The sequence below is a fragment of the Beta vulgaris genome, chromosome 5 (assembly GCF_026745355.1).
Source record: "Beta vulgaris subsp. vulgaris cultivar EL10 chromosome 5, EL10.2, whole genome shotgun sequence".
NCBI lineage: Eukaryota > Viridiplantae > Streptophyta > Magnoliopsida > Caryophyllales > Amaranthaceae > Beta > Beta vulgaris.
In genome coordinates, this window is record NC_079206.1 from 47,011,889 (window position 1) to 47,083,977 (window position 72,089).

At 39.0% G+C, this 72,089-nt stretch overlaps 6 protein-coding genes across 6 annotated transcripts; all 6 read right to left on the reverse strand.

Moving 5' to 3' along the window:
* Positions 1 to 12,783: 12,783 nt before the first annotated feature.
* LOC104908045 (uncharacterized) lies at positions 12,784 to 13,701 on the reverse strand. Its single transcript, XM_010697096.1, has one exon. It carries the CDS (start codon positions 13,699 to 13,701, stop codon positions 12,784 to 12,786), a length of 918 nt encoding a protein of 305 aa, XP_010695398.1.
* Positions 13,702 to 13,893: 192 nt separating this feature from the next.
* Positions 13,894 to 15,177, reverse strand: LOC104908046 (uncharacterized). Its single transcript, XM_010697097.1, has one exon. It carries the CDS (start codon positions 15,175 to 15,177, stop codon positions 13,894 to 13,896), a length of 1,284 nt encoding a protein of 427 aa, XP_010695399.1.
* A 7,369-nt stretch (positions 15,178 to 22,546) lies between these two features.
* On the reverse strand, positions 22,547 to 27,976 carry LOC104908020 (uncharacterized). Its single transcript, XM_010697066.3, has 3 exons — positions 27,816 to 27,976; positions 24,169 to 24,322; positions 22,547 to 22,838 (listed from the first exon to the last, which is right to left on the reverse strand). The coding sequence occupies exons 1-3, from the start codon at positions 27,816 to 27,818 to the stop codon at positions 22,792 to 22,794; spliced, it is 204 nt and encodes a 67-aa protein (XP_010695368.1). The 5' UTR covers positions 27,819 to 27,976; the 3' UTR covers positions 22,547 to 22,791.
* Positions 27,977 to 51,737: 23,761 nt separating this feature from the next.
* LOC109136546 (uncharacterized) lies at positions 51,738 to 52,744 on the reverse strand. Its single transcript, XM_019252724.1, has 2 exons — positions 52,464 to 52,744; positions 51,738 to 52,269 (listed from the first exon to the last, which is right to left on the reverse strand). Exons 1-2 carry the CDS (start codon positions 52,742 to 52,744, stop codon positions 51,738 to 51,740), a joined length of 813 nt encoding a protein of 270 aa, XP_019108269.1.
* Positions 52,745 to 58,059: 5,315 nt separating this feature from the next.
* Positions 58,060 to 58,572, reverse strand: LOC104908047 (uncharacterized). The gene has a single exon (XM_010697098.1). It carries the CDS (start codon positions 58,570 to 58,572, stop codon positions 58,060 to 58,062), a length of 513 nt encoding a protein of 170 aa, XP_010695400.1.
* Positions 58,573 to 61,545: 2,973 nt separating this feature from the next.
* Positions 61,546 to 66,134, reverse strand: LOC104908021 (nuclear transcription factor Y subunit C-1). Its single transcript, XM_010697067.4, has 2 exons — positions 65,106 to 66,134; positions 61,546 to 61,777 (listed from the first exon to the last, which is right to left on the reverse strand). The coding sequence occupies exons 1-2, from the start codon at positions 65,876 to 65,878 to the stop codon at positions 61,774 to 61,776; spliced, it is 777 nt and encodes a 258-aa protein (XP_010695369.1). The 5' UTR covers positions 65,879 to 66,134; the 3' UTR covers positions 61,546 to 61,773.
* Positions 66,135 to 72,089: the final 5,955 nt, after the last annotated feature.

A 72,089-nucleotide genomic window follows, 5' to 3' on the forward strand; every position in this document is an offset into this window, starting at 1 on the left:
ATCGAGAAAGGGAAAACGAGAGGTATGACCGCGATCATAGGGACCGTGAGAGGAGTACTCGAGATGGGAGTGAACGCAAGGAGAGATTTGATGCGTACACTCAGCTCACTACCTCAAGGAGTCAGATCTTTTTAATGAACAAAGATAACGACAAGTGGCAACGTCCAAAGCCGATGTTCCATAAGAACCGTGATAAGAGCAAATGGTGCGATTTCCATGGAGATCACGGTCATCTAACCGAAGATTGTCGACACCTGAAAGATAATTTGGAGGATCTGATAAGAAGAGGGTACTTCAGTCAATACAAAGCCCAGACCAAGGAAGGGGATCTGGTGAAGCCAGTAAATCGAAATGTTCAATCTAGGATCAGTGAGATCCACGTAATCAGTGGCGGACCTATTCACGGTGGAAGTGTGAATGGGGCTAAAGCCAGCCTGAAGGAGTTCAGGCACCAGGTCAATTTCAATGAAAGTATGCAATGGAAGCGACCGCCAGCCATGCCAGCCATGTCTTTCACTATGAAGGACGCAGAGCACTTGGTAACCCGCATGATGACCCATTAGTGGTCACGTTAAAGGTGTCGAACTGTTTGGTCCACAGGATCTTGGTGGATGGAGGAAGTTCCGCCAACATTCTATACCTTTCCACATTCGAGAAATTGATGATATGAAGGGAATATCTGAAGCCTGTCAGATATCCACTGATAGGGTTCACGGGAGCATCCGTGACCACGGAAGGTTTGGTGAGCCTCCCTGTGAGGATTGGAGATGATGCCGAGGCTCGGGATGTCATGACAGAATTTCTAGTGGTCGATGTTCCGGGCGCTTATAATGCCATCATTAGGCGTCCTCTCATTCATGACGTCCAAGGAATTGTCTCCACATATCACTTAACAATGTTGTATGTCACTAATGAGGGAACGACAGCGAAGTTAAGAGGGAATCAGGAAGCAGCGAAGTCATGTTACTTGACGACGCTTAAGCAGCCAGCAAAGAGAATGCCAGTGGAGGAAATGAATCCGCCAACCAGGAAGCAAAGACGAGCCCAGAGAAGAGCCTTAGTGAATGAAGAAGTACAAGATAAGGAAGAACTGATGGAAGTGTCTATGGAAGAGCTTGAGGCCAGGCCTGAGGATACGCCAAGGCCCCAGCCAGATGGAGAAACTCAACAGGAGATGCTGGTTGAGGATCCGGCAAGAACAGTAGCTGTGGGGACCGATATGGACCCAGAAGTCCGGATTATTTTGGTGGCTCTCTTAAGGAAGAACGCGGATGTCTTCGCGTTCTTAGCAGACGAAATGCCAGGGATAGACCCAGCAGTGATGGTCCATCGCCTGAACGTTGATAGCACTGTGCATCCAATCAAGCAGAAAAAGAGGAATTTCTCGGTTGAAAAGAATAAGGCCGTGAAAGAATAGGTCGACAAGCTGTTGGCAGCTGACTTAATTGAGCCATGCGACTATCCGGAATGGCTGGCCAATGTAGTAATGGTAAAAAAGGCTAGCGGTCAGTGGAGAATGTGCGTGGACTTCACGGACCTTAATAGGGCATGCCCGAAAGATTGTTACCCTCTGCCCAGAATAGACCAGCTAGTAGACTCCACTAGCGGCCATGCCCTGTTGAGTTTTATGGACGCGTTTTCGGGCTATCATCAGATAAGCCTTCTCGAAGCAGACAGAAAGAAGACGACATTTATAACAGATTGTGGAGTTTACAATTACAAGGCGATGCCATTTGGACTTCATAAAGCTGGAGCCACATATCAAAAGCTGGTGGACAAAGTGTTTGCAGACCAAAGGGAAAGGAACATAGAGGCTTATGTTGATGACTCTATCGTCAAAAGTAAGACTAACCGCGAGCACCTAGAAGATCTTGGAGAAACATTCAAAATGCTAAGGAAGTATCAGATGAAGCTCAACCCTAAGAAATGTGTATTTGGGGTAAAGGCAGGCAAATTCCTGGGTTTTCTGGTAAGCAAAAGGGGAATAGATGCGAATCCAGAAAAGGTCCAGGCAATTGTAAATTTGTCTGAGCCCAAGGGTGTGAAAGACATTCAGAGACTGACTGGAAGAATGGCGGCCCTTACTCGGTTCATCTCCAAATCAGCGGATAAGGCCTTGCCCTTCTTCGCGTTGCTAAGGGGTAACAAGAAATTTAAGTGGGGGGAAGAGCAGCGCAAGGCATTCACGGCAGTAAAAGAGCATTTGAAAAGGCTACCAACTATCACAAGACCGGAAACAGGAGATGTGCTGCAGCTATATGTCTTAGCATCGCCAAAAACGGTCGTGGCAGTGCTGCTGGTAGAAAAGGAGAAAAGACAACGACTCATATACTTCATCAGCCACATTCTTAATGGCCCAGAGAGCCGTTATCGGCTGGTGGAAAAGATGGCCTTGGCAGTAGTAATAGCTGCAAGGAAGCTCAGACCATATTTTGATTGTCATCCCATTCAGGTGCTCACCAATCAACCGCTAGAAAAAGCTCTTCAGAAGATCGATAGCTCGGGTCGCTTGTTGAAATGGGTCGTGGAGTTATCTGAGTATGACATACAATACAAACCTACAACCGCAATCAAAGCTCAAGCCTTGGCAGATTTTGTGGTAGAGGCCTCATATGAAGAAGAGGAAGTAGAGCAAAAAGAGGGCTGGCTATTGGAAGTAGACGGATCTGCCGCTGTTAGCGGATCAGGAGCCGGAATAGTCATGACAAGTCCAGAAGGGAATAGTTTCCAGTATGCTATCAAATTCGCGTTTCCGGCATCAATAATGAAACTGAATATGAGGCCGCAATTGCAGGGATGAGAATGTGTTTGGCGGCTGGTGCAAAACACGTGCTCTTGAAAACATATTCTCAGCTAGTTAGCGGACAGCTAAAAGGGGATTTTGAAGTTAGGGGAGCAAACATGATGAAATATGTAGAAAAAGCTAAGGAGCTGATAGCTCAGTTTCAACGATTCGAAGTGCAAGCAATTCCGCGAGCAGAGAACGCGAAAGCAGATGCCCTTTCCAAGCTTGCCAGCTCCAATTTATTTAGCGTGGAAAGAGCAGTCACAGTGGACATGCAGAAAGAAAAAAGCATTTCAGAGCAGGTAGTGGCCGTTAATAATATTAATCAGCAGGGAGAATGGTTTAGCGAGCTAGTGGCACATAAGCTAACAGGAGCACTCCCAAATAATCCCTCATCAGCAAAGAAAATGAGACGACAGGCAAATTGGTATATCATATACCAAGATGAATTGTATAAAAAATCATTTAGCCTACCCCTGCTAAAATGTGCAACGGCATGGGAGTCGAAGAAAATCCTAGAAGAAATACACGAGGACATATGCGGAATTCATATTGGCGGAAAAGCTTTAGCATTAAAAGCACCGAGGGCCGGGTTTTATTGGCCGACCATGTTAGCAGATGCCCAGAGTTATGTCAAGAAGTGTGACAAATGCCAGAGATTTGCTCTCGTCATTAACAGACAAGCTAATGATTTGCAGCCTATATTGTGTCCAATCCCGTTCGCGCAGTGGGGGATGGACATTCTGGGGCCGTTTACAAAAGCAACTGGTGGGAGGAGGTTCTTAATAGTGGGCATTGATTATTTCACAAAATGGATAGAAGCCGAGCCGACAGCACAGATCAAGGCTATCCAGGTTAAGAAGTTCATTTGGCAAAATATAATGACAAGGTTTGGGATCCCTATGGCCATCGTTTTCGACCATGGCGTTCAGTTCGACTGTCGCCCAATACAAGCTTTCTTAACAGAATTCAGGGTCAAGTTCGCGTATTCAGCTGTATGCCACCCCCAAAGCAATGGTCAAGCAGAGGCCGCGAACAAGCAAATTCTGAATGCTCTCAAAAAGAAGTTGGATGAATTCAAAGGAAAGTGGGCGGACATGGTACCTGCCGTTCTCTGGTCAAACAGAACAACAGAAAAAGAGGCAACGGGGGAAAACCCTTTCAAGTTGACTTTTGGGGCAGAAGCAGTGCTGCCGGTCGAGGTGGGTCTGCCCTCGTACCGGGTGAAATATCAAAATCTGGACGCAAATGAATAAGCACTCAGGGAGAATCTGGATTTCATGGCGGAACTGAAAGCAGCTGCTTACAAAGACAAAATCAGTAAGGCCTACAACAAAAGAGTTTGGGAAAGGCCACTGGACGTCAACGATCTGGTTTTCAGGAGAACAGCCGCCACCGGGAAAGCACACGCTGAGGGGAAGCTAACTGCAAACTGGGAAGGCCCATATATCATTGCTCAAAAGATAGGCCCTGGTTCCTTTATACTTAAGGGGATGGACGGGAAGGAGCTGAAAAATTGTTGGAATGCTGATGTTCTCAAAAAATATTACGTGTAAATGAAAGGATTGTAATGGGCCGAGAGCCTCTGATTGAGTTGCATAAATAATACAACCTTCACTAATGTTTTGATAAATTTTATTATTTATTCTGCATTATCTCTTTACATTATTTGTCAGCGGCCATATAACAGGCTAAGTGCAAATTAACGGTCATACGACAGACCTAGCACAAAAAATTAAAGCCATATAACAGGCTAAGTGCATTAACGGTCATATGACAGACCTAGCACAAAAAATTAAAGCCATATAACAGGCTAAGTGCATTAACGGTCATATGACAGACCTAGCACAAAAAATTAAAGCCATATAACAGGCTAAGTGCATTAACGGTCATATGACAGACCTAGCACAAAAAAAATAAAGCCATATAACAGGCTAAGTGCGCTAACGGTCACATGACAGACCTCGCACATAGTTAAAAGCCATATGACAGGCTAAATGCTTTAGCGGTCATATGACAGACCTAGCACAAGAATGAAAGCCATATAACAGGCCGAGTCTGGTACATTAACGAACGCGACGTACGCGAATAAAAGTAAATGGCAAAATAAAAGGAGATTGATGGCTAACCATACAACCATACAAACATCAACAAAGCAAGACAAATCAAGATAACAAAAAGCACTTGCCAGAAATTAAAAGCTACTGGCTTGGCGGCCAACTACAAAAAAAAAACAATATGGCGGCCTGTAACAAAGGCTTTTAGTTGGAGTCAAGTACTTGGAAACATAAATGGAATAATTGTTCAAAAAACGCCAACAACAGGCGAATTACAGCAGCAGAAAGTTAAAACTATTACATAGTAGGGCATAAAGCTAAACACTATTGGAAGAGCAGGAAGAGCTGAGAGATGGCCGCCAAACACTTCAAGAGGGAGGGGGTCTTGGCGTCGAAGGCTCTCGAGGATCCACGTCAGCGATGGCATCCTCGTCAGCAAAGTTTGGATCTTCCTCAAAAGGCGAAAGATGTTGGCCGGCAGCGTGAGCATCCTCAATAACGTTCCAGTCGAAACTTGGAACGGTCTTGCAGACACACCTCATGGCCGCTGCCCATCCGCCATCATATCTCTTATGAAGCTCCGCCACATACTCGTCTGAAGCCTTGAAGTCAGCGACAGCCTTGGCGGCTCCCCTAGCCTCAGCAGCTGCAACGTCCAGCACAACTATCTCTTTTTCAGCATTGGCTGCCTCCACAGCTTTGGTTAGCAGCTGGACGTTCTCCTCCGTCTCCTCCAGAAGGGGCGCTCTCTGCCTCAGCGTCAAAACCTCATCTTGCAGAGGTGCCAGCTTGTCCTTAACATCCTTTAACAGACCCTAGCAAGTCTCTAGAGAGGCCTTGTAAGTGTCCGTCAGCCTTTGATACTCCAAATACTGCTCAATAGCAGCATTGTTAGCCTGCGGAAGCAAGAGAAGGACGTTAGCAAAAACAAAAAAAACAAAGAAAACAAAAAAAAAAAAAAGAAGTGAAGACATACCACTAGCTGGTCATGAGCCAACCTCGCAGCAGGAGTCTTCAGGGAGCCCGAAGGACGGTCTAAGGGCAACTACATACCCTTAAGAATACGATAGGCAAGGATGCCACCGTTTTCAGGGATGTCAGAATACAGCGACTCATCCTCCCTGACGTCCCAATTGGGCTTGTAGATCTTGCCAGGAGTGACGGTCTGAGGAGCAAAAGCGGCGGCGACAACATCACTGAGAGGCACCTCCTTCTTCTCGATCCATTCCCGGAACCGATAGAAGATGCCAGGAGAAAGGTTGGAGAGGAAGCTAGGGGTAGCAATCAGTTCCCTCAACTTCTCCTTAATAGAATAAGTAGACCTGGATATCAAGGAACCACCGCCAGCCATACCAAGACCGGCATTGGTGACGTCCTCACCCTGAACCCCCTCAGCGGCGTTCGGGTCCAAATCCACTATCTGCACCACCTCATTAGGAGAAGAAGTACCTGGATCTTCCACTGCCTGCCTCTTATTGGCAGCAGAATCATCAAGAGTCTGCTCCCGAGGACGCCTTCTGTTTAGAGCACCCCTGTTGACAGTCCGGGTGGTAGAAGACCTCAGAGGAACGGCAGGAGATGTGGGAGCGTTGGAGGTAGCCGCAACCATAGGGATGCGAGTGCTAGTAGATGCACTGCGACCCCTTCGCAGGTTTTGAGGCCCATGGCGATTCCCTCCCCTACGGCCGTTGGTGACGCTATGCATCGTCTGATAGTCGTGAGTAGGAGCGGCAGGCAGATGGGTTAACGGACGGTAATCCTCGTCGACGCGAGAACGTCGAGGTCAAGGTAGTCAATGCCTGCAAACAAGTGAAGAAAGATGATCAAAAAAAAAAAGTTAAGTCCTATTACCGTCATTAGACGGAATAATCCGACAGCACTACTTACCATTCTCATGGGCAGGAGACAGCAAGAGAGCCGACAGGGGCCTATCCCCCAGGATATACTTTGTATGAGGAAGCCAGATCGAAGGCTCTTTAGACCTAACAGTTTTCCCGTCTTCGTAGGTGATGTTGTAGTCAACTGAGCCAAAATAGTCATAGGCCGCTAACTCTTCTCCAGTTAGCGGCTTCAGAGGCAGGTGCTCCATATGTGGTGTAGGCTCTCTGAAATGGCGGCGTACAGGATAATCATCTGGCACCTGTAGCTAGAAGAAGGCATCTTGCCAGCCCTTCAAGCTGGTCATCTTGGGCTGAACCATCATTTTCTTGTCAGCCGTCATTACCGACCACCACCCAGCCAAACGAGAAGACCCATTCTTCTTCAGCCAATGAAGATGGCGGAAAAGGGTTGACGGTCTGGGGAAGTCAAAGAAGCGTACTACCCAAATGTACGCGATGAGATTGCGGATAGCTAGAGGGGTTAATTGGGCCAAGCAAACATTGAACGCATTCAAAATCTCCACCAAGAAAGAGTCCAGAGGAAAACGAAGACCAAATTCAAGGTGGTGAGTATAAACGGCCACGTGGCCGGGAGGACACTCAATTATGATAGACCTTTCTAATGGCACGATCAATCGATATGGGGACGGCATATGATATAAGTCCCGTGCTACCCTGGGATAGTTCAAATCTAAGGTGTCCTGGCGCCACAACCCATCTATTTCTACTGTAGGGAAGCCAGAGAGCACCAGTCCCTGGTCCGACATCATTTTCCTCTCCTCAGCCAGACCGAGAACTCTCTTCAACCATTGTGGCCTTTGAAGCCGAGGCACCGGTCCGACGCTGATAAACAACCTCAGTGTTATCCTCTTGGGCCATGGCAGTAGTAGGCGGATTGCTGTCGTCACCTAAATCAATAATTGGGGGGTTACAGACTCCTGCAAGCGGTCGAAAAAACTGGACGGCATTTGAATCCCCGCATCCGCCAAGCTGTCTAACCAGCATGCTCCCTAAAAGGGGGGACGTCAAGACCAGGGACGGCATCTACGAGGGGGTGCCTACGGGTACGCCTAGCCAAAATCTGATGTCTAAGTTCCTTAAGCGTCTGTTTGTCACCACTTTGACTAGCAGCGAAGTACCTTAAGGTCAAATTCTGTTCCTCGGGAGTAGAAGGGTCGTTAAGGAACTTGGATCTTAACTCCCTTTCTCTATCAGTCGTAGGGGGTATGTCCGCTAACAACCTAGTCCTCCCCACAGGGCTTAGGTCAGATCCTGAATTGTTAACAAATGAAGGGGAAGAGGTATCACTCTCGGTCATAAAAACCTCATCAAAAGCATTCTGGCTATTAGATTGGTCCCACATGACGATTAAACGGGAAAAAGACTTAAGGAAATGAGGAGAAAAAGTGTAAAGTTACCTGGAAATTTAAGGTCGCCGGAAAAAGAAAAGGAACAAGGAGCAAAGTCGCCGGAAAAGACAAATGAAGCCCCAACACAGCAAAAGCAACTCCAAAAGCTGAAATCTTTAACCAGAATACCACGAAAACCAAAGAGGAGAAGAAACCCAGAAAATGCAAGTTGAGAAAATGCAAAATTCTTAGTATCACAAGAACCGAAAAGAAGAAACTAGAGGAATGGTAAACTTTTCAGCAAAAACCAAGCACTAGAAGGTGAGCTTTTGAGTGAAAGAAGTTCGAGCAATGGAGTTTGAGTCAGAGAACAAGAGGAAGAAGAAAGAAGTTTCTTTTGAGCAAGAGGATAAAAAATTCAGAAAATAAACCGCCTGTTACATTTATACCAAGATAAGTGGCCAAGATTAAATAAACTCTCCAACTCCCTCTCAGATGTGTGCCAAGTGTCGTGACTGTAGTAAAACCTAATAAAGCGCTGGGTGGGATTTTCGGAAAAGGCAATCATTAACTTTTCGAAATTCTTCAACTCCCTGCAACGACACGTGGCACCTGTCAAATCTACTCCATCGAAAAATAAAAAGTTAAAATACCACAAGAATGCCCGCGTCCATCTAACAACATCCTTAGCGGTCAAGACCCCAAAAGATGTTGGGGGGCTAGTTGTATGGGTATAACCCCAAGTGTATTAGCGGCCATACAGAGTAAGTCCGCGAACAAAATACTGGACGCGAGTATGGTAAAGCTATCTACGGCTCCACAAAGTCAGTTCACCCCTGAGGACCAACAACGTTGGCGGACGCCTAAAAAGACAAAAGAGAGGGAATCTTCCCACCTGTCAAGTGCGTCACAACCCTACACGTATCGAAGGATCATACGCCCTGTCAGAGGAATAGTACTTCTATAAATACCCCACTAGTACTATTCTGCAGGTACATTCTCTCATACTAAAAATAGCTTATCTCTCTCTCTCTCTAGTTTCTCTCTCTCTAAATCCCAGTGGGACCAATTACTGACTTGAGCGTCGGAGGGGGTTTCCTCAGAACCACCCCGAGGGAAGCTTACGTTTGCGCATTGTACAACTTTCCAGCAAGGACGTGACCTCTCACATCTTAGCGGTCTTGTAAAGGACGCTAACCGTTTCCACACCGAAATAGTTACCTCGCTAAAATCATCGTCGATGAAGGTTCCGTTGCTCCTGTTGGTTCCGCCATTGCTCTTCTCGCTGAACCTAAGTCATCAGTTTCGGAATCCGTAGCTTTGAGTGTAGCTTCGGAGGTTGCTGCTCCAGTGGTGGTGGTGGTGAAGGAGGGAGGATTGAGTGTGTCTGATCATCCGGCGGCGCAGCGAGGGAAGAGAGTTGGGGAAAATGGTGTTGTTTACGACAATGCAGAATGCTGTGAGTAGGAATATGGTGGAGAGTCTTGGTGTTCCTACGTTTAGAGTTGGATATACTATTACTTATGATGCTCTTGATGCTTCTTACAAGAAGGTAAGCTTGGAATTTATTTATTAGAATGATTTTACTACTTAGTTTCATGTGTTTAATAGTAGTTTTGATTGAAAATACAAAATACAGACATGTTAGAACCAAATATAGGTCATTTTTGGCCATTTTATCCCATTTTTGGCCATTTTAGCCCATTTTTTTGCCATTTTACTTCGAAACGAAACAATATGAGTAGTTTGAAGTTAGTTTAAGTTATAAACACTTCAAACAAAATAAATTGTCATGGAAAATAGAATATATTTCACCTTCCCGGCAAGATAAGCTATAGGAAGCACTACTTGTCTACTGTGAACTCTACATAGAGGGATTTTAAGAGCAAATTGGTATATGGTTGGATCACAATGACCAGAGTCAAATCAAAGAAAGAAAAGATAGGTGATAATCCACTAGATGTATACAAGCACATCAAGATGGAGGATTGACTTAGCTTCAAAGAGGCTATGACGTCAGATGAGGCTGTAGTAAGTTTATAATCTAATTATTAACTTGGTTTTATTAATTTAAATTATATTCTACTAACTTAATGTGTTTTTTTTTTTTTGCAGAAAAAGCGAGAAAAGGCGCTCGAGAGTGGAGAAATGAACACACATCACCACCACTTAAGTCAATGGAACTATAGCGATGTTAGAGAGTTGTTGAAGCAGGAGAACTTCTGTCCACCTAGTTTGATTCTGGATCATCATCTAGTACAACATTCTCCTCGATTAAACTCTCATAATAACCGGGGTGATGACTGGTGGTGCATGATTCATAAGAAAGATCCTGTTACTAAACATCGATTTATTCTAGTTGAGGAAACAAAGATTGCAACTGACAAATACGTATGTGTATCACTATAACTTTTAGTTTGACATATGAATGTGTAATTCCTTTATTCACTACATTATTACTTGTAACTTGCTTTTTGGACAGTTGGAATACATGGATGCCCTTTTTATGGCTCTTTGAGAGAAGCCAGATCATTTGGGTCATTGTTATGGTTTTGGAGGCGTCAATGTTAGCTATAGAAAGGCTTTTGGGCGTCCACTTTCTAGGAACTATTGGACCTCGAGTCAGGAACAAGAGGAAGCATTCATGCAAAAAATGACTGAAAGGTGGAGAAATGACATTGCCACATATATGCAGAATGTGGTGATTTCACAGCCCACTCAACTACCTACTAGGACGTCTCCATTTTTTGCTTCACCATTTTCTGTGCCATCTCCTTCACAGTCCACTCAGCCACCTATTCCACCATTTGTTCCATCATCTGCTTCATCAGTTGTTCCAATATCTGCTTCACCATCTTCTGCGCCATCTGCTTCACAGCCCACTCAACTATGAACTCCGCTATCCGGATTTTCTGAAACTCATTCTCCTCAGTTGAAGGTACATATATTTATCATATATACATGTGCTTTATACAAATAATTATCATATATACATGTGCTTTATACAAATAATTATCATATATACATGCGCTTTATACAAATAATTATCATATATACATGTGTTTTGTTCAAATAAATATCTTACATAATTAATGAGAACTTTACGTTATTGTTAGAATGAGATTCCATGTCGATTATATTTGATAGATCCAACTAGTGAAAAGACTTGCCTAGTGACAGATGCACATTCTTATGCTTTTGATGAGGCCACTATAGTTCATGGCTCTAGAATGATGAATGATTACCTTCGAGTGAAAATTCATTGTTTTGTAAAGAAGTATGGTCATTTGCCACTACCTGTCCGCGACCTTGCATATGACATCGACATTACAACTACTACTTTGGGTACGTGGGTGCAATGGCCAAAAAAATTAGTGCAAATGTTAGGTGATGTGGTAATTGTTCAAATCTTATCCATTTTTGTAAAAATAATAGCATTAAATTTAAAATTTCATAATATTATGCGCCTACGTTCTCAAAAATAATTATTAGGTTACACCGACACCTAAAAAACAAAAGGGGATTTCGAGGGAGGCTGTTAGATGTTCTAGCCAGCAGCTTTTAGCCGGTTTGGCTACTTGTTATAGTCTAGTTGTCGATCACTAGTAGAATAAATGCTTATTACTATGGTCATTAAGTGGCCTATTACGACGGTTTTGGCTGCGCAGCAATTAAGGGCGCAACAATATGCCAAGATATTCCTGCGGTTCCTAGCCAAAACCGCAGTAATAGGTTTATTTTTTATTAAAAAAGTAGAACGTTTGCTGCAGTTTTGGCTAGAAACCGCAACAATATCATGGCCTATTACTGCGGTTGTTGCCCAAAATCGCAGTAATAGGTCCTGGTACAACGAATTTTTCTTTTTTGCATTTTGCAGTTAAATTTGAAAGATTAAAATCATGGAACTAACCCATCCACTATCCACCAAATTCAAATACAAACTAAAGATGAAATGACATATAAATCTCATTAATATATAACGATAAAACAACTAGTTACATAAATAATACAAAAGATCAAAAAGTAAAATGAAAAAGCAAAAATAAAAAATAAGAGTTACAACTAAATGACTAATTACAAAAAAATATAATAAAAACAAAAAATATATTAAATGAAATAAGAAATTGGAAATCAAAAAAAAATCCAAAACAAAAAATCTATAAACTGATCTAAAAAAAGGGGAAAAAACGGAAAACGAAAAAAACAAAAAGAAAGGGATAAAAAACAGAAACGAAAGGGATAAAAAAACAGAAACGAAAAAATCTTCTTCTAAGCACAGAATCTCGCCACTCCCCTTCATCTCGCCAACACCTTCTCAGCACAGAATCTCATGAGGCGCAACATCTTTGCATCATCATCATCATCATCATCAATAGTAGGCGGCAACATAGGCGGAATCATCAACATCTCATCATCTCAGAATCGTCGGAATCACCCTCGAAGAAGATGGCAATGTAGGCGGCGAGTCATTCATCGCGGTGAGGATGAAAGAGAGGTCGAAGATGAAGGGTGAGCACCAGTGGCGGATCTAGAGTTGACATTAAGTGGGTTCAAGTCAAAGTCAAAGTCAAAAGTCAAACTTATAGACTGAAAAAATAAATATATATAACAAGAAAAATAATCAATTTATTAAAGTTTAAACCAAACTGACACATATTTAAATATTAACTTGTTTTCTTTTTTGACAATTGTCCTCGACGAGGTTTCATTTTCTAAAAATACTGCATAATATCTTCATTTGTGACACTATCAAACATCTCATCTTCTATGAACGTTACCAAGCAATCATTCATCCATTGATCACCCATTCGATTTCGCAACTTGTTCTTGACATAATTCATGGAAGAAAAAGCCCTTTCAACACTTGTTGTAGCAACTGGAAGGATTAGAGCCAGCTTTAAGAGAAAATACACCATTGGATACACAACATGTTTTCCCGTTTCCACTAACTTAGAAGAAAGTTCACCTATCCCTTTTAACTCACAGAATTCTTTCTTAGAACGCATATCAACAATATAATTCCCAAGTTGATTTTCAAGTGGTCCAAGGTCACCTGTAGAAAAGTCATTTGGATAGAATAGAGCTAACTTGAGCAACTTTTGCGTATCAAAAGCCTGAAATGAGTTGATTGGACTTAAAGAAGCCACACATAAAAGAATGTCAGTCGTCTCCTCATCAAACCTATTGTTGATCTCTTGGAGAAGAAAGTCAATAGTTGCATAAAATATTTCAGCACGATAACGATGAAGATTTGAGACCATTGGTGCCTTACGCTTGGACTTTCCTTCCAAAGTAAATCTTTCATTCATAGTGGGAACAGAAATTTCATGCGTTTCGCAAAATGAAGAAACTTTATCTAATAGAGATCCCCAACCTTCATCTCTCATGGATTGTAATCGTTTCCTAGTTATGTTAACTTGGTCAATAGCATTTAGAATATCCTGGTCTTTGCGCTGCAATGCCATAGACAAATCATTTGTAATTCCCAATAGCAGGAACATGAGATGTAAAGGGAAAACAAAATCAAAAGATTCAACCAACTTCTTCATTATTCGTGCTTCACCCCTATGTTCAGACTCTATGCCTTCCTCGTCAATATACTCAAGGGTATCTATTAACGAAGAGAACATGACTAGTAAACTATTGAGAGTTTTATAATGAGAACTCCATCGAGTGTCAGCAGGCCTTTGTAGACTCGTTTCTTGATGTAGACCTCTTCCGCTTTGAAATGCACCACTACATATGCCGTCTTTGACTTCATTTGCCCTTTTAGCACGAAGTACATCACGACGCCTGCAAGATGCTCCAACAATATTCAACAATCATGATACTAGACTGAAAAATGAAGCAATATCACCTTGTTTTGATGCCACTGCCACAAGTGTCAATTGAAGTTGGTGTGCAAAACAAGGGATGGAAAATGCTGATTTATTTTCTTTTAAAACCAATGTTTTTAATCCATTAAACTCGCCTTGCATATTACTGGCTCCATCATAACCTTGCCTACGGATTCTTGATACAGTCAAACCATTTTCTGACAAGATTAAATCAATGGCTGCCTTTAGTGTCAAAGCTGTGGTATCGGGTACATGTATAATACCTAAAAATCTCTCTGTCACGATACCCTTGTGATCAACATAACGCAATACTATAGCCATTTGCTCCTTAATTGAAACATCACGTGATTCATCAACTAAGATACCAAAAATGTCATCTCCAAGGTCTTCCATAATGGCCTTCACTGTCAATCGAGAACAAGCATGAACAATATCTTTTTGAATCTCAGGGGAGACTAATTGCAAATTTTTTGGAGCATTTTCAAGAACAACTTTATCAATATCTTCATTATTATTTGCTAGAAATTTCAAAAGTTCAACAAAATTACCCCGATTTTTTGAATCTGTCGACTCATTATGCCCTCTAAAGGCTAAACCCATTCGCAAAAGCCATTTTATACATTCGACTGTAGCTTCTAAGCGATTGCGATAATCCTCCTTCTCCTTATCACTAAAAACATTGAACATGTCCTTGACAGTTTTTACTTCGTTCTTTAAAGTTTCAAACATAGTGTATGCTTGATTATGAGAACTACCACATTCACCCACATGGATATCCAATCTTTCTCTTTTATTCCAAGATGACCACCCAACAGTAACAAAAGCATCACCTCCTCCTTTTTGAGAATCATCAGACTTAAACAAATAGCAATATCGACAATAAGCTGCGTCTTTCACAATACTGTACTCCAACCAATCACCATAAGTATCATACCAATCTGGATTAAAACGACGTTTCGATCCCCCTATGATTCTTTGAGGAAAATCATGTTTACGAGGTTGAAAAGGTTCTTGTAAAACATAATATTTCCTTATCTCAATCTGATCATTTATATGGTAATCAGTAATTTTGTTCCTTAAGCCTGGGTCAGCAAGCAGGTTGCTCAAATCAACACGCTTATACTTAGAGGGTTGTTTAGATATTTGCGGTAATCTACTTGCATCATTCCCATCTTCACTTTCTATCTCTACATCTTGATTTGTTTCTTCTTCAGTTGAGTTGTTTGATTTAAAATAATTAAGTAACGTATTCCGGGGACGTTTTGACATTTACATTAACAATAATTGTATACAATTAAAAAAAATCTAAATTTGAATAAATAATTTAGAATTTCAAATGTTGACTATATTTAATTACTCTAAACATCAAATACTCACTAACTCACCACATAAAAAAGGGATCTAAATTGTGAATTGAAACTATAGGATAATAAGTTAATTCTATAATATATTCATCATTGATTTAGATTTGTAGAAGAAAAAATAATCTTTTAAAAAATAAACAGTGTTTTTTTTACCTTTTATCCTGTCGAATTAGCCGAATATTGAAATTGTTGGAAACTGGAATAATTGTTCTCCAAATATCTGACTTCCCGGCTTGCCCAGTAAAATTTTGTCAAAAAACACATATATGATGGTAATTTGCTGGTGTGATGTTGTGACGGCTATGTGATGTGACAGATGAATTGTTTTTTCTAGTGGAAAAGAGGGTAGGCTTATAGTACCGTAAGAAGCAAACTGATTTTATTTACTGTATTTGATTTTTTTTATATTACTGTTTCCAAGTAGGATAGGGAGATAGGTAACTAGCTTACCTGTTTTTCCGCTAGAAACAGATGAAAAAGCTGCACATGGGAAGTTGTTTTATTGAACTAGTCAACTGTACTAGATAAGAAAGCAAAGGAAATTGTGCAGAATCTCTTCCACTCACGTTTCATCTTTTTTTTTTTCTTTTTTTTTCCCCCAAATTTAATTCACTAAATTTTTCCTAAAATCTAAGTGGGGTCATTTGACCCCCCAACCTAAAACGTAAATCCGCCCCTGGTGAGCACCGCTAGATTCTAGTAAGGCGACGAGGATGGTTTCTTCGCTCACGTTTGTCATTCATCGCGGTGAGGATGAAAGAGAGAGGTCGAAGATGAAGGGTGAAGCGGTGAAGGTGAGAGGAGAGAGGATTGAGGGTGAAGGGTGAGAGGAGAAACAACGTGTGAGAGAATATAAGGAAACAAACCAAACCCTAACTGATGATAGCATGCGTTTCATACTATTTTTAATATTTTTTTAAATGATATTGCTGCGATTTTTGTCAAGAACCGCAACAATATATTAAAATATTATTTTTTAATAATATTTTAATATATTATTGCGGTTCTTGACAAAAACCGCAACAATAGGTCTGGTCAAAAAGTCAATTTTTTTCAAAATTTTTCCTGTCGATACTATATTGTTGCGGTTTTTGGTTGAAACCGCAGCAATATATTTATTTTACATTTTACCTTTGCTTTTTACGTGAAATATTGTTGTGTATGGGTAAAACCGCATCAATAAGCAATTATTCTACTAGTGGATGCATCGTTCTTCGACTCCCTCACTGAAGACTGTAGGGAGTAGCGGATACGCTTTCCCTTGTCGTCGCAGACGATGATGGTGTTGATGTTACCTTGTCGAGCTCCTTAGCTTGTTCCATTGTTCAGGAGATGCCACCGCTTATCTGGCCAAGGAGGATATTGGTCAGTTCCCGAAAGGGGAGATGCTTAATATTTCTATTATCCAAGTGTACATGAGGTAACAATACTCAAAGTTGTGATTTTTTTTTACATTTCATTATATGAAAGTTGTATTTTCCACATAAAATTTACATTTGCCAATGAGTTTTTAGGGCAACGCAATCTGGCTTGGATGGATTTGAGGATGATATTGGACGTGTTTGTTGGATCCAGAGAGTACCGCAGATGTGAATGCATTGGAGAATGTAACGACTTACATTCATTGTGCTTTGACTGGATTCGTCGTTCTTGGTGCTAGTATCATCTTCGCGCCAATCATTCAAGAGTAATATTCTATCTTAAAAGTTTTGCAAATATTGATTGTTGCATGACATGTGAATATTTTATTAATTATTGTTATTCAATCTTGCAATAGCCGTCTTTGGATGCTCCTTGTCATATGTCCCTCACTCAGGATAATTTATGTATCTGATTCCGCTCGCTTACACAAGGAGCGGAAGTTAAAGATTAGACCATCTATTGATCAGTTTGATATATTTTAAATGAATTGAAATTATAATATACAACAAATAAAGTCTAAATCATTTGATGTTGTGTTCTGTAGTGCTTTTAGGAGGTTTTGGTTGAGCGGTAACACAGTTCGTTGGGAGAAGCTTCTTTGGAAGTGTGTTGAGGTATAATAGACTTATTTTATTCAATTAAAAGTCTATGTTATTCTCATTATACGGTAAATTTCCTCATTTTCTTAAAACTTTTGATAAAGTGCCCACAACAACAAGGAGGCACGGAGTGCGGTTATTTTGTCATGCGATACATTTTTGACGTACTCACTTCATATTTTGGTTGGGAGGATTTCGATGGAGTAAGTTTTTGTTTACTTATAACTCATTTCATATTTTATATATTTAACTATTTGAGGCTAACTTTGGTGAATTATTTTCAGGTTGCTCGTACCTTTACCCACGATCCTTATACAGATGATCAAATCAATGAGGTGAAAAATAAGTGGGTAAGATACTTTATTGATAATTGCATTGCGTAGGTTAGTTAATTTTCTTTGTTTCTCTATCTTTAGACGAATATAAATTAGTGCAACTTGTACCAATCAACATTATCGTGTTGACATGGATTTCACGATATATATATATATATATATATATATATATATATATATAATATATATTATATATATATATATTATATATTATATATATATTATATATATATATATATATATATATATATGTTAGATTCGCGTGATATCTATGTTGGATTGAATCGTATTTATTTCTTATTGAACTTGGAATTTGGATGGTGGATGTTGGAGGAAAATTGGTTCTTAGAGGATGATGGATGTTGGATGAATTTTGGATAGATGTTGGTTGTTGGGTAAATTTTGGATGAAGGATGTTGGTTATTGGATGAATTTTGGATGATGGATGTTGGTTGTTACATATAATGTTGTATAGGTTAATTCCCAATTATGGGTTTATCCAATTTACAATCGAAACTCTGCCAAAATCTGTGCAGAAAATTTTGTTGCATATTGCTGCATTCTGATGCATCTTGCTTCGTATATAAGGAGGTTGGATGGAAAATACGTGCATAAAATATATATTTTAAAAAAAAAAATTCAGTATATTGTTGCGGTTTCTAGAAAAAACCGCAGCAATATGCTGTATTTTATAATAAAGAATAAGCATATTGGTGAAAATCGCAGCAATATGCTTATTTTTATTTATAAAATAAAGCATATTGTTGCGGTTTCAATGGAATCCGTAACAATATACGGAATTTTTCTAATATAAAATAATTATATTGTTGCGATTTACGCTAAAAACCGCAACAATAAATTCAATACATATTGCTGCACCCTTAATTGTTGCGCGGCCAAAACCGCCACAATAGGTCATTTAATGACCGCAGCAATAAGCATTTATTCTATTAGCGTTTGATGAAAGTCCTTAGTGATACGGTGATAAAACAACAGAAGAACATGGAGATAATGACCACGCAATTAAAACTTTGAAGCAACAACTTGATGGACATCATGAGGAGATGATGAAGAAGCTGGAAGAAGTGGTTGAAGAAGAAGTAATAGAGGAACACAACTCCCCTTCCATTCATAATGTCTAGTTCGTGTTTCTGTTAAAGGAACATGAACTCTTAGCTTTTGTTTCTTTTCTTTTCCCCTTTTTTTTTTTTTGTTTTTTACTTTAATGGAACAAGTGCTATAAATGTAATGACTTTTGCTATATTTATCTTCATTTGTGATTTGAATGCATAATTTCTTACTTGGAATTGCTAGTGTTTATGTGATTGATGTTTGAGCAAGTCTAGCCTTTAAACTTCCTAATTTCACCATGTATTGTTTTGGTGCTTGTTAATGGTTTAAAGGTCTTGTAAATATAAGTCTTCCCAAAATCACCAAGAGTTTGAACTTTTTGACGATGACAAAGGGGGAAAAGATACCAGGAACAAATTATTAAGTTAAAAATTGAAAAAAAATGAAAACTGTAAATCCTTAATCAGCCTTAATTAAATTATAATTCCCTCGTTCTATAATAAGTGAAACACTTCTCTAAAAAATATCTCACATAAAAGAGAGAAGTGTTTCACTCATTATGAAACGGAGGAAGTATAAAGTATTATTTTTTCTTTTTTATTCTCTTACGTTATTTGTTATTTTCCTTAGTTTGTAACTTTGTTGTCGTCATCAAAAAGGGGGAAGTTATTAAACCCTAGTTTTGATGATGACAAAGGAACAAAGATACAAACTAAGTATTGGACTAACAAGTTGTTTAAGTGAATGAATTTCAAGGTATCAATAAAAAGATCAAAGAGAATACTAAGTCAAAGAAGAAATCAAGTTTGGATTTTGAAGACTAAGTGAAAATACTGGAGAAGCATTGGAGCAAGAAGACCAAAGCGAGGCTTTTTGTTTCTAGTTCCAATGTAAAGGAATGAGTAAAGAATGGTAAGGAACTGTGACAATTTAAAATGAGAATGAGCGTTTGTTCCTTTGTAAGGAACGTACGAACTGGCGCTGTCATAATAAGTTAAAAGGAACTAACTATAAAAAGGAACTAAACTTAGGATGAAACAGTACAACTGTTTAATTATGTTTGTTGAGTAATTTATGCCTAGATTTTAGGTATCCGTTTTATTTAAGTAAAAATCTGATTTTAAGGAAAATCTTTTTAAGGAAAAGATTTTATTTTTATAAAGAAAATAAATATCCTTTTCGGTTTTATGAAAAATATTTTTGGTAAAAGGATTTCATTTTGGTTTAATTAATTAAAATATATTTTAATTAAATCAGATTTTAGAATTACTACTTTAAGTGGTTGCTAAAATTGAGGGAGCAGTAATATGTTTATCTCCCACGTTTAACAGTGATCAAGGAGATCATGGTTTAAGGAGGAACATGTTCCTCCGAATAATGAACATCATGGGATAATGGTTTTATAACTAAAACATGTTTTAATCCCACGTTGTAAGTTATTACCACTATAATTACTAGTGTCTAATTAAGTCTCAATTTGTGTCTGACCAAAAACAAAGTGGCAATGCCTTCATTCTCTCATTAAAGTCATTTGTTACTTACCTTCTTACTCTAATTCCACTAAGTTATTATTGATCAATTGTATTTTGGTTTATGGGATAAGGGGACTTTGAGTTAAGTTTTGTAAGAGGGAAGCTTTGAGTGAAGTGAGTTAAAGTGAGAAAAATTCCAGTGAAGTTGAGAGGAATAGCTGTTAAGGGAACAATTGTTCAAGAACTTAAGTTTAGGAATTCAAGGTGTGACCCGTGAGTAGAATTAGGTTGTAACAAAGTTGTTTGGCTTAATTAGTGAAAGAGTTGAGTCTAAAATCTTTAGTGGTTGAGGTTGTTTCTTTTTGTTGGGCCCAAGAAATTTTTCCTCGAAAAAATCTCTTGTGTTCCTTTAGCTTGTTTCTTTATTTAAGTTCAAAATTCTGCAAAAAGTTACGTTTATTTCTACGCATACAATTCACCACCTCTTGTATTGTTCCTAGTGAAATAACATTATGAAACTACATATTGCGGCGATTCTAACAAGATTACATATAAATATGTTTTTTTATATATACAAATGAGAGTATTTGGTCAAAAATTTTAAAATTTGACTTCAATAGAGAGAAATAAGCATTATATTATGGGACGGAGGGAGTAGAAATTTTGAGTTTCATTGTAAATTAGACGGTGACATTGTTGTACTTTTATTTCATTTTTCAAACTTTTAAGGAGGCAGAAGCTCATCCTATTTGGATTTGGAATTTGTTTACAAAGAAGGTGATGTTGTTTTGTGGTAAAAAGGATGATATTCTAATTAAGATGGTTAGGGGATCAAAACCTCGCCCAAAACTTTTTGTATCCCTTAAAATAGAAAGAAGAATGTCATATTAGAGCTTACTTGGCGCCATTTTTGTTTTCTCATTTTAGGGTTGATTTGTTCATTCTTGAACTTCAAACTGCCATTTTTTAGGCTTTGAGAAACTACTCTAATCATAATTGGGTTGTTTCGTTTCATTTTTAACATCTAACACTTCACTACAATAAAGTCTGTAAAGTTTCAAAGATAAAAAACTAGAATTCTAGTTCTTGTTTAAATTCCTTAATGCTATATTTGGATAGCAAGATTTCATTTCAAATCCTGGATTTGGATGAAATCTATTGTTTGGATGGCATGGAATTTGAAATTATGGAATTTGTGCAAATTCTTATCAAAAGCCTATATTAGTAGAATTTTGAATTCAAGCTATTACCTTGTCATTTGAAATTATATCCTCATACATATCCCAACTCCATGAGTATCTATATCCCAACTTCACTCATTCTCTTTTTAATATTTATTTCTATCTCCTTTAATAAACCCATATTTTTTCTCCCTCCTTCATTAAACCTCTATTTCTCTCTCCTCTATCAAACCCCCTTTACAAAACAGTGACTAGGAATTGAAATACAAACTTTAAATTTCAGATTTCAATTCCATTATTTGAAATGAAATACAAGTTTCTAAACACTACCTAATCTCATTTTTTGGCAATTCATTTTATGAACGATTTACATTAACTTTTAATATAAACACATATATCTCACTTTAAAGTTTTAACACAACACAGGCTTCCATTTCTTGATCGAGATGCAATTCGCCCATTTCTATTCCATAACTACACTATTATTCCTACATGAGGTGAACGTGTAATTGGCAACAAACAAGGTGCATTGTATGAGGAAGTTCTATTTGATCTCTAAAATGAACAAATTATATACATAAAGTGGACATTTTTATGATCAAAATGACACTTATACACTGTTGCAGCCCTCAAATGTACTGTTGTGATTTTACTTTTTCTATATGCGAATTTTGTACATCACATAGATGTACAGGATGTGGTTTCACTTACGACCCGTTTGGTAGTTAATAAATTCCGGTAATAGGAATGAATTTTAAGTGTAATTTTATTAGGGAAGCACTCATAAAATCTCCATGGGGAGGTATTTTTTTCTCCATGGGCAAGCAATCTCACCCATAAACTTGTGTTTTTATCTCCAAGGGGAAGCAATTTTCATTACCACTCATTACCACCTACAAGGTGGTATTGGATTGGAATGAAAATTCAAGAAGGAAAGTGGACACTTTAGGATAAATTAGCATTACCATGAGAATGGACAATGATATTTTTCACAAATTTACACACAAATTCATTCCCATTACCACCATTTAACCAACTACCAAACGGGAAAGCACAAGGAAATTTGAAAAGCTTTTAACACCAGGAACAAAGGCACCTATATACAAGCTACAATTGCTCAAAGATTTTGGGGATTATATAGCTGAACCCATCACACTCGTCGATTATCACCAAATGCAGAAGAGGATTGAAAAATTACTAATAACCAATTCTGCACAAGATATTATATAGAAGTCATATGACTACACGAGTACGAATGTAAAATTTCTAAGTGTTAACCTCGTAAAAATACAAAACTAAATTTCCACAATAATCTCAGCATATAATTAACCTTCACATAATTTCTAAGAGACACCAGCAACAACATTTTCATGACATCCCAAACTAAAAGTAGAACACGTTATAGTCTACATTATCAGCTGCAAGACGTTTCGATATCTCTAAGCCATCCCTCCACTAGTGGCTGTCCTGATAATCTGGAATAGAGCTGATATTGACAGAGAGAAGCGAAAAATCAGAATAGACAGGAAACAACAAAGGTTAGATATTTACAAAGAATTAGAAAAAAAATGCAACAGAAAAAAAATATAAACAAAACCAAATCAGCACAAAAACTACAAGAAACAAATTATGTGCCTAGAGGCTATGGCCAGAAAAAGGCAGGCATATCTTAAAGTTTTTGCTAAACCAGACTATATGATTAGGTCCATCTGACGCAATGAACTTTGGCCATTGAGTACTAGTGGCGTTTTCTAGTGACCTCATTGATAGATATGGAAGACACCAGAAATCCAAAAACTAGGGAGTAATAGCCCATAGGCTTTAGTCTTGAGCATGACTGGGATGGAGGAAAAAGCACCACCCTCAAGGGTTTGCGATTAGAAGCAATAGGCTACCATACCGAACACAATCTTTTAGAAAGAAACTTGAAAGTATGATACGATCTGCAGCTTCGTTCTCCATCTTCTCCTTCTCCCTAGCATGATAGAATAATGATTGCAAGAGAAAACCAACTTTCAAAACCTAATACAATTCTCTAGTTAATAAGAGCAAAACTGAAGAAACCGCGAATCCTTTAAACTGTTTGTTCCATCGTCCATCTACAATAGGGAAGTTCACAGTGCCAGATGACTTGGCCTAAAATAGTCCTCTTCATCCATCCCGCTACCAATACAAGACTACTATCCTCTACTCACTATTACTGAAAAAGACGAGATCTACTGCAAATTCAAATCATTAAATAATACCCACAAAAAGGAATGAACAACCTCCACAAACATGCTAAATAACACCAGAGTTCAAAAAGGAGATAATTTATCTAACGTGAGAAAATACCCAACTCCCAACTAATCACTGAAGTTTAACCTTCACAAGGGTACTAGAAGGCCCTTGCCCTGATAGGAAAGCATACCCCAGCATACATAAAAGCAGATGATGTAAGCAACTAACAAGGAAAATTTTCTAAGAAAACCCCACCAGTCCTTTCCCCACATATTGTAAGGCATGCAGAAAACTCCACAGGAATAGAAGCCGGATTTGGAGAAAACTTCTAAGATGGAAGTATGTGTTCGCCGTTACGCAGCCAAATCCAACCCCCCCCCCCCCCCCAATTCTAGCTATTAAGGCAGAGAGATGTTTAGTGCACATGTCCACAAGATTTTTTGGACTTGCGTGTATAAGCTGGGGTTAATCCCATTAAGGAATCTTCAGCCGAATCTAGAGTGCTAGGAGATGTTATAGAGATGCAGTAAATGCAAAGCACATTACTGTACTGAAAGTTAGCTATAAGGCAATTGAGAACAGGCAAAAGGGCTTACATGATCCGATTACAACAAACACAAAAAATCCAAGTAACACAGGTCCAACAGGATATGAATTTCCCTTCTTTGGTGCGCTTTCAACTAAACCTCTTTTCTTGACATTCTTTTCAAATTTCTCCACCTTCCTATCTGCAAGACGTCTTGAAGTTGTCTGTATATACAAATACAAGAACGATTAAAACAATGTCGATTGTTCATCACAAGAGAATGCAGACATCTTTTGAGCAGAAGTTCTTGAAGTAAACTTTGTCACATATATAGGCTTTATTCAGGAAGCACATGATTCAGCCAGAAAAGTTCAAGGATTATGTAGACCAAGTTGCCAATAACATTAGATCAACAAAGCAGAAACATAGATACTACAACAAGGTACCATTGTATATAAGATATCATAACATCATAGGTAATGCTCATCCGAAATTGGTAAAAAAAGCTACTAATAGGCACTGAAATGGATGGTTTTTGTACTATAAGGGGAATCGAATCTGTAAAAAAAAAAAGAATGTCTCAAAGTGTATAGGCATGAAACATAAATATGTTGACTATTGAAAGCATCAAACTAATTCATGACATTGCCTAACACACTTGCATATTATATACTCCCTCCGTCTTTTTTTAGTCGCTATATTTCATTTGTGGGTACCATTCACATGACAACTTTGACTTCCTATAATTTTATATACGAAAGGAAAAACATAATCATCCAGATTTTGTTTGATTTCTCTCAATTCCAAATATATAATTATCTCTTATACATAACTCAAAATATTAAGGTTTGAAGTTATGTCTCGAAAAATGGAAAAACATAATGTAGCAACTAAAAACATACAGAGGGAGTAATACAAATCTACTCGACAATTTTTGCTTAAAGGTATTATGTGCTCTGTGCACAGAAATTGATAAACATATTTAAAATAAAAAATAACATGACCTTTCCAATATCAATACTTTTGATGTTCCATTGATGAGTTTATAAAGTACTTCATCCAGCTCATACAAAAGTGAGGTGCCACCCCCACGTAACTCCCATGTAAACACTTGGAGTTGCAGCTATTCACGGCTTGCATTAGACATTCCCAATCAAGGACCCAATTATCCATAGAAAAAGGTACTCAAACTATCTCTGGACGCCTAGATCACAGCATTGTTGGTAATTCTTGGTACTTGGTATAGTCTAAACGCTGGTAAATTTTCATACGAACATTTTTCTAGTCCTGATTCTACCCCAGTTACTCTTCATACTTCACGTTGAAACCCAAACTGGTCATAGAAAGCCATATTTCACTATTAAAATGCATTTGCCACTGGCTGACAAACTATGAGCATTGTCACCAAACATTGGTAATAACAAGTTAATGGCTCTTTGGTGCAACTAATTTAAACTGCATTCAAGCAATGGAATTATACTCAATATGGAAAAATGCAACTTAAATTTTACCAGAACCAACAGAACAGCAATATATATAGCACCTTCTCAAATCTGCACGTCTCCTTAGACCGAGAGAACAGTTACTCTCTTTGAGGAAGTCTTATTGCAAAAGAATGCAAGACAGTTTTAGCTTTACTCAATGGGACTGAAACTCCCAATTTGACGAAAAGGGAATAAGTAGAGGACCAAAAAGAGATAAACTTTCTTATTTTAACAGAGTATACAAAATATTATTTTTCTTGGGACCACGTCACCAGCCAAAATACAGATGCATTGTTCAAATACAGTGATATACCTTAGAAAAAGACGGACTCACAGAACTTGTAATATGGAAAATGATACGAAGCGTTTTATTTGGCTCCAATGGATTTGATGCTAGATATTTTCATACATTCAATGCTATTATGGTTATGATTCAGCAAACCACTCAATGCTCCAACCCCCCTACCCCAAATGATACCTCACTGAAGCAATTGAACCATACACTAATAAAGCTCATATCCAAAATCCAACAGCGTGATAGAGTCAGTCTCTTCTTCTGAAGACATATCAGCTTACGTCTGACTTTATAGAGAGCTATAGCAAAAGTATTTGCCAATCATCTTAATCCATTTCATAATATCTCATTAAACCTTGCTGAAACACCTTTGTCCCAAAAAATGCTATACAACTATCCAAGATAACACTCCTATTGTCCATGGGATGTTATATATGTTAAATAAAACAATATGATTGGTTCACTTCAAAACTAGATACAGAAAAAGTTCATGATTTGACTAAAAAGAATTACCTATGGACTTGTTTTAGCTAAACATGAGCACTTGAATTAAACATGTGTGACTACCAGTACCATCTCATAATGCATGCTTGTAGATTAATTGTGTTATGAAAAGATTATACTTGGAACCACGATAAATAAACAATTTAAACCTTACGATGGCCAATTATATTTCAACCTCTCAAAAGTAGGACAAATCACTTTTGGTCCAATTAGAACCCCTACTAGGCTAATCACATTCAAATTTTCTTACTCACCAATTCATTTCTTTAACAATTCTGGTTAGGGTTGTACCAATCCAACTGCATTTATTATTCTTGGCTTGCTCAGCAACAGGATGATACATCACCTCTAATATGGAAGAAGGCTAAATCTTTCATCTAGATGCCTCTCAAGCTCAAAGTCTTCGGGGGCTATTGCTAAAAAGCACCCTAGTATTTTACCAATGAATCACAAGGTAATCTTATCTAACTTCCTCAACGACATAACTCTTTGCTTTCTATCAAAAGGATTGCAGAAACTCAAAATCACTTATTTCTAACTCTTTGATAAACGGAAAGTAGACCCACTAGTGATGTGCAAATTGAATAAACCTAACACTTATACTCATTGTAAATACTTTGCTTTGTTTGGAAGCCCATAGTGCAAACAATATTCAAAGATCTTTCAGAATTTCAACCGATAATACTTGCTTCTAGAATCTACACAATTAGCAATAATGTATGACTCACGCCTCCCTCTACCCTAATTTCCGTCATCACGACTCCTATCCTTAAGAACTTTTAAGTTCTCAAAATCTCCCCAAGTCTCCCGGGAAGCCCCATCACTGGATGGCTATGATATTTAACCCTCTACATCTTGGGCGCTAACCATTCACTCGAATTAGGTACATAAGCGCAAATAACACCATTACCATGTCTCTTCTTCCCCAATCTTGACAGAGATCACGGCCCTACGAATGATCTCTATTCAGCTCTTAACATCAAAATGTAGCTATGAATTGAAGACAATAATTTACGTATCATACGTCTTAGAAGCAAAATTTAAGAGCCCCTCAGAAAACTCCCTCGCTCCTTAAACATAGCACAATTATGTTGTAGACTAAAATTAAAAGCAACCCAAAATCTTAATTTATTCTGAACCGATTACTTCACCCCCATTCTTCAGTAGTTAAACATTAATTTGATCGTGATACTACATCCAATATGGAAAAAGATCAAAAATTTCCGAAAAAACTATAGTCATATACACAACAAAACAATTGTTTAGCTCACTAATTTAATGGTGGAAATCTAGATCTAGGTTAATTGACCAAAATAGAAGTAAAACATAATATAAAATCACCAATTCGCTGAACAAATATTAGAAAAGGAAAAGATGAAAATATAAAGAAGTTCAGAAATCTTGCGGAAAATAATGGAGATTAGTGAGAAATACCATGATTAGAGTCGAGATCTGAAAAGCAGGTGGCGCACGCGAGAGAGACGTTTACTTATTGGTTTCCCTGTGTGCTAAATTGAAGAAGATCAGTCGGGAACGGAAGTAGTTAGAAAAAATAGTTTTTTTTTTTTTTTTTTTTTTTTGAAAGGTCGAAAAAATAGTCTTAAGACTTTCAAAAGTTGTAACTTATAGACGATGCAAAGAGGTCATCCGTCATTCAATAATCTATCGAGTTTATTTAAAAGAAAAAGTCATACACACATTTAACTCCTAAATCCTAATCTTACCATAATTCATACCTTATAGTAATATATATATTCTTATCTGCACGCAATACGTGCGTCAATTTCAAAACGTGTTATTATATACTCCTCTGTTTCATATTCATTGTTACACTTTGATATTTTACACTATTCACAAATTTCACTTTGATCGTCATTTGTGATTTATACGCGGATGAAAATATAGTCATGTGGGATCTTGTTAGATTCATCATAACATGTATTTTATTAATATGTACTTTTTATAATTTTTACAAATACAAAACTAAAGATATATGTCCTCAAAGTTTTGCGTTAGCATGCGTGAAAAGTGTAAGTGTGTAGATTAAAATGAAATGGAGGGAGTACTTCATAGTATTATAGTTATGATTACTCCTAAAATGTGAATGATCAATAGTTAGATGAATTTAGGTCTATTAATTTGCTAATTTAAAAAACTAACCAAAAGGTTCTAAGTGATTTCTAATATTAGTTTTTTGTAAATGAGTTTAGATATATTAATTGAGGGTTACTAAACGCAACCTCACTTTACTAACGCAACCCAAAAAACCTTTATTATCATATTCTTTCTAAAAAAAACCTTGCTCTCTAAAAATATTCTTTCCTCCTTTCTAACTGTTAGAGGAAAAAACTTCATAGAAGACCTAATTCACAAATTTTTATCTGATACTCAATAGACGATAATTTTGACTCAAACGAATTTTAATCTGATGTATGTTGTTCAATTTTTTCGTCATTAGCATTGTTGGGCGATTATTATGCATCGATTTGCCTTATTTTGTGCAATTTACACGAACTCAATTAGTCTGTTTCGTGCAGATTGGACGAAACAGTCTATTCTGTTTCATGCAGATTGCACAAAACAAATCTATTTTGTTTCGTGCATATTGCACGAAACAGTAAATTCGAGCCTTCAATAATTTTCGCAGTTTCTTTTCAAATTTTAACTTACAATTTGTTGTTTGCTGTTTTGAAACCACGAAAATGGAGAAAGGAGGAAGGGAAATCATGAGAATGGAGGAAGGAGGAAGACAAAACCACGAAAATGGAGAAGGGAGAAAGACAAATAACTGAATTTGTTGTGTTGTTATGGAGAAATCACTCGAAAATTGAGGAATTCTTAGAAATTAAATTTGGTACAATCCTAAAAAAAAAGCTTGAGAAATGATAGAGGGAGAAAGTAGGCAAAAATTGGTAGATGGTGAATGGAGTTCTGACGGGATTCTTAGATAGTTTACTGGATTGTGTATAGTAAAGTGAGGTTGCATTTAGCAACCATGTATTATGTATTAATTCTTCCGATTTACTGAATATAGAACATTACACATATTTTTATGTTCAATAATGAACTGCATACCTGATTAACAGTAAAGTATCCGCAAGAATGTCATATTTGAGAATGTCATGAAACTCCAATCTATGAAGAAAACTGATTTTTTTTAGTTTGGAGTTTGCTTTTGTAATTATGTTGGTGTTATGGAAAAATTGTTTTGAGTTTGAATTTGAGTTGTCTATGCAATGAGAATGCCATGCATTTTTTTTTTTGTTAATTGTGTATGGTATTAATATTTAGTAAGTTCTTGATTATGATCTTTTTTATTGACAAGTTTATGTAACTGAGCTTTTATATGAGTTGATTGAGTTTAATAAAGATTCGATTGATTTTTTTGGCAAGTTTATATGTGGAAATTTGTAATATTTCTGTTCTAGAGGGGCAATTAAGTAAATTTAAGGGCATCATTGCTCCTCCCTTGACTTATATAATAGAGATACTAGTCTTATATACATGTTATTCGTGCGAAATTCTTATCTAAGTTTTATAAGTGCATATCTAAATAAAATAAATATGCTAATCAATTAGAGTCAACAATGAAGAATATGATGGATAAAAAAAACCCACAAACCTTGGTTGTTGGCATAGACGTCCTCATAACACCATAAAATTTTCTTTATAATAGAGATATTTAGATTAACATAAATTTAGTGTTTTTAACATATAGAAGTTTACTTATATGCTGAATAGTCCTAAACCATGATTTGTTAAAACTAATTAAAATCACGAATGATGTAGAGCAAATCACCTCATTAAAAGCATATTTTACGGGAGAAAAATATTGCATCTCCATCACATACAAAGACAAAAATAAGTGCAAAAGGACAATGATAATAAGCTCGGTATCAACTATTTAGGAAGACAACAATAAGTTAGTTTCGAAATTGCAATCCTCCCCCATTTGGAATGGGTGAATTATATCAATAAGCGTTTACTTTTATAAAAGCCTCGGTTTAAAGGTGGCAGTTGCGGTAAGCATGGAAAAGAGCCTTGAATTGACGGGGCATGCATATTTGACATTTGAAAATATAAAATTGTGGGTAGCGAATAATAAAGCCTAAAGGTACTGATTATATTATTTATAACAAAGATTATTAAATGTTGATAATTATTCATTGGGAGGTTTTTATTTTAGCCTTTTATAAAGTTTCATAAACTGATAGTTTATATATTAAAAGTCAAAGCTACCCATATATGATTCATATTGTTGAACTTAATTTTTTTTTCCCTGTTTATTATGCAAATCAAGGTTTGGTTTGTTTGTTTATAACTTTATATCATCAATCAAGTATTTGAATCAAACACTCAAACATGAGAAAGTTTTATCACTTTCTCGGCCCAACTATCTGTAAACAACCATTGAAATTTCTCGACTCCTTAGGCCCTAACAATCTAAACCACCGCCAATACATCCTCCCATCTACTGACACCAACATCCCTAAATTGTTTGCTCATCCTCCACTCTCTCTCTCTCTCTGAAATTTGCATGCAACATAGCCGAACTGTAAATTGCCTTTTCCTGCTCTACTTTTCCCCATTTATAAAACTCCCAAATTGATTTTCGGTTATTCAATCAAAATTCCAACAAATTCTCTGCATAAAATCATATAATGCTTATTGCAATATATGAAGCCAGAAAAACTTGTTGACAAAATTATTGGCGGCATGTCTACATCAATTACATATTTAATTTGATTTTTGATTCACTGGGCTGAAGTTTCAAGTTCTAATTACATTAATCATTCTTTAATGTCTACATCAATTACATGTTAGAGTTTTGATTCACTGGTACATTGTGCTAACTACGTGAGTATTAAAGCACAAGTTTGATGGGAAAGGATCTAATATAATATATTTTGTCTAAAAGACCTATTAAAATATTTTCGGTTGTTAATAACAACTATTTTATGAATTTCAGGCCAAAACACCAAATTCCGACTTTGACTTTTTTTAACTCCAATTGACTCTTTGAATTCTTTCTGTCTTACAGCTCACTGTTCTAAGCTCATCTACAATCAACGCCTAATCTGGTGTTTTGGAATGAAATTCATAAAATGGTTGTTATTAACAACCGTAAGTATTTTAATAGGTCTTTTTAGACAAAAAAATATTAATAGGTTATTCCTTACAAAACTTGTGTTTTATTAGGTACTTTCTGACAAAAAAACCCTTTTTTCAAATATTTTTTTTGTTACTATGACATGCATTAGAACTTATTGTCACAACAAATAAGAAGTATGTTTTTTAAATGCTAGATAAGAACGGAAAAAAGAAAGCATGACATAATTTCGTAATTTGTCATCAATTGAGTAATTAAAATTTACAAATAATAACCCGGTGAATGTGTTGTTCGTTGCGTCCAATTCTTCACTGGTGATTCAGTTGCAAGTGCCTCTTCTACCCTGATATTTGTTTGACGATTTATGTGCTATTATACTTACTAACCTGAATAAAACTCACACAAAAATTGTTATTAATTCATATGATTTATTCGTTGTGAACTATTTTAGTATTGTATAAGAGAATCAAGAGATACCTTGCGATTGAATGATGCATCGAGTAATCAATTTTTTTTTGCGTTCTTTGGCTTGTGACAATCTGCTGAAATTTCACACCAAAAAAATAAATGACGTTTTATGTATATTTTCATCCAATCACTTTTTTATGCTATGTAATTACTGGATCTTTGATTAAAGGCCAAAGAGACCATCCATAAGAGAATAGTTGAGATTACTAACTCATTGCTTAGATATAGAAAACCATTGATTATTCAAAACCAGTCTCTTACGTTTAACTATTTCACGTATTGAAAAACTTGTTGTGAAATAGGAGACTACTTCTATGTAAAACCGGTTTCCTTGAAATATTTTAATTTTTTAATTCAATTTTCTTTCAATATAATCTTATAGTGTACATATATATTCTTCTTGTTGTGAGAAAGGAGACTATTTCTAAGTAAAATCGGTTTTCTTGAAATATTTTAATTTTTAAATTTAATATCTTCTAGTGTTGTGTCGGTGTTGATATTATATGTTATTTATATATAGCATGTAATACCTTAGACGCGTTTAACTATAAATCATAAGTTAAATATTTTAGGGTTTTTCAACGTTATGCTCTCGTGTTTTTTTATTTTCTACATTGTACCCCATCTTTTTGGAATTTCTACACTGTGCCCTTGTGTTATCTATTTTTAATACAAAATGCCATTAATGAGGGCTTATTAATGACGGGCGTTAGGTTTGGCATTAAATGTGTCACCTACCGTCAATTTTATATTTTTTTCGAACCAAAAGAAAAAGAAAATAAAATACCCCTCCTCTCTCTCTCTTGTATTGATCATTCAACTTCCTTACTCCCTCTTCTTCGCACTCTGTCTCAAAAACAAAATCCCAGAGCAAAAAATTTACCTTATTTTGCGCAATTGAACAACGAAGATAATGGCGGTTGAATTTTGAAGAACCCTAGCTAAAGGGGGAGTCTTTTGAGCGCAAAATTCTTGAACTCAATTGCGGAAATTGAAGTGAAATCCCTTTCCTTAGGTATGGTTCTAAAACTTACAACCTTTAGTTTATGAAAAATGTGATTTTTGTGTAGTAAAAAAAGGCCTTTTTTGCATGTTCTCGTAAGATACTTTTAGGATTTCGCTTGCGTTTCCTGAATTATTGCAGTGGTTGTGGTTTTAATATTTTGCAGAAATGGAAGACAAGATACTGAAATTACATTATTTGGGAAATCATGTTGTTTTAAGTAAAGATGATATTGATAAGTGTTTGATGATTGATGTGTTAAATGATATGTGTGTTGAGTTTGCTAAAAATGGGTTAGAGCTTCCAGAAAGGCTTTCAAAACTATTAGAAGAAATTCCTAATTCTCCACCCCATTCCAAGGCCGCAACTGAGGAAGAATTTGCAGTTGACATTGTTGATGATGGAGAGGAGCTTCAAAGAGAAAAGGAAGAAGATTAAGATTTGGGGCAGGGGAAAGAAGTTAATAAAAAGGAGTCAAACCCTAGTTTTTTTGGTGGGAAAGTTTCTCTCTCATGTTTTTTTAACAGCTACTCAAATTAATTCAATTAATTAATCATTATTAATTTCACTAACGGGACACATAACATTCACTTAACGGCAATGACATTTTGTATTAAAAATAGATAACATAAGGGCATAGTGTAGAAATTTCAAAAAGATGGGGTACAACGTAGAAAATGAAAAAAAACAAGGGCATAACGTAGAAAAACCCAATATCTTATTAGCTTAAGTATACTATTATATTTTGTGAAATCGAGTTTGGATAAGATGGAGTTAAGTTGGATATAGTTATATGGTAATATATTATATTTGCAAACATTTACAAAATTAAATTAGTAAGTTGTGCGGGAGACATTTGGATTGTGATAGAAAGTAAAATGCAAAATCCAAAAACCCCCCACGTCGGTTAATTGAAAAACCCCAAAGCACCAAGGTCTTGATCTTTCTACCTCGGTTTTCATTTTCCCCCAAAACTCCAAACCCTCATCACTCTTCCTGTCTCTCCCTCTTCGAATCTTTCTCGCCGGTGCTGCGCTTTCATGGCCTTCAACTGGCCGAGATTCGTTCGCCGCCTCCCCGCCGCAAGCTACTGATGACCCAATCTTCTCCCTCCTTTGTTCTTGTGGTCGCGGTTAGTTTCGCGAATTGGCAGTGCTGTTGTTGTGCGTGTTGTTGTGGCCTCCATTGGCGTGCGGTGTTGTTGCCGCCACTGTCCTGCGGTGTTGCCGCTCTATCGAGATCCATCATGAGGTGCCACACTTACCATCCATCTTTTCTTTTCTTTTCTTTTTGGTGAATTTGAAGATTGAGTTAATTTGTTGGCTTGAAGAATGTTTGATTGTGAGTGTTGAAACCCATTAAATGCCCACTTGTGAGTGTCCCACATTGGAGAAAGAGGAGAGAATAAACCACTTTATAAGAGTAGGAGTTACTCCTCCTATCACCAATTGGTTTTAGGATGAAACCTCCTAGCTTATAAGCGGACTAAACTCTCCTCCTCCTTATTGGGTTACCCATACCCATTTTCATATAATCTAAAAATTAACATGGTATCAGAGCCCTAGTTGTGGGTCTTTTCTAAACTGGGCCTCTAATCAAGCAACTGGGTAAGGATTTACCTAGACAGGATGTCCAGCCCCTAAGAGGATTATTTCTGATTACCTTTCCAATTAGCTTTAAATTCTAAAGACACTCACAAGTGAGGGGGTATGTTAAAACCCATTAAATGCCCACTTGTGAGTGTCCCACATTGGAGAAAGAGGAGAGAATAAACCACTTTATAAGATTAGGAGTTACTCCTCCTATCACCAATTGGTTTTAGGATGGAACCTCCTACCTTGTAAGTGGGCTAAACTCTCCTCCTCCTTATTGGGTTACCCAGACCCATTTTCATATAATCTAAAAATTAACAGTGAGTATACAGTTCTTGCTTGTTCATGATTGAAAAAAGTTAAAATTGTGCCTTGATACGTTAAATTCTAATAGGTCAGTGGTTTGTTGAACTTTGAGATATTACCTTGAATCAACTTGAATGTGTCAATTGACTATAGTTAGTTCCAAGTGTAAAATGTCTATATTGGGAGGAATTGAAACTTGGTTTTGGATTATTGTGGACATAATGAATAATTAGACTTGATTTGGTATTATTATAACTTTCTACTACTATGATAAATTTAATTGTATTACAGATTTCATGAGGATTTAGCTACACTAAAACTAAACTATATATGAAGCTTAGTTTGACGGAATTGAAGTCTTAAAACACCTAAAATCATAGTAAATGAACATGTCCCTAACTAAAAGGAAGCTATAGTTGCTTCATCTGGAAACTATAGTCAGAATATTGTTTGGATGTCAAAAGCGTAATACATTTCCTGATATAGTGATAGACTTGACTTGGATTTCCATTCATACCCCACTTAATGAGTACTGAAGAGAAGACAGAAGAGACACAACTAATACAAATGGGTTTGAAAGGATATTTTTGTTCGATCATGTTAAACTATACGTTGGAACAATCAAGGGATGGATTATTAATAAGGTTAAGTTGTTTTCTCATTTATCTTTTGCATATTGGTCATTTTGGAGCTTCTACATACTTTGATGATTGACACATGATGGCTGCCTAGCACTGGGACGAATTACTTTTGGTTGCACACAGTTATTTTTCCTTTTCTTGTTATATGTTTGTTCATGTTGTTGTTTGTCTTGCCTTGTTAGATTTTTCTGGTTTTGTTCGATAATAATTTATCCAAGAAAAAAAGTTGCATCAGCCATAATTTTTAATGAAATTCTATGATGCTATAATAGTTTATTATAGAGGTGATCATGGGCCGGGCCGGGTTCAGGCCGGGCCGCGGCCAAAAAAATTTGCCCATTGGCCGGGCCGGGCCGAGCCTAAATTCGGGCCGAATTTTTGTGTCCAAAGCCCGCTATTTCGGGCCGGGCTTAGCGGGCTTTTGCGGGCCAAATCGGGCCGGGCCAAAAAATAGACTAAAAAGTCGTTTTTAGCTTGCCCAAAGCCCGCCCAAAAACAAAAAAAAAAATGACCGGGCCGGGCCGAGCCCGGCCCGCGGGCCGAAAAATTCTGCCCAAAACCCGGCCCAAAAACGGGTCGGGCCAGCGGGCCGGGCCAAAATGATCACCTCTAGTTTATTACTATAATACTCCTGAAGTTATTAATTCTAAGATGTTACTAGAGGTGGGCATGGGACGGGCCGGCACGAGCCCGCTCGAGGCCCGGCCCGGCCCGTTGTCCGCTACGTGGGACGCAGGCCTGTCACGGTAAAAAAAAATTTATTTCCGGCCCGCATCGGCACGAGCCCGCCTAGGTCGGCCCGCGGGCCGAACGCTCCTTTCCTTTGTTATTTACCCTAAAACTGTTAAAAATACAAAAAAAACAACATAAAACATGGGCCAGGCTCGGGGGAAGCATGAGCCCGGCCCGCGGGCCCGTGGGCCTAGGCAGGGTCGTGGACAAATTTATGAAATTTTAAGCCCGGCCCGGCACGACCCACCACTCATGGGCCCGGCCTGCCATTTACTCAAGCCCGCGGGCCGAGCCTGTGAACAGGCCCGGCCCGGCCCATGCCCACCTCTAGATGTTACTAAAGTCAGCATGTCAATCTTTAAATCCTTGACCTGCTTGCTTTTCTGGAAAGATTGGCGATTTTGCTAATTGTTTGCATGTAAATAATACAATATCCCAGAAATTTTTATTTGTTTTTCCTATTTGGTGTAGTTATGGGAAAAGTTGAAGGCCAGGATGAGTCTTGGCATGGTCATGTCACAGTTGTGACTGTTACACTAGAGTATTGTCGGCATCAATGGACTAAGCCCCGTTCCTGGATGGAGCACATTCCTGACAGGGGGATGAGTGGCCGGGAGAAAGAGGCGTATGACTTTTTTGCGGCCACTAGCATACCGGCTCTGAAAGGGAAGAAAAAGGTTCCGGTGCCGCTCATTTGTTTGCCTCACGTTAAGTACATATTGAGCAATCCGGCCCTTTGTGCATTCGATTTTTGTGCTACCGACCCCCATGGTGGGTCTTAATAGTAGATTCCGCTCCTACATTTTTCTTGTATGTGTTGCCAGATTTGATCTTATTTCTAATGTTGTCTTTTTTTATGCGTGTACAGGCCGGGTGATGTGTTTTAAAATATACCGCAAGTGCACGGTGTCTGTTTGGCAGAAACTGGCAAATACGGGTCGATCCACAGGGAGAGGAGTTCTACAGATTTATGTTCAATTATCTAACTACTTCCAGAGAGGAAAAATAATTGAGGAATTAATAACTAAACTAGAACAAACTAGAACGCAGAAAAATGGAAATTTATCAAATAATTAAAAACCTAGGGCAATCGATCGGTCCACCATGCTTATACCAGTTCAATCAATATAATATAGTTCAACAGCATTTGGATTGAGGTTCAAATAAATGAAGTATTTCGTTAATCCTTGGCCAGATAACAACTCCTAGATTAACATATGCCAGTACGGTCGCTCAACATAATCAAATCTACCTATTGTAATAAGCCTCTAATGAATATGATCTTTCGATTCTAATTCTTATTAGCTAAACATAACTCATGATATTGCGCAATTACATGAATTAAACAAGTATAACAAATCAATAGGAATTATTCTAATTCAATCCAATTATTGAAGAACATCAAACTACACTAAAAAAGGTATAAACATGGCTTCCCTCTCTAAACCCTAGAAATAGACTACTCACTCATGATGATATTAAACGCAATAAACATAATCAAAGTAAAAGAATTCATAAAATTAAACTAAGTAGAGAAAAATACCAAATGATTGAAGAACGATGAAGAAGCAAATCGACGATCTATATAATCTTCCAATATAAAAGTTCAACAAAACTAGAGAGAGAAAAACTAAGTATTTTGCTCTAATAACGTAGAAAATAAAGTAGGTTCAACGAAAATACTAAAAACCTATTTATACTAAATACAAAACCGGCTAAAAAAACCCGAATAATCGCGTCCTGAGAGTCCGCCCGGTCGGGCGACGGTGATCAGAAATTTACGACAAATGAGAAATTTCGCCCGGTCAACCGGGCGAGTCCGCCCGGTCGGGCGCGTAAGCATTCCTTCCGTTGTTTTTCTTTAGCTGCTAAGTGTGGGAGTCTGCCCGGTCGGGCCACACCGCCCGGTCGACCGGGCGGAGGTGTTTCCTTGTCTTTTTCTTCGTGGAATCCAACCGAAACGCTCATGCGGTCTTCCGGATACGCCTTGGACCTTGTGTGACTGCTAGACTTCCGTGTTGCGACTCCGATAAAGGTACAAAGTGCCAAATCCGCATCAAAACCTGCAAAACACGACAAGAACTCCAAACACATCAAATCCACAAGAAAAGAGCTCAAAAGAGCCCAAATCGACTATCAAAGCTAAGGGGATTAGAGTAAATAATCGATAAATGATGAACACATCAAAATCCCCCAAGCTAACCTTTTGCTTGTCCCTAAGCAAAATCATGACATGAACGAGAATATGATTGCCTCACCCCTTCAAATATGAAAACAGAGATCAAAATGTTTTTATGAGGCTCATAAATCATTCAAGTAGGCACAATTCAAGTTCAACCATTCAGATCAACCTATTTACCAATCACCCAAACAACCGATCCAATGCAGCTGTCTTATATGACATACAAATCTCGAAAAGGTACTCACTGGGGTGTCACTCCTCTCGACATTTTTGTGGCAGGCAAAAGATATGCCCGATCACTCACCATCCCAACCATAATGACCCTTCCCACTCTCACTCTCATGTGTTTAGAAAGGTGATAATGTCACTCAACCTAATCATGTCGACTCAAGTAGCGAACGTACTCTTTAACCTTGACAAACTGACCACATCAATCCGATAGACAATATAAGCGCAAGCTCAAGAGGACTTTTTCGGGGGTGTAATGGGGCTTAGGTATGGGTATGGATTATGTATGGGAAATGTGGTGGAAAAAAAACCAAGAATAGGGGAGCACAAGTTATTAGAAGTATCAACCTGAATATAGCCAATAATAGTTTCCCAATTCTATAAATCACCAAATTTGCAATAAACTCATTCTAGAAGCAGCGTGATGAATTTTTTCTTTGCAAGATCTTGGAAAAGAAAGAATTTTGAATTTTTTGTTCGTTTCTTCTTTTTCAATCTTTCTTTTTCTTTCTCTTTGCATTTTTTCAATCACATAATCACATGTATTTCATTTTGCTCATTCTTTTCTTGTTTTCAACTTTTGTACCTTAATACAATCATTTCCATCCAAAGTTACTCATAAAAACTATCTCAAATGCTAACTCAACCATATGCTCCCCCAAGCTAGGCTTGGGATTAGTATCAAAACAAAGGTCATGGGCATGTAATGAGGTTAAGTAACATGAAATAGTCATTAGGCTCAGCAGGGCTAAGGAGGATAAAAGTATATCACGAAAATCACTTTAAGGCTCAAAAAGCAGACAAAAGAACACCTCTATCACAGCAATTGCCACAAGTCATCAGATCTCAATGCGTACGATGTCAAAATCAAGATCAGTCAGCTAATGAGGAACTAACACACAAGAATACAGAATGGATATAGAAATGAATCCATTGGCAAGAATGAATCCTCACAGTCTAACCAAATCAAGTATGCAGTCAAGATAAGCGCTTTATTATCAAAACTCATTGAGGGTCATGGCCTTTAGAGTTCACATTCCAGCATCACCATCACAAGTCCCCAACTATCCAGATAAAGAGCCCAAATACATTTTCAAAGAATATCATGGGGCACAGGGAAGCAATCATACCAATCCAGTCAATTCGTATTTTTGGTATTTTTTTCAGCAATATATGATTTTTTTTTTTTTTTTTTTTTTGGAATGAAACTAAACTATGACAAACAGACTAACTAAACTGACTACACTAAAAAGCAATAAAGAGAGAGGTTGTACTTACAGAAAATCTCCCCCCAAGCTGAACTCGGCAATGACCTCATTGCAGCAAGAGGGAAGAAGAGAGGAATCATGTCTCATCGTCAGACATATCAGCAGTAAAACCGCCGCCAGAAGTACCTGCAGCACCAAAAACAGCATTGCCAAAGGCATCCTCCCCCATATGGTCAGTGGGGTCAGGTACGTGTGGCGTATACCAAGACGGATGGGTATGGTCATGGGCGATAAGCCCCTTGTGGTAGTAGTCATGGTAGATGGGGTAGAGGGCATGGCGCATGTCGGACTCCACGGTGGTCAACCGTGTGTCCAAGGAGGTTAGGTGGGTCTGAATGGTGGCCTGACCCAACTCAAGACGGCCCATCTGTGAGGTAAGGGACTGCTGTCCCTGATCGATGCGAGTAAGGGCGGCCATCATAGGGTCTACAGGAGCGGAGGAAGAGGCTTCCCCCGCCGACTGCCTATGGTAGGTCCTCAAGGGTCGTCGAGCAATGGGCTCCTGACCCCGCAAAGGAAGTAGGTAGGAACCTACACCAGGCTCAAGGCGGGTCTGGGCGCGGTCAGGAAGAAGGATGGACTCCTTCTTGGCAATGTACCACCTAAACTGTTGGCCGACTGGGCAGTGATCCACTTGGCATTGATCATGTAATCGATGCCAATCTCTGCAGGGCCAACTACTGCATTGTTAACGTCAGGCACAAAACCAAAATGAACAGCAATATCAGTTATAAGTTCACCTACAACAATAGGTTGTCCCCTGACACTACCATCCTCAAATTGGGCAGGCAAGCTAGTGGCGGTCCGTTTGAGCTGGGAGACAAACAAATAGGGCAGGCACAAAGCATAGTCAAGCTCGGGAAACAAATAGCTCCCCATCAGAAAAATCTCCTGTTTTTGACAGGAGTGGGGCTCAGCTCGCCCAAAAAGTGTGCATCCCAGAAATCGCTGCAAATAGCGAAGACTGGGAAGGTGCAAATGATCGGCAGTCATGTGTTGGGTGTTGACTTCATCTTCACCCGTAAAGGCTGCCCAAAGTGTGTTTATGCGAAGTTCTGGAGAGTGACGATGTTCCCCAGTGAGGGGTAGGCCAAAAATAGCAGCTAGTTGGCCCAATGTTAATTCCCGATCCTCATTCATGAGGCGAAAATGAAGCACCTGATTTTTATTCCCTACTTCTAGGGAACTCAGAAATTCGAGGGTTAGGTGCCTATAGGTCCAGAAAAATATGCCAAACATAGTACCCAAACCCAATTTCTCAAATAAAGTCTTTGTATCACTAAATATTCCCAATGTATGCAGAGATTGCGAATCAACAAATCTAGTAGGAACAATATTGCGATGTTTCAATTTCTGAAATTTTTCTTTTTGTTCTAGAGATTTGAAAATTACCTCGGGGAAGGTTGAATCCGGTGGGATGCGAGTGCTTGATTCCCCTCGTGAACTTTGCCTCCGCTTGCTTGGCCTTGACATGCTTGAAGTTGATGCGAAAGTGGGTCGAAGTGAGAGAGAAAAAAAAGATGGAGATTTTCTGAATTTTTTTTTGTGTGAAAGATGGATAAAAAGAAGAAAAGTGAAGAAAATTTGAAGGAGAAGATGAGATTGGTGAGAGAAGAGAGGTAGGAGAAGGCATGGAGATGGAGGTAGTGAGGAGGGAGAAAACAAGGGTTTGGAGAAGATGAAGTTGTGAGAGAAGGAAAAAGAAAGAATGAAAAGAAGGGTGAAATCGAGGCCCTAAAGAAGCTGTCGGGGTATCCGCCCGGTCGACCGGGCGAAATCTTTTTTTTTTCGCAGATTTAGGCTATTTTGGCGAAGCTGGGCGATTTCGAAAGAAGAAATTCCGCCCGATAGACTAGGCGAAATCCGCCCGGTCGGGCGATTTCCAGAATTTTCATTTTTGTTTCGCCCGGTTGACCGGGCAATATACCCCCAAAAAACGCTTGCGCGCCCGGTCGGGCGGCTTCGCCCGGTCGACCGGGCGAAAAATACTTTACGTTTTCTCGCGTTTTTTCGTTCGCTCTGTAGAAAAATGCTTGCGCGCCCGGTCGGGCGAGCTCGCCCGGTTGACCGGGCGATTTCAATTTTGCGCGTTTTTCCGTCAAAATTTTCCCAAGTCCGAAAATTTGCCTTCTGCACACACTAGACTCGTCCAAATATTAGTACACTCTCCCTCACCACACTAAGAAAGTAAACTAAAAAAAATCAAAAGAAAACAAAAATCGAAACTAACAAAGAAGAAAAGAAAAGACGGGTTGCCTCCCGCAAAGCGCTGGTTTAGATGGATGACCTCTACTTGGCCGATGAAGGCGCCCTCATGGTACAGTTTCAGACGCTGCCCATTCACTTTGAACTTCGTTCCAACTGCATTGGCCACTTCAATAGCTCCATGTGTTTTCACGTCAGTGACGACAAAAGGTCCAGACCATTTTGACTTAAGCTTTCCAGGAAAAAGCCTCAGTCTAGAGTTGTATAATAGGACTTTGTCACCAACATGAAACTCCCGCTTTACAATCATCTTGTCATGAAATCGTTTGGTTTGCTCCTTGTAGAGTTTGTGGTTTTCATATGCTTCCAGTCGAAGTTCATCTAACTCATTCAGGTGAAGAAGTCTTGCTTCCCCTGCAGCCTCCAAATCCAAATTAATTTCTTTAACTGCCCAAGCTGAGAGATACTCCATTTCAACTGGTAAATGACAAGCTTTGCCATAGACTAATCGATATGGGGTGGTTCCTAGAGGTGTCTTAAAAGCAGTTCGCAGAGCCCACAGAGTATCATCCAATTTTTGTGACCAATCCTTCCTTGACCTGTTGACTACCTTCTCCAAAATGCGCTTGATCTGACGATTGGAGACTTCAACTTGACCACTAGTCTGAGGGTGATAGGCTAAACCAACTTTGTGAGTGACTCCATATCTCTTCAGTAAAGCTTTGAAAGTTCGCTGGTGAAAGTGAGATCCCCCATCACTGATCAAGACTCTCGGGACTCCGAATCGAGGGAAAATGACCTTCTTGAAGAGCTTCATGACTACCTTAGAATCATTGGTAATGGAAGCCACAACTTCAACCCACTTAGTCACATAGTCCACAGCCACCAAGATATACCTGTTCCCACAAGAAGAAGGGAAAGGTCCCATGAAATCAATTCCCCATACATCAAAGGGTTCAATCTCCAAAATACCCATCTGGGGCATCTCCTGCCTCTTTGAAATATTACCCGTTCGTTGGCATTCATCACAAGAGAGACAAAAAACACGAGCATCTTTAAAAATGGTAGGCCAATAAAAACCACTCTGGAGAACTCTATAAGCGGTGGCTTGTGAGCCCAGATGTCTACTGCAAGGCATACTATGACAATGTTGGAGAATGCCAACTATCTCCCAATCAGCTATACATCGTCGGAACAAGCCATCTGAACACTTCTTGTATAAGAGGGGGTCATCCCAAAAATAATGCTTGGCATCATGATAGAACTTCTTGCGCTGTTGTTATGTCAAATCAGGAGGATGAGAACCACTAACACAATAATTAGCAAAATCAGCATACCATGGAGATTGAGTAGACACAGCGAAAAGATGGTCATCTGGAAAAGCATCATCTATGGGACCGTCAGCACTTGACTCAAACCGCAACCGGGAGAGATGATCTGCAACTACATTCTCAGCACCCTTCTTGTCACGGATCTCCAGATCAAACTCTTGTAGTAACAATATCCATCGTATAAGTCGTGGTTTGGCCTCTTTCTTGGCCAAGAGATACTTTAGCGCAGCATGGTCAGTATGAACAATCACTTTCGAACCTATGAGGTAGGTCCGAAACTTGTCAAGAGCATACACAATGGCCAACAACTCTTTCTCTGTAGTAGCATAATTGACCTGGGCCTCATCTAAGGTCTTGCTGGCATAGTAGATGGCATGGAGGACTTTGTTTTTCCATTGACCAAGCACAGCACCAACCGCATAATCACTAGCATCACACATGATCTCGAAAGGAAAACTCCAGTCTGGAGGTTGTATGATAGGGGCAGTGATCAATGCTTCCTTAATCCTGTCAAAAGACTCCACACACGCATCAGTAAAATCAAAAGTGGCATCCTTGAGCAAATATTGAGTAAGGGTTTCGCAATTTTTGAAAAGTCTTTTATAAATCTGCGATAGAAACCCGCGTGACCCAGAAAACTTCTCACTCCCTTGACATTCACAAGAGGAGGAAGTTTCTCAATCACCTCAATTTTTGCTCTATCCACCTGGATGCCACGCTCAGATATGAGGTGTCCAAGTACCACTCCGTCATTCACCATAAAGTGGCACTTTTCCCAATTAAGAATTAGATTAACCTCAGAACAACGTTTCAGAATTTTAGAGAGATTATGCAAACACACATCAAAGTCAGAACCATAAACACTAAAATCATCCATAAATACCTCCATGATATTTTCGATGAAATCAGAAAAAATGGCCATCATACATCTCTGAAATGTGGCAGGGGCGTTGCACAAACCAAATGGCATTCTGCGATATGCAAAAGTGCCATAGGGGCAAGTGAACGTCGTCTTTTCCTGATCAGCTGGGTGAATGGGAATCTGAAAGAAACCTGAATATCCATCCAAATAACAGAAAAAGTTATGTTTTGCTAACCTTTCTAACATCAGATCAATAAAAGGGAGAGGGAAATGATCTTTCAGAGTGGCAGTGTTTAATCTGCGATAGTCAATACACATCCGCCAACCTGTAACAGTACGAGTAGGAATTAGTTCATCCTTATCATTCTTAACAACAGTAGTCCCCCCTTTTTAGGAACAACTTGAACCGGGCTCACCCACTTAGAATCTGAGATGGGGTAGATGATGCCCGCGTCAAGTAGTTTCATAATTTCCTTTTTCACCACCTCTTGCATATTAGGATTCAACGTCTTTGAGGTTGTATGCAAGGGCGGTGATTTTCTTCCAAGTTAATTCTATGCATGCAGAAATCAGGACTAATGCCCTTTAGATCATCAATACTATACCCAATAGCCTTCTTATGCATGGAAGCACTATAAGAAGTTGTGAAAGTTGGCTATATGTGAGTTTAGTACTGACAATCAAGGACATTCCTCAGCATCATCAAGAAATGCATATTTGAGGTGAGAAGGTAAAGGTTTAAGTTCTAACTTCTTTACCTATGGTTCGGAAGTAGAGCAAATAGTCTTCATTACCTTACAATCTGCTACCGTATCAATGTTAAGATCATCAGTGAGATCAAGACTTGTCTCCAATAATTCATCTGACAGAAATTGTGAAAAACTAACTCCAGAGATCTCATCGAGTATGTCAATCCTGCAACATGTGTGCTCAAGCATAGGAGACTTAATAGCATTGGTTAACTTAAAAGTAATAGTATCATCACCAACACTCAAAGTCAGAGAGCCAGATTTTACATCAATAACAGCACCAGCAGTACATAGAAAAGGTCTACCCAAAATAATGGGAATTTGACTATCTTCTTCCATATCAAGTACTACAAAGTCCACAGGAATATAAAATTTTCCAACTCTAACAGGGACATCCTCTAAAATACCCAAAGGATACTTCACAGATCGATCACCATCTGTAAAGTAATCTGTGTGCACTTTAAAGCACCCAAGTTCAGTTTATTACAGACAGATAAAGGCATAACAGACACACTAGCACCTAGATCACACAAAGCCTTATCTATAAACAAGGGATGGAAAAACTACCAGGATCTTTTAATTTAGGTGGGATTTTATTTTGCAGAACAGCACTGCATTCTTCAGTTAAAGCAACCCTATCTATCCCCCAAAATCTTTCTTTTTAGTTATCATATCTTTCAAAACTTGGCATACACAGGTACTTGAGAAATTAAATCAGTGAAAGGAACTGTTACCTCAAGATTTTTGACCATAGACATAAATTTACCAAGTTGTTGATCGACCTTTGATTTTTGCATCCTATGGGGGAAAGGTAGTGGTGGAGTAGGAGAATCAGTAACCTTCTCCTTGCGTTTCTCTATGTCATCCACTTTTCCGCGCTCAACTTCAGTTCTGGAGCTATCCTCACCTTCATTGTCATCCACAGCATCATTCTGAACTGGAGGTATTGAATCATCAGTAGGCATAGGTGGGGCATCATATTGTGTACCGCTTCGAAGAGTGACAGCATTAGCGGTTTCTTTAGGAATTGGTTGCCCCGGCAGATGACCTGGTTGCCTTTGTGCATTATTTCCAGCCACCTGAGCAAGTTGAGTCTCCAAATGCTTGGTGTGTTCTTCAGCTCCTTGATGCTCTCCTCATGATTTTTCTGCATAGAAACCATCATTTTCATTAGATCAGACATAGTAGGCTCTTGAGAGCTGTTATTATGAGGAGCTTGCTGCTGATAGCCTTGGGGTGAAGGCCTATTGAAACCAGGAGGGGGTTCTGAGGAGCCCCTTGATAATATGGTTGTCTAGCAGCATGTTGTGGTGGGTTTTGATGTGGTGGTTGGTAGGAAGATTGTGGTGGAGGTTGAGGATTTTGGACATTGTTGCTCTTATAGGAGAAATTGGGGTGATCTCTCCAACCTGGGTTGTAAGTGTTAGAATAGGGGTTGTGTGGTCTCTGCTGAAAAGCATTGGCATGCTCCATCTGATTCGGATCAGGTTGACTGTAGGAACAATCATGACCAAAGTGGCCTTGAATACCCACACTTCACAAAAGGAGGAAGTAATAGGAGCCATGGAGGACATCGCATTAATACTCATGGAGGAGTAGTGGACTGCGAAGATTTCAATGAGTCCATCTTCATGCTCAACTGTGCTACTTGTGAGGACAACAAAGCATATGCATCAGCATCCAACTTCTTCTTTGTAGTAGTCCTGGAGGAACTATGATCATTCGCTGCTAAGTTGGCCAGAAAATCGTATCCTTCATCTACCCCCTTATCTAGGAAGACACCCCCTGCAGATGAATCAATCGTGCTCTTGATATGAGGTTGTAGACCATTGTAGAATGCTTGGGTGATGAACCACTTATCCAGATTGTGGTGTGGCATTCTCTCTGCAGATCCTTGAACCTATTCCATGCTTCCTTCAGTGTTTCATCAGGTTCTTGTTGGAAGGTGGCAAGCTTGTGTCTTATTTCTGCAGTTTTGGTGGGAGGGTAGTACTCTTTCAGGAATGCTTCAGATATAGCACTCCACTCAGTTTCATTAACATCATTCAGCCACTTCTGTGCCTTGTCCTTTAGTGAAAATTCAAAGACCATGACCTTCAACTGATCAGGAGTGACCCCTTGGTGCTTAACGGTACGACAAGCTGTTGAAACCGTTGTAAATGATTTGCAGGGTCTTCAGATGGATGGCCACCAAACTGATTCTGCTGGATCATGTTGATGAGGCCAGGCTTGATTTGAAGTTGACTGCTTGTATATCAGGCATAGTAGGGCCTGTGGGAACATTGCCAGGAGAAGGTACCCATAAGATTTCAGCGACTTAGGAGGCATAATTGGTTCAGTTGGTTCTTCCGTGGCTTTTTTCTGATTAGCAGACTGCTTTTTCTTCTTTTGTGTCTTCTTGAGCTGCCGGATGGTTTTCTCAAGATCAGGATCAGTCTGAACTGGAGAACCTGTTCTTTTAGACCTGGGCATAAAAGAAACAAAGAAAAATGTGCAGTGAGATGGCCTCAATTGGAACTTGAAGTTCCAATGAGACAGCAGAAATAGTCAAATAATTAATCAGAAAGCTATAGAAACTAGCCGTCTCCCCGGCAACGGCGCCAAAAACTTGATGTGTTTTAAAAATACCGCAAGTGCACGGTGTCTGTTTGCAGAAACTGGCAAATACGGGTCGATCCACAGGGAGAGGAGTTCTACAGATTTATGTTCAATTATCTAACTACTTCCAGAAGGAAAATAATTGAGGAATTAATAACTAAACTAGAACAAATAGAACGCAGAAAATGGAAATTTATCAAATAATTAAAAACCTAGGGCAATCGATCGGTCCACCATGCTTATACCAGTTAATCAATATAATATAGTTCAAACATTTGGATTGAGGTTCAAATAAATGAAGTATTTTGTTAATCCTTGGTCAGGCATTAACAACTCCTAGATTAACATATGCCAGTACGGTCGCTCAACATAATCAAATCTACCTATTGTAATAAGCCTCTAATGAATATGATCTTTCGATTCTAATTCTTATTAGCTAAACATAACTCATGATATTGCGCAATTACATGAATTAAACAAGTATAACAAATCAATAGGAATTATTCTAATTCAATCCAATTATTGAAGAACATAAACACAATAAAAAAGGTATAAACATGGCTTCCCTCTCTAAACCCTAGAAATAGGCTACTCACTCATGATGATATTAAACGCAATAAACATAATCAAAGTAAAAGAATTCATAAAATTAAACTAAGTAGAGAAAAATACCAAATGATTGAAGAACGATGAAGAAGCAAATCGACGATCTATATAATCTTCCAAATAAAAGTTCAACAAAACTAGAGAGAGAAAAACTAAGTATTTTGCTCTAATAACGTAGAAAATAAAGTAGGTTCAACGAAAATACTAAAAACCTATTTATACTAAATACAAAACCGGCTAAAAAAACCCGAAAAATCGCGTCCTGAGAGTCCGCCCGGTCGACTGGGCAAAATCCGCACGGTCGGGCGACGGTGATCAGAAATTTACGACAAATGAGAAATTCCGCCCGGTCAACCGGGCGAGTCCGCCCGGTCGGGCGCGTAAGCGTTCCTTCCGTTGTTTTGTTTAGCTGCTAAGTGTGGGAGTCCGCCCGGTCGGGCCACACCGCCCGGTCGACCGGGCGGAGGTGTTTCCTTGTCTTTTTCTTCGTGGAATCCAACCGAAACGCTCAAGCGGTCTTCCGGATAAGCCTTGGACCTTGTGTGACTGCTAGACTTCCGTGTTGCGACTCCGATAAAGGTACAAAGTGCCAAATCCGCATCAAAACCTGCAAAACACGGCAAGAACTCCAAACACATCAAATCCACAAGAAAAGAGCTCAAAAGAGCCCAAATCGACTATCAAAGCTAAGGGGATTAGAGTAAATAATTGATAAATGATGAACACATCACCGGGAGCATCTTATTAGGGAGGCGTTGCACCTTAACCATAATTACAATCCAATCAGCAATATGCCGCCAAAACCCGCTTGTCGGTTTACCTCCATTCCCACCAGCATCGGTGGTCGAGGCGGTAGGCAAGGTCGTGGCTCTGGTCGGGGGACCAGTAGTGATGAGGATGACAGGGATTCCATGCCCCTGGTTCATCGAAAATCGAGCCTACCGTCCCTGAAGCGCAAGGCTGAGGGTACGCCCGAGAAGGTGACCAAGAGGCCGACCAAGGAGCCCGTGAAGGGGCTTTCCAAATCGCTTGCCGCTGCGCCAGCTAAGAAGGGGGGTGGGACTGCTTCTGCCCTTCTGATGAAAGGCCGAGTGGCTGAGGTCGGTAGTTCCTCTCTCCGGCCAGCAATCTATAAGCAGCTGACTCTGCCGACGATGATCCCGGCGTTGCGGACCTTCGCCAAGTCCAGGAAGTCGGGCTTCCTTGAACGCTCCGAGGTGGAGGTACCCGATACCCTCCAAAAGAGGTGGAGTAGTTCCCCTGTCAAGAATCGGGCCTTCTTCCAGCCAAAGCTCAACGTCATAGACAATGAGTTGTTGTTGCTGGACCGCCCTCTAGAAGGGGGGGAATCTAGGATACCGGCTGCGAAAGGGCCTTCATCTGAAGTACGACTTACCCGTCGACAAGGTGAAGGCCGCTGCTACAGTCCACGCTCATAATCTGGCCGTGGTGAGTTTGACCTCTGCTTTATTTTTTGTCTTATCTTTTATGCCGCTTGAATTGTCAACTTGTTAATGCTTTGTTTCAGGCTTTTCTTTTGTGACAGGCGGCACAATTCGGTAAAGGGCTTTGCGATCTTTACCGGCATTTCTAGGGGGCCTACCATGCTGAGGTGGATGCCCACAATAAAACCGCTGAGCGGCTGGCCGACAGGAAGTCAGAATTGACTACTGCGGAGGCGAACCTGGCTATGGCTGCCACCGACATGGCCTGAGTCAAGGCGGACCTAGCACCGCCAACAAGAAAATCGAAGGTCACTCCCTCATTGTGTCTAAGGGTCTGTTCTCCCCAACTTATTTTCAGTTTAGTTCAGTTTAGCTCTGGACAATACTTTTACTCTCACATATCACTATTCAGTTCAGTTCAGTTCAGTTCAGTTCAATTCAGTTCAGTTCAGTTCAGCTGTTTTATGCCAAAGAGAACATGCCCTAACAAAGATACCGAGATCATCAAACTGAGGGAGAAGATCAAAGAGGCCACAGACCGGGAACACAATGCGGTGGTAGAATATCGAAAGTCTATGGACTTCGTTGCTCGCTTGCTCAACCGGTATAATGGTGGTTGAGCCGCGACCATGAGATGCGTTAAGCATAACTTCCCGGACTTGGATTGGTCCCAAGTAGAGGAGGCTCACGGTCCCCGGGATTTTGAACTCCCGGTTGAGGGCGAGGTCCTGGACGTCGATATTACTGAGGCCGACATTGCCAACGCTGATCCGCGTTGTGAATTTGAGGATGAGCACGGTCAAGAGGCCACCAACACCGCCATTGGTACCGAGGATCAAGAGGCCACCAACACCGCCATTGGTACCGAGGATCAAGAGGCCACCAACACTATTGTCGGTAGTGAGAAGCAAGATGCTACCATCACTATTGTTGGTAGTGAGAAGCTAAAGGATCCGGTGGTGGTGGTTGACGGCTCTAAGGAAGAGGAACCTAAAAAGTAGAATTTTAACTTTCTTTCTGCCTTCCTTGTATGGCCGGTCGCCTGTGGCCGGTATTTCTGAAACACTTTTTAGGTTGTAATTGACATTTCGATGAAATAGAATTTCTAATTTAACCTTCTATACCGTCTCAACGCTACTATTTTATTGCTTTATTGCTTGTTTGTATGTTAACTCCTGTTAGAGTAGTCACTCAACTTATCCAGTGGGATGGTTGGTCGGTTAGGATTGTTTGTTAAATGAGTTGATCTAGAAGATCCACTAAGATCTTTGACCGGCATGCTTATCCGTTCAATCCGGCAGATCCATGAAGGTCATTGACCGCTTAAGGGTATGTCGTTTGAAAGAATTAGTCCGGCAGATCCGCGAAGGTCATTGACCGGTTAGGCACTATAATTAACTCAGCAGATCCACGAAGGTCGTTGACTGGATAATTGTTAGTACTTATTCGTTTTGTCCGGCAGATCCCCGAGGGTCATGGCCGGTTTGGCACTTTAATTAACTCAGCAGATCCACTAAGGTCATTGACTGGTTAATTTTTAATGCTCGTTCATTTTATCCGGCAGATCCACGAAGGTCATTGACCGGCTTGGCATTTTAATTAACTCAGCAGATCCACTAGGGTCTTTGACTGGTTAATTGTTAATGCATATTTATTTTATCCGGCAGATCTACGAAGGTCATTGACCGGCTTGCTTGGAAAGTTAGGGAACTTGATGTATGTAGAAGATGCTCATTTTATTAAATAAAACGGCTCTTCCCGGTTGTACCAGATTTATTGCCTATAACAATGTAAGAATGCGCCTATCGGCTATAATGCCCTTGGCTAAAAATAAGTAAATCCTACCGGCAACAATGCCTTACTACTATCTAGGTTTACCTATACATAGTATTTCTTAAGGACGCTGGCATTCCATCTATTTTTGAGCAGCTTGCCCACATCTCCTCAAGCCGATATGATCTGGGGACGATCTCTTCTTTGACCAAGTAGGGTCCCTCCCAATTGGCTGTGAGTTTTCCGTCCACGTGCGCTTATCTAGTAGCTGTTGTTTGCCTGAGTACTAAGTCTCCTCTTGCAATGGGCCGACTTCGTACTCGCTTGTTGTAGGCTTTGATGATCCGATCTTTATATGCTGCCGACTTGAGTTCGGCGGCAAGCCTAACTTCTGGTAGGAGGTCCAGCTTTTCCTTGTGCAATTCCTCGTTCAGTTCTGGATTAGAGTTCAGGATGCGCCAACTGGGTAGACCTACTTCGACCGGCAACAGCGCTTCCGTTCCAAAAGCTAGTGTGAAAGGAGTTTCGCCGGTAGCTTCCTTCTCAGTGGTTCTGTTCGACCATAATACAGCCGGAACCATGTCTGCCCAGGGGCCTTTCAGATCGTCCAGCCTCTTCTTTAATGCGTTCAGGATCTGTTTGTTGGCGGCGTCTGCCTGCCCATTGCTCTGAGGATGGCATACCGACGAGTATGCGAACTTTATGTCGTATGGTCTCAGGAAGTCCCTGATGGGTCCCCAATCGAATTGGACGCCGTGGTCCATGACAATTCCCATAGGAATCCCAAACCTGGTAACGACATTCTGCCAAATGAACTTTTTTACCTGGTTGGCCATTATCTTCGTGGTTGGCTCTGCCTCAATCCACTTTGTGAAGTAATCAATACCCACAATTAGGAACTTTCTTCGCGGTAGGTCGTTACGCACCTTAGGAGAGGAAGTGAGAAACCCTTTTTATATAACTGGCGTTGGAAGATGAAATACCAGGGTGAGTCTCTCTTGAGCTTCTTGGCCGCCATCTTATCCTCGGGGAGAGTTCCTACCAGCTTATAAGCCAGTATGTCGTCATACCATTTTGTGCTCTGGCTGATGGTGTTTATGGTGGGCGGGAGGTTGTCGATGCTCCTCTCCGCTAATGTTTCCACCATCACACTCCGCTTCTTGTCGCTGGTACTAGAGCTTGTCAGCTTAGATAGGGCATCTGCCGCTATGTTCTCCGCTCTCGGCACTAACTTGACCTCGAAGCTCCGTAATCCGATCGTCATGCTTTTGACCTTGCTTAGATATTTTGCGTGGGAACTCGTGCTTCATATGTGCCTTCGATCTGACTTGATATCAGTTGGGAGTCTGTGATCATCAGAATCTTCTTGGAACCAGCCGTAATGCTCAAACTTAGTCCGGTCAGGGCTGCTTTGTATTCTGCCTCGTTATTGATACCTTGAAGCCGAATCGGACGACGTATTCAAATATTTCCCCTTCTGGGAATGTCATCACCACCCCAGCCCCTGCTCCACTTTGCGCAGCCGAGCCGTCAACCGCTATGTGCCAGATGCCAGCTGGATCTGATATTTCTACGTAGGTTGTTTCGACGATGAAATCGCCAATGCTTGAGCCTTAATCGCCGTGCGAGGCCGGTACTCAATGTCGAATTCTGATAGTTCGATCGCCCATTTTAGCAGCCTACCTGTCATGTCGAGTTTGTGAGGGCCTTTTCTAGAGGCTGATTAGTGAGGACCTGGACGGTATATGAGTCGAAGTATGGCCTCAACTTTCTTGCCGCGATGAGTACGACATATGCCATCTTCTCCAGCAACTCATACCTTTGTTCCGCCCCGGCTAGGACATGGCTTATGAAATATATGGGGTTTGTTGCCCCTGCCTCTCTACCAGTAATATTGCTGCTACCGTCTTCTCAGACACTGAGACGTATAATTGCAGCTTGTCCCCGAGTTCCGGCCAGATTATCATCGGTAGCTGAAGTGCTCCTTGACCCCCTCGAAGGCTTGTCTTTGCTCATCCCCCCAATCAAACTTCTTATTACCCCTAAGGACTTTGAAGAACGACAGTGCTTTTTCGGCCGACTTGGAAACGAACCTAGTGAGGGCCGCCATCCTACCTGTCAGCTTTTGGATGTCCCGGATGCTCTTTGGCTTCGGGAGGTCGCTGATGGCCTTAATCTTGTCGGGGTTGGCGTCTATGCCCCGCTCGCTCGTCATGAAGCCTAGTAATTTCCCGGACCTGACCCCGAATACACACTTCTTAGGGTTCAGCTTCATCTAGTGTTGCCGGAGTGTGGCGAAGGTTTCCCCCAGATCGACAAAATGCCCCTCTTCTGTGAGGCTTTTCACAATGCTGTCGTCGACATATTCTATATTTCGGGGTGCTCGAAGATTTTGTCTACCAGCTTTTGATAAGTAGCGCCGGCGTTCTTGAGTCCGAAAGGCATTGCCTTATAGGCGTACACTCATGCATCTGTGATAAACGCCACTTTGTTTCTATCAGATTCTAGCAAGTTGATCTGATGATATCCAGAGAAGGCATCCATAAAACTTAGCAGGGTGTGGCCGCTAGTGGAGTCTACTAGCTGGTCAATCCTGGGCAAGGGATAGTAGTCCTTGGGGCAGGCCTTGTTAAGGTCGGTGAAGTCCACGCACATCCGCCATGACCCATTGGTCTTTTTTACCTACCATTACCACATGGCCAGCCATAACGGAAAATCACAGGGTTCGATGAAATCTGCCGCTAGCAGTTTATCTACCTCTTCCTTGATGGCCGCTGTAATAACTCTAATATTGTTTTTAAGTTGTTAGACCCTAAAGCTTAATTAGTGGTATGTGGTAATAAGTCTAGGTAATTTTTACGGTCTTGATTGAGCTCATCAAGAGCTTATAATGTGGTTTTATGAAGTTTTAAATACTCGAATGACTTGTTTATGTGTGCAGCAAGAATGTATATGGATGTTATGTATTCTTATTAAATTTAAGATATGACCCATCTAGAATAGGTGGGTAGTTATTCAAATTGAATTTGAATCCTGATTAAATTTAAGATATGGTTTGAGGACCTTTAGATATGCTACTAAACCTATAAGAGCCATAGTAATAGAATCTACAAAAATAGAGCCGAAGCTTTTATCGGGTAGCATCAAAGTCCTATTTATGAAGCCTTCTCTACTGAATTTCAAAGTCTAAACCAAATGGTCCACATCTACTTACCTTAGTATGCTAATTAGGAATGCAATCCAGCAATTAGAAACCATTAATAGGTTTCCTATCCATGAGGGTTTGCAATAAACTCTTCTGGTGCTGCTGATGCAGCAGCTAGCTTAGTAAGTTGTAATAACCCCTTTCTCGTGTCAATCTAACCAAACCCAAGGCATGAGTAGGACACCAACATACTGTAATTCACTCCCACCTCATGCTTTACTTGATAAACACTTAAAACACATCTGCCCAGAAGCACACACCACACACACTCTCTCTCTCTCGCCAGTTCTTGCGTCTTTGCCACTAGGTGAGTTTCTTCAGTTTTTCTTCAATTTTCTCTTCCTTCAAGCTAGGTTTTCCTACATATTATTGTTCTACACTTGAATACCTAGAACCTAAGGCCTTTGTCGTGCTTTAGAGCCATTAGAAGTTGGTGTTAAATACCCTAAGAAGTCAGGTATGCTGCTGGAAAACCTGTCAGCTTCTGTTTGAGTTTTCTTTTAGATTAGTTTAGCCTTTAATCTTATTTCCTTACACCATAATGTCTTATTTTGATAGTATTTCAAGATACACCAGTAGTTGGACTACTTAAGGAGCTTTAATCAAGGTTTAAGCTAGGATTTCTAAGGTACCAAACTTGATTATACTATAACCTTCCTTCTTTGAGTTGTTATAATGATTATGTGTGTGATGTGAATTGTGAGCTAATTTTTATGTGGAACCAGCATGTATATAATCTGTTTAAAGTTATATTGATTGCATATATAGTTGTTTTAAAGTTATGAGTATTCATTCTTAAGTTCTAATTGCTAAATATGTTGTATATATGTCATTATGGTAAGTGTTTGTAATGGTTAAGCTTATTATCAATGTGAATATGCTATTTATGTTATTTAACCTATTGTTTAGCTACTGCAACATGTTAATTTAGTGTCCATGAAGTAATTTAGTTAGGTTAATTAAAAGGTTTATAAATACTATGAAAACTAACACCCTGATTTATAGTCGTTTTCGCGAAAAGCTAGTCTGAAATTATGCTGAACTTTTGAGTGATACTATATGTGTATTAAGTTCATTATGTTATGTATAACATGCTGTTCATAGGTACTTTAGTCATATTTTCTTGGTATTAGTCGTTTAATAATGGTTCAAAGCATATAAATCGAAGCTAGTAATAGAACGGTCATATGTATCGATTGTAGATTCTCTTTTTGAATTAATGTATACACATGTATAAGTTTTGATGATTCATAATATGGAATGATTTTTATGGAGAAAGTAGCCTCATTTAGTCGACCAATGAGGTAATGAGTTGTGCCCCATGGACTGCGAACCTTGGGGGTTCCATAGAGAAACCTGCCCATAGCTCTATGGAACGATAATCGGGCAATTCAAGTAATGCGAAACTTGAATATGATAAGTGATTGGAATTGGAAATATGAACTCCGGACTAGTCGCGGTAATGGCCATGGAAAACGAAAAGGTTGGGTGACGACCCCACAGTCGGAGATGTAGGCTTTGTCCCCTCCGCGCGTTCTCTTTCTCCAAGGAACTATGTTTATATAATAATCTTAATTTCTGTTTTATGCATTGATTGACTCATGGTAGCTTGTAATTATCTAGTGGTTCATGGATTATTTTCGAAAGCAAGTACCACTAAAGTATGTTTTACATGGTAATAAACTTAGTACTCAGCTTTTTGGCTGACGCTTGTTCTTGGAACCTGTTCCTGGTGGGGAGCAGTAGTTCCTGATGATGCAGGTTTCTAAAGACGTTATGATCGTGTCTCTGCTTTGCTCAAGTGATGACTTGTATATATGCATGTTTGCATGCTCTGTAGTTATGTTAAAGTGTAGCTTTTGATCTCAAACTCTATGCTTTACGCTCGTGAGATGTCCTTTTAAAGCTAGTTTTTGTAATTTGACTTAGTTGGTCGATGCTATGTATGTAAAAATTAGTAAGTATAGGAATAAGAATTGTATATTATCACTTTGGTTGTATAAAATTGTTTCTCTATATAAGTTCGTTGTTTCTCGCGATATCATCCAATTTCCATTAGATGATGTCATGGTGATGGTCCGAGTTTTGTTAACCAGGGCTTCCTTTGCACTTATTTCTAATTAAGCTGGTTAATGGAACACGGGCTGTTACAGCCGCATTCTTTTCTGAAGAGAAGTTCCTCTTCTTTTGCTTTACCGGTCTGACGTCCTAGTTAACATTCAGCTGATGGACCATAAATGCTGGGTCATTTCCCGGCATCTCATCTGCAAAGAAGGCGAAGATGTCGGCATGATCTCGCAAGAGGCTTATCAGGTTAATCTTGACCTCTGCCACCAAGTCTGCTCCAATCTTCACCGTTCTTTTCGGCCTTTCCAGCTCCAGGCTTACTTCCTCTGTCTCACCTTCCAGGCTAGGTCGCGGCTGATCTGCCGGCCTTCCCTTGAAGTTTTCCATTGACAGATCTCTCTTAGCTTTGTTTCCTGTCCAGCGCCTCTTCCTTGCAGATGGTGGCGACTACCGGACGCTTATAGTCCGAGTTTCTGAGAGCCGTCAGGTAGCAGGCCCTGGCCGACTCTTGGCTTCCTCAAAGCCTCTCTGTCTTACCTTCGTTTGACGTATAGATCATCGTCAAATGGTAAGTGGAAACTACCGCTTGCGCATCGTGGATCAGGGGTCGTCCGATGATGGCGTTGTGTGCGGCCGGGACGTCGATAACGAGGAATTCCACCATCATGTTCCTGGAATGGGATCCTTCTCCCAGCTAACTGCTAATTTGACGGTTCATTCTGGGACGACAGATGCCCTTGTAAAATCGATTACCGGGTATGAGACTGGCTTCAGACATGCTGCTTCGAGGCCCATCTTTTCGAAGGTCTCTTTGTATAGAATGTTGGCAGAACTTCCACCATCCACTAGTACGCGATGGACCATTGTCGTTGATGTTTGCAGAGATACTACCAAGGGGTCATCATGAGGGTAGATGATTCCCTTAGCGTCCTCTGACATAAAAGTTACGGACGGCATGGATGGGGGTGCCGGCCATTTCCCGGTGTTGTGATAGTTTAATTGTGCCTTACTTCTTTCAGGCTAGCTTTAGTACCATGTATGCTTCCACCCCGCATCGGCCCTCCAGAGATAACATGGATTTCGGTGATCCGGTCTTTCACCGACTTCCTGTTACCGTTTTCATCCTCTCTGGACAGAGACTTTCGGTCAACTCTTGCCTGGTAGTGGGTGAAGTAGCCTCCTCGTATGAGGTCCTCTATCCCGTCCTTCAGGTCCTTACAGTCATCTGTCACGTGATCATAATCCTTGTGGAAATCACACCACTTCGACTTATCCCGACCTTTGTAGTACATCTTTCTGGGCCTTTGTCACTTGTTGTCTTTCTTGTGAAGCTCGTATATCTCACCTCGAGACAATGTCAGAGGGGTGTAATTCCGATATCGGTCAGGTCGCCCTCCTTGTCTCTTCTTTACTGTATTACTTTCCTCCCTCCTACCGGAAGTATCCGACTTTTTGTCCTTCCGGTACTTGTCTTCCTTGCAATCTTTCTCTTTTTCTTTCTCATCTCCTGCCGGCCTTTTAGCAGCTGCCGCCTTGTCAAACTCCTCTCCTCGGATGAAGTCGTTTGCCTTGCCTAAGACCTCTATTAGGCTTGTCAGTTTTTTGCGGCCCAAGTAGCTTCTAAAGGCAGTTCCTTCTTTTAGACCTCTCATCAGGGCTAAGACTGTTACCTCCTGCTGTAGGCTGGGGATGGTGACGGCTTCTGCATTGAAGCGCCCTACATAGTCCCTCAGGCTCTCAGATTCCCCTTGCTTGATGGACATCAGCTTGCCGGTAGTCTTCTCCCTGCGCTTGTTACTAATAAAGTGCGTAACAAACATGGATGTGAGCTGGCGGAAGTCGAAGACCGTTGCCGGTGGTATGCTCTTGAACCAGGTTTGGCCAAGTCCAATTAGCGTTGAAGAAACACCTTACACCAAACCGGGTCGGTATCATTGTACAGCAGCATTTGTCCCCCATAGGCCGATATATGATCATCCGGGTCGGTCTTGCCGTCATATTTACATGTCGGCATTTAGATCTTTTCCATGGGATCTTGAAGGATGGTCGTGCTAAAGGAGAGTTTCACAACGACACCAGTTCCCTGCGCGTGTACTCGCTTCCTTTTCTAGGCTGGGAAGACAACTGGACCTCCGTTTCCTGAGCCTCCTCTTCTTCCTCCTCCCTAACCTGCTCCGCGGGGGTCTTGGAGTTGGCCACCTGATCCTGGTCATTCCAGCCTCGTTCCCCCTGGCGTCCCGTCCCCAGCGAGCGCATCTTTCTCACTGGGTTGTGGGCTCTGCTCAGAGGTCGTTTGGCGGGTGGAACGGTCGGTGGTGTCTGGCTGGCCATGGCCTGGAAGACCTCTGCTGCACTCCTGACTTGTTCTGGAGTGAGCATATGTTGGAGTGTCTGGAAGATATTCTCTTGAGGGGTTTCAGGAGCTTTTCTCCCCTTATCAGTGGGTGGCCTGGTAAATCTTGCCACCGGTACCGGGGTTGAGAATCCTGGTGGTGTTTTCTCAATAGGGACATTGTTTTCGTCAGTTTCCGGCATCCCAAAGTGCTGATTGGGATCCATAAGAGTTGTTTTGCTGGTACAAAATGGCTTAGACTCAAAAGTATAGTTCACCCCTCCTTCTAGATCCAATTGTTTCGGTATGAAATAATTGGTAGGGTGTGAACCGGTATGTCCTACGCATGTAAGCCGGTTTGATTTCCTACAAGAGAGAACTCGTAAACTAGTCTCGGGAGTTGATCCGAGGAACACCCCTCCGATGCCTAAGTCAGCAATGGGTAAACCGGTAGCTCTCAAGTAAAGTATGATTGTATTTGTCAACGTACCTAATGACTCAGATCAATGGGGTATTTATAGGAGCCGGTAAGAGTCCTTGTTCAGGTAGGACTCTACTCCTATTTGTTGGACGTATGTATATTCCTTTGGGATATACTTTTATCCTCTATTGAGGTTTTATCTTTAGGCCCGTAGGCGCGTGTAGATATTAACTGGATCAAGCCCAGGCCCGTGGGTAATGGCCCATGGAGGGATACCGTCTGGGTATCTTAGCGGAACCAGCATGACTAGGTCAACGGTTCTGTAGTGAGTGCTTTGACCATGATGATTCATATCGGTATGGGAGGACCGGTATGGAACTTAGTCAGCCCCCATACACTGACAATAGAGTATTATGTAGTCAATCTTCAATATCATTAGTGATGTTCAACGTGATATCATTAATTTTGATACGTCCTACTTTAATTAGTATTTTCAGGGGTGAATAAATTTGTAGATTTCATGGTTAACTTGGAGGTCATTGCAACCCCTTCATGATGACATAATTTATAAAATACTACCTCTATTTTTTTTTAATTGCAACATTTGCTTTTCTTACACTATTCATCAATCTATTTTGCTAAGTTATTTGGCACTATTATATAAGAAAAAACATAGTCAGGTGAGATCTTGTTAGAAACGTTTCAATATTAGGATTCAAAATATCAATTTTTTATAATTTTTACTTACACCAAATAAGAGATATAAACGTTCAAAAAAGCGTCTCGACAAATGTGAAAAAGCAAATGGTGTAACTAAAAAAATACTGAGGTAGTACTAAAATAGATGAAGATTGAACCATTCGATTTAGACACTCCAAATCCAATACATATAAAGGTTTCAAACTTAATACAAACCCAACAAAAGCAAACTTCTTTTTTCCAAATTTAGATCCAAACTAAATGCTTATCCAACTCTTAGGGCTCTTTTTTTTATTTGGGAAAATTAATTAACTCCTCTGAGGTAGGGATGGCAATCCAATCTGAATCCGACCCTAGTCCGCTCCCATCCGAAGGAAAAAATCCGAGTTGACTCCGACAAAAAAATAATCCGACTCCGACTCCGATTGAAAAATCCGACTCCGAGTCGGAGGAGGGTCGGAGTCGGATCTCATAAAATAATCCGACATCCGAATCCGACTCCGACTTTGAGTCAATCAATCCTTTTTCTTATTTATGTAATGTATTATTTATGTATAATCTGACTTCGACTTTCAGCAAGTTGTATTATATAGGCTTTTCCCACAGAAAAAATGATTAAACAATTGGAAGAATAAGTCGGATCAGGTTCGGAGTCGGATGTTCGGATTTTTAAGTCGGATGTCCGGATTTTAAGTCGGGTCGGATCTCGGAGTCGGATGTTCGGATTTTAGGCCGGGTCGGATTCGAATTTTCAAAGTCGGATCTCGGAGTCGGACTCAGATTTAAAATCCGACTTTCTGTAGGGTCGGAGTCGGATTATGCATAATCCGATCCAAGTCCGACCCGTTGTCATTCCTACTCTGAGGCCTATTAATTAAAGAGACATAAAAGCATGCAAGAGTTAGTAAATAAAAGAACACTCAACCAAAAAAAAAGAATATAAACAAAATATTCAGAGAGGTTTGAGCTAGGATTAACATGTAACAATATGGAGAATTAGGATTTGAGCAAGGCAATGGAGTGATAGTAAATTAATTAATTAATTTTTACTCTAAAAGCAAAATTTAGTACTTACCACTTACCAGCTATGCTAACAATACATATATAGCTAGATTTGGGTTGTGAACTACAACAAAGAAAAAGAATGCATTAATTCGACGTAGTAATGAGTTTTTTAAGTGCAGTCTGCAGATGTAAACCGAATTAGAAGAACAAAACTAACATATTAACCTGAGGAATTAGCTAATTTGGCTTAAATTTAGTTTTGGACGGGCTTCAAAATAAGTTGCGCCCCTAGCTACGAGAATTAGTAACGCCAAGATGCTAGAAATGCACTGCAGATACAATGAAAAGAGTCACTAATCCTTGCATTGCAGGATTTTGGGTGGCTCTGAATAAGATACAAATGGTTTCTAACAGTTATGGAGTCATTACATTAGCAATTATATGCAAATTAATAATACCAGGGGTGTGTTATAGAAGTTCATAAGCATGCAAAAAATCTGGCGAAAATCAACAAGCTTCGTAATCCTACAACCTCACTGGTGGACATATCGGCGAATGAATTGTTCAACTGCAACAACCAAAATTGTTGTGTAATTAGCTCATCATTTCAAAGGAAATAGACTACTATTATTTGTGAAAGTCGGGATCATTCATGTCAATAATTTTTTTTTAAAAATATTGCATTTAGAAGCAGGTTACGCAACAAACAACCTAGCAAATGAGCAAGAGTTGTCAAAATTCACTGCAGCTAGCCAGCTAATGACATACTAACTGTTCTCAACCTAAAAAACCTAGGCTAACACAGTACAAATTCCATGATCTAAAAGATACTAAATAAGTAGAAAGCAACAGGATTGCACAGCCAATAGTTACACGTTCAGTCTTCAGATATGCGATTGCATACACAATATGATCTTCAGTTAATTAAGAAGGCTTCAGTGACAGGAATACAGGATAGATAGATGCTCGAATACTCGAACAAGATCATATAACAGAATTTACAAGTGGTCAGCAGCCTTCGAGGTCCATTTTCTTCTTGTTTCAAGGTTCTCTTCTCTTTAACTAGTCAGTATGTAATCTAACAATCATTATATCCTCATTAATTTGATCTCAACTGTTTTCACTATAGTTTGAACAAGCATAGATATGAAAATTGAAGGGCATGAGCTCTTCAATGATTAAAACGTATACTTCTACTAGACTACTATGCTTACCGCGTCACCTGTGAACGCTTCAAACATGTTTTTGTTCAGAAGTATAACAACTCAGTTTCTTAGAACGAATGACGCAGGCCTTGATATGCTCATGATACCTATTCAGAAATTATTTTGTTTGTGGGTATGTATGGCTATTGACTATTGTTATGCTGGTCATAAGCAACATTTTGAAAGTTATGATAAACCACTATTTTATCCCTTTGGCACTCTTAAACTTGCTTGTAGCCTGTTATTTCTACTTTACCATCCATCCCCTTGCATTTATAACCTCTTCTTTTTTACGTCTCTCAGTCTGCCTCCTGTCAAGTTCGCCTCTGATTAGTGTCCAACTATGAACATGCTATAAGTCAAAATAAGATCTCTAACAAGTATAGCTGTGAAAGACTACCAGTTTGAGGATGACACTTTGAATTGTTCTGTCTCCAAATCCAATGTTTTAGAAAGCTATTTTATTCAACTTATATTGGGTTCTACAAGTTCAACTCAACAGCATAACCTGTGCCCATATACAGTCCTAGAGCTCTCAAGAAAGCCTGAGTCATGAAAGAAAGCTCAAGCGAGCCTTACTAAAGCTGGGATAACTTGCAATTACTCCATGAAACCCATAAATGTAGTGAGAATTCCAGTGTTTCCGGCTCTTGCTTAAACCACCATTAATTATCAGTCTAATCCCATCTCAATGATTCCAACACCCTAGATGTTCAATTCTCTCTCTTTCCCGCCTCACCATCTTAATTCTCTCACCTTGAGGGCAATATCAAGCAACAATGACACTGAAGCCGTGAAAATTGAAGTGGACACTTAGTAGTTTACTACATCACATTGTTCGTCAATACAAACACCAAGGAGGCTAGATACCAACACAAATATGCAAGTACTTGCCAATCCTTCACACATGCAAAACACAACATAGCAGCATAGTTCTGTATATTCTTCTATATCAAAGATATTCCCATAATTGGTACCATTTAGATCACACACTGGTATTGGCATGCATATAGAAGACTCATAACAGGATGGAAACCAAGCCAAATATTAGAATTGCTTGACTTTGCTTGTCAAATATGGGATAAATTTCAAGCTCAAGTTACCATAAAGCTCCGAAACAAGTTCGAAAAGTATAACCAAAGGAATTCTGCTACTTTTTACTATTGATTTCAAGTTAGATTTTTTACAAGAGTATAATAATAAATGAGATATTTAAAACATATTTTGAGCTAGTTCACGAGCTTATCAACTCAAACTTAGTTGCACTCAGCTCAAAGAAATTTCGGAGCTAACTGGAATAGTTCATTAGATATCAGGCTCATTAGCACCCCTATCCAAAATCGAAGAGCCGAGAACTCAACAACCTAATATATGTCGGAAGCAAAAGAAATATGTTTTATAATAGCAAGCTCAAACACAAATAGGCTCCTCAAGGTTCAAACAAACGTCTTTTTTCTCACGAGCTGAGACTTGAGATATCATTCTCATATACAATTAGTTTCAATGTCTATCAAATATTTTTGACCTAGGCTCCATGCTTGATTAACCCGAATTTACTTTTCATATACTTGTATATAGCATACTTGCGAAGCTGAAGGATTGAACAATGCATCATAGCATGATATATTCTATCCCAGAATAGTTCCAAGCAGCACCTTGTTCTTACTTCTTAAGTGGGAAAGAGCAATCAAGAACGACAAATAAGATACATCTCTCATCCTAAACAGAATTACTTTTAGTTGTGTACCTCTCATCATGACCTCATTTTAATGGGATTAAGGCTCTAATATTGTTGTTTATGTACTAGTCTCTCATCCGTCATCCCCCTTCTTCAATTCTAATTCCTTGTTTTTCCAAGGAATAAAGGTTTCCCTTACTAGACTCCTGGCCTAAATAACCATAGCTATAGGTGCTTGTTTTGTCGACTTAAACATCGGAAGTAGATACTCTTTGAAAGTGGAAGAATGTAGAGTTGTTTGATTGACAACAACATAGAAGTTTGCACTTCATAGAACCTTTTACTTCTCACCAATTCTTTACCAAAGCAGCAGAACTATCCTTGATCAAAATTTTACACTTAGTAGGAAATACAACTATAGTATATAGAAACAAAATTAAGGCTCAGTGTCAAACCGCTTCTGTTTTATATACTTTATAAAGAGAAGTCTAAGCCAATCAGTCATCCTGAAGCTGCATGCTTCTGAAATTGTCTACTATAATTAATGCCTCTTCAACCTGTTCCCAACAGCCAATTACTTACACATTAATTCTTCCCTTAACCCCCTTTTACAATCCATTCTTATTGCACAACAAACTCATACTAGTACAAAACAAACATCAATTAAAAAAAAAAAAACACAAAAACCCAATTCTACAAAAGAATTAAAAAAAAAATTCAACCCCCTTTTTTTTTTACCAAACAATAAATCCACTAAATTAAACCCCCAATCAACCCAAGAAAAAAAAAAACATTTGAATCATATCTTAACGCAATAACATCATTTCACAATTATGATATACGCATCAAAAAACAAGATAAAACATGGTCTCCTAAAATAGTTTTGATTTATGTTAAAAGTTCACCTACCATTAATATTACTTTTTAATGGCGTGAGTAGTAAACCTGGCCACTAGGTAGAGGTAGTATAAAAATTGATGAGCCAATTCGTGAATATTAATAATAATGCTTACCTCTGGGCATCATTACCCCCAGCACTAGGCGCACTCCCATAGGAGGCATCATCAGCAGCAGGATGAGCAGTTTGCCACACACTCTGCCAAGCCGAAGACGGAGGTGCCCCATACATCCCCACATTAGGGTCCATCGCCGGTCTTCCAATCATAACCCCAGTAGGCGCAGGCTGTCCCATCGGTGGATAATAATATGGCACTCCACTCGCAGTAGGTCCTACACCTACACCAACACCAACACCAACACCTACACCTGGTCCCACCCCAATAACCCCAGTAGGTCCCACCATTCCACCAACACCAGACTCATCCTTGATCTCATCTCTAGGCACAATATCCACCAAAAAGTCGAATATATCGGTGCGTGTAATAGCCGCGGCAATATCATTCTTCTGCAGCGTGCGTCTCTTGTTCTCCTCGGCATGGAGCCACGACCGTATGGTGAGCTCCAGGATGAAAAGCTCGCACGCCTTGGCGAACAATATAGGGGCTTCCGCGGAGATCATACGCACGTCTTCGTCAGCTTTCATGATCTTCTTAATGCGGGCTAAAGGAAGTTGGTGGTTCTTGAAATCGTTGGCTTGTTCGATGTCTTGTCGTTGGTAGGTCCAGAACATGTGAAGTTGTTGTTGTTGTTGTTGAAGGAGATGGTGGTAGGGTCCACTTGAGGCTGCTGGGGCTGCTGGGTAACCGGTGATTGACGGTGTTGGTGGTGGTGCTGCTGCTGGTTGTGGTTGTTGTTGACTTTGTGGTTGTTGTTGGTTCCCCTCCATTTTTTTTTTTTTTTTTTTTTTTTTTGGGTGTGGGAAAGTTGGGGTGTTTTTTTAGTTTATGAATTAAAGGGGTAGGGGTGATGATGTGTTAAAAGGGGATTGGAAGGAGGAGAGAGAGTGCGGGAAAGGAGAGGGATAAGGTGGTGAAGTGTAGTACAGATTTATGAAATGAGAAGATGGTGTGAGATTTGGGAAGTGGGAAGGGTCGTTTCTTTTCTTTTTCTAAAAACAAAACAACATGTTTTCATGTTTTTGGGATAAGAGATGTGGATGGAATATGGGGTTTCGATTGGACAGGTACTTCAGTTACTATTTTTATTTTGGTTTGAATACAAAAATATTTTCTCTATTCTCAACCAAGTGTTACAATTATGGTGCGTTCTCTCCAACTTATTAGCCTGAACTTATCTGAATTGAATTTATTGAACCTGAACTGAACTGATTGGAACTTATTAAACCTGATTGGACCTGATTCAACTATTCTCTATTATATAAGGGAAGGGGGGCAATGGTGTCCTCTTTTGAAATGTCTATTTTACCCCCCCCCTTCCCTTTCTAAATTACAAAAGGAATGTCAAACTCAAAATCACACTCAAAGAAAACTTTCGAAAATTAATTTACAACACTCATTCACAAATCACTCAAGAATCACTTAAAAGAAGAAACTTTACAAATCACTCATACAATTGAGAAAGTCACGTTATAAAAATCACGCAAATCACTCAAATAATCAGGAATTTATTAAAATTTAAAATTAACGTACAAACTAAAACTAATAACCTAGAACGTCAATACATACAAAAACATGTACAAAAATTTACTTACAAATCACTATTCTCAAGAACCATTCACAATTTATGGTGGGTCATGATAAAAAAATAGAGGTGTATTTGTAGTGAAATCAGAATTTAGAAATTAGACAAGGAAAAAAATTATTTACTTTTTTGTAGTGTTTCCTATATATAATAAAACTTTTACATATATTTGGACCTATCTTTTTCTATTATATAATAGCGATAAATTATCAAAGTAAAAAAGTTTATGTAAAATATCATTCAAGAATTAAAGTATGTACAACATATCTCTATTATATAAGGGAAGGGGGAGCTATGGTGTCCCCGAATGAAGAGACTATGCTACCCCCTTCCCATTCTAAATTACAAATTCACTTACAAATCAAAGGGGGCTTCAAACAAAAATACCAAAAATATAATTATAACAATCACTCACAAGTCAACTAAAATAATCATAAAATTGCAAATCACTAAAATGAGGAAACTTTACAAAAACTCAAAAATTCACTTCCAAACTATAATCTATGAAAAAATTGACTTGAAATCAAATTTACGTACAATTTATGAAGTATTGTACTTAATTCAAAAATCAACTAAAAAGTTGTAATATTAGAAATCATAAATAAATTCAATAAAATTTCTATTTTGTTCATAGAATTTAACTTTGAAAAGTTAAAAAAAAAAAAAAAAAAAAAAAAAGAATGGTGAGACTTAAGTGACCGAAACTAAACCAATCAAATTTTGCAACTAAAAACAATTATACTTCGTATGTTTAATGTTCAAATTTTGACTTTTATGCCGAAGAAAATCGAGTTTTTGTTTCGAAAAAAATTCAAGCACGCATCGCGTGCAAAAGATTCTCATTGGAACTTATTGGACCTGATTGAAACTTATTGACCTTTATTGAACCTGATTGAAACTTATTAGACCTTATAAACTTTTAGTAATTGAAACTTATTGGACCTTATTAGACTTTATTGGAACTTATTGCACTTGATTGGAACTTATTGAACCTTATTAGACTAAGATTGGAACTTATTGCTCTGATTGGACCTGATTGCAACTTATCTGAACTAATCTGAACTTATAAGACCTGAAATTTAATTTTTTAAGTTGAAGAGAACGCACCCTTATTATTTTATTTCATTTGAAAATAGGTGTTACATTACACTTGAGTAACATTCAAAAAGAACAAAGAAAGTAAAAATTATATGATATTTCATCCATCTCAATTTAGTGTTTGTTTCTCATTTTGTAGAAGAGTTAAGGAAACTATCATTTGTTTTCATTATTTCTACTATTTGCATTGAAAAGATTAATATTTGCATTAAAAAGTACAATATAAAATGTGGCAACAATTTTTCATGTATTTTTTTTGAAAGAAAAGGGATTTCATTAATATTTCGCCAAACGGCACTTACAAGTCATTTCTGAAAAACATAAAATTCTAATAGAAATACATATCACTCTAGAAATGTAAATATCGCAGATTTGACTTAATTTTCCTTAATAAAAATCTTCATCTGAAGCAATGCAATCTGTGAGTTCGCTCTGGTTCGGCATACGATCTGCAGATGCAGAAATTTTGGGATGAACGTATTCCAATAAGTCTTCCATAATTTTACAGAAGTTGTGAAACCCTAATTCTTCATGTTGAGTCTCGAACTTCAACAAATGAGAATAATTTCTCATACCTAAAAACAAAAGGACCATACTCACAACTCCCATATGGGAGAAGGACATTTCCAAAACAGAAACTAAAAACCCCATAAAAGGGTTTGAGAAAATCTCATAAAAAGATACTAATTTATTGAACAAAACAAGAAAATGAACTAAAAACTGAAGATACAAGGGAAAAAGGGGCTTACCATGGATGAAAACATCCATGGCAGCCCCTTAATTGATGAAGAAGAGGTAAAGGAGGCTAGGGTTTTAGAGAGAGAAAAGGAGAGGGGAGGCTTGACGTGAAAGAGTTGGGAAAGTTGTGGCAACAATTTTTCATGTAAAAAGTGAGGATAATTATTCAAAGGTTTTTTCATCGCCATGTACCTCTGTACTTTATCAAAATTCATGGGGTACCCCTAATTTTCAAAAAATGCACTAGATACCCCTAAGGTTTGTAGACAATGTACAAAATGCCCTTAATGACTAACTATGTCAAGTTTCCGTTAGTCATTAGGGTTAATTAACTCTAACCCCAAAATCCTATGCCTCTAACACCTCACCCCTAACCTTAACTACCTAACTACCTAACCACCACAACTCCCTTGGCCCTCCCCCCAACTCCCCCAACCCCATAGTCGCCCTCCCCCCACCCCCCCCCCCCCGCACAGCTGCCCAAACTACAAAACGTAAAGCCACCTCAGCTGCTGCATACCGCAGCAACCAGACGGCCACCGCAAGCCGACATCGGCTTCTCTTTTCCCTCGTTTCTACTCGTCTGCGTCATCCCCCCTACACCCATTTTCCTCCTTCCCCTTGTTTCTTCTCATCGGTGTCATGTCTCTGCTGCGAGATGAAGCCCAAACACGCCTTTTCTTGCTTGAAGGAAAACCGGAAGAATCGTCCACGCACTGTCGTGATTTTCCGGACTGAAAGCAACGACAGGGGATGGCAGGGAGTGCTGCGAGGGGTGGGGGAGGGGAAGGGGTGCAAGAGGGGGCCTGCTGAGAGGCTACAAGGAGGGGGAGGGGGAGGGGGAGGGGAGGTGACAGTGGTGGGGTGGTGGTGGGGTTAGGGAGTTAACGTTAGGGTTTGAAGTTAGGAGGGGGTTAGGATTGGAGGAGGGTTAGGATTTAGTAAGTTAATTAGGGTTTAATTAGAGATAGAGAAGTTAGAGAGGTTAATTAACCCTAATGACTAACGGAAATTTGACATTGTTAGTCATTAATGGCATTTTGTACATTGTTTACAAACCTTAGGGTTACCTAGTGCATTCTTTTAAAATTAGGGGTACCCCATGAATTTTGATAAAGTACAGGGATACCTGGTGAAAAAACCGATTATTCAATGTGGGACATGTGGGTACAAGTTTCCATGTAAGGTTTAAAACATGAATAAATTTTATTTGATGATATTTTATAATAAAGTGCAATTTCAAAATTAGAAAAAATAAGAACATTTTGAAACGTCCAATGTGAAATATAAGCACTATAAATAGGATGGATGGACTATTTTATCGTAGAGATACTAAGGAGTTACTCATACTTGCTAGGTTGATCTGGCCCGACATGAAAACATGAAGTTTAAGCTAAATCGGCCAAAAAAAAGCCCATGTGACTCGAAAAGTACTTGTTGACATTGTGAGATTTGACATGCATTTATAATAAAATTTAGCTCAACAAAGTCCGATTTTTTAAATCATATTTTCCAAGTACTATTGAGTTGTTTTTGTATAGTGTCGTCTATTAAGGGAAACATCTTGTGTGATATTGCTTTTTTTGAGAGACGTGCTTTGCTTCTAAATAAGTTTCCCCATCTTCAACCTTTTTCTCCCCCTTCATTTAGTTCTCAACTTGTTATCTCCCAACTTTTATCAGTTGCAAAAATTATTAAAAGAGATGGTCTAATCTCTATTATATAAGGGAAGGGGGGAGCAATGGTATCCTCTTTTGAAACGCCTATTTTGCCCCCCTTCTCTTTCTAAATTACAAAAGGATTGTCAAAATTAAAATACCGAAAATAAATTTACAACAATCACTCAAAAATCACTTAAAAGAAGAAACTTTACAAATCACCCATACAATTGAGAAAATCACGTTATAAAAATCACGCAAATCACTCAAATAATCTAGAAACTTTATTAAAACTTAAAATTAATATACAAACTAAAACTAATAACCTAAAACATCAATACATACAAAAGCATTTAAATTTACTTACAAATCACTATTTTCAAGAACCATTCACAATTAATGGTGGGTCATGATAAAAAATAGAGGTGTATTTGTAGTGAAATCAGAATATAGAAATTAGATAATGAAAAAAATTAATTACTTTTTTATAGTGTTTCCTATATATAATGAAACTTTTACATATATTTGGACTTATTTTTTTCTAATAGCGATAAATTATCAAGGTAAAAAGGTTTATATAAAATATCATTCAAGAATTAAAGTACAACATATCTCTATTATATAAGGGAAGGGGGGAGCTATGGTGTCCCCAAATGAAGAGGCTATCTTACCCCCTTCCCATTCTAAATTACAAATTCACTAACAAATCAAAGGGGCATCAAACAAAAATATCAAAAATATAATTATTATAATCACTCACAAGTCAACTAAAATCATAAAATTTGCATAATTTACGTTATGCAAATCATTAAAATGAGGAAACTTTACAAAAACTTAAAAATTCCCTTACAAACTACTACAACCTATGAAAAAATTGACTTGAAATCAAAGTGTCTACTTTCTTTACAATTTATGAAGTATTGTACTAAATTCAAAAATCAAAAAAAAAAATCATAATATTAGAAATCATAAATGAATTCAAAAAAATTTCTATTTTATTCATAGAATTTAACTTTGAAAAGTAAAAAAAAAAAAAAAGAAGAAGAAGAGAATGGTGAGAAACTTAAGTGACATAAACTAAATCAATCAAATTTTGTAACTAAAAATAATTATAATTCATATGTCTAATGTTCAAATTTTGACTCTTATACCGAAGAAAATTGAGTTTTGGTTCGAAAAAAATTCAAGCACGCATCGCGTGCAAAAAAATTCTAGTTTTAATATAAAAGTAGACCGAATCATTAAATGGATTAAACTTTTAATATTTGTAATGGTTGAATTTTAAAATGCATGAAATATTTTGTGAATGAATTATTTTTATTTAATATTTCTCCATTGTTAGGATCCCCTTGTACCTTGATTAACTTTTAATACTTGTGTGTGATATAGTGTTACTTATAGTTTAAAGTGGCGGCTAGTTTCTTATGCTAAACAATTTTTATAAAGAATAACATCATACTCCAACTCGTGCTCTTAAATGTCATGTGAGTTCGCTCAAACTTGCATTATTATCGGCTTATCTCCTATCTTGCCATCAACTTTTTCTGTTTTTGTATATTTCTCTATATACTCTTTTTGTCTCTATTTATTTGCCTAACTGAAAATTGGTTAATTTTTCTTTAATTTTTGGTTGGATGAAAGTGAATAAAAAAAAACAAAAATAATAGGACCAAAAATAAAATAAAAATGTGAGAGTGATAAGTCTTTTGGAGACATTTTAAAAAGGAAATTGGAGAAAATAAAGAGTGTAAAAATGGAGTGAAGTATATAATAACAATAACAGAGCCTTAATCGAAATAGGATGGAGGTTAATCATACGAGTCAAAACATTATCTTCAATAGTCACCCGGATATATCATTTGCCCTCAATTATCTTGTCAAGCTTGTATGTATGCTCTTACA

Excerpts from the sequence above, each read along its gene's own strand:
- LOC104908045 (XM_010697096.1), bottom strand. The coding sequence starts at position 13,701 with ATGTTCTCTTCGTTAATAGATACCCTTGAGTATATTGACGAGGAAGGC.
- LOC104908046 (XM_010697097.1), bottom strand. The coding sequence starts at position 15,177 with ATGTCAAAACGTCCCCGGAATACGTTACTTAATTATTTTAAATCAAAC.
- LOC104908020 (XM_010697066.3), bottom strand. Across the intron at positions 22,839-24,168 it reads GTTTGTTGTAATCGGATCAT|CTCTATTCCAGATTATCAGG; the intron begins GTAAGCCCTTTT and ends TGTCAATATCAG.
- LOC109136546 (XM_019252724.1), bottom strand. The coding sequence starts at position 52,744 with ATGACGATCGGATTACGGAGCTTCGAGGTCAAGTTAGTGCCGAGAGCG. Across the intron at positions 52,270-52,463 it reads CTCAAGAGAGACTCACCCTG|GTTTGGGATTCCTATGGGAA; the intron begins GTATTTCATCTT and ends TGTCGTTACCAG.
- LOC104908047 (XM_010697098.1), bottom strand. The coding sequence starts at position 58,572 with ATGTTTGTTACGCACTTTATTAGTAACAAGCGCAGGGAGAAGACTACC.
- LOC104908021 (XM_010697067.4), bottom strand. The coding sequence starts at position 65,878 with ATGGAGGGGAACCAACAACAACCACAAAGTCAACAACAACCACAACCA.